We start from the raw sequence: 50,973 nt of genomic DNA, 5'->3' as shown, positions 1-50,973 counted from the left end.
TTTCCTCACTCCTCCAAAACTTCGAAAGAGGACTAAGACTTAGTAACTGATAAGTCTAGATGGGTACTAAGGATATGACGCCATTTACCAGTACAGAGGAAGAAGGCGTTCTAAATTTAGGTCAAACGTTTATCAACATTGGAAAAAATACGACTCAGAGGATATTATATGACCTGATTATGGGTGTGCTGGTGAAAGATGTGAAGAAGGAAGCACCGTGGAATAAGATGTTTGCTGATGATGTGGTTCTTTGTGAGCAGAGCACCGACAGACTTGAGGAAAAGGTGGAGGATTGGCGGAACGCACTAGAAGAGAGAGAGATGAAAATTATCAGGACAAAGTCAGAATATTTAGCACTGAAGCATGTGCAGATGAGGTCTTGCAAGATCCAGGATGATGAGCTGAAATCGGTCTGCAAATTTAAATACCTGGGGTCGTACGTATAGGGGGACAGAGGACTGGAAAGCGAGATACAACAACGAATAAATTGCGGTTGGAACAACTGGAGGAAAATGACTGCTGTGTGACAAGAAGGTGAGCATTGGGTTGAAAGGGAAAGTGTAAAAGTCGGTGGTAAGACCAGCTATGACATACAGGGCAGAGACATGGCCAATCACAGTGGCTCAGGAAAGGAAGATCGAAGTGGTGGAAATGGGGATGCTGAGGCGGATGTGTGGGGTAATAAGGAAGAACAGGATTAGAAATGAATTTGTTAGAGGAACTGTGAAAGTGGGACCCATGGGTGAAAAGACAAAAGAGAGCAGACTAAGGTGGTACAGACACTTACAGATAAAAGGGGAAGAGTACATCGGAAGCAGAGTTGAAAATATAAAGACTGAAGGAGCGAGAAGGAGAGGAAGAGTGTAGATGAGGTGAAAGGATAAGATATCTGGGGACCTAAGGGAGAAAGGATGGAAGAAGGAAGAGGCAATGGATAGAGAACTATGGAGGAGAAGGACCCAGAGGAGCAACGCCGACCCGACGTGATGTGGGACAAGGCGACGATAAAGAAGAAGAAGAAGAAGAAGAAAGAACAAGAGGATATTATATGTGTCATAATATCCTTCTCTCCCCTCTCTCTGTCTATCTTCCCCTTTATTGGGCCATCTTCTCTCAGCCTTTTTGTGCATCACCTCCTCCCCTCTCTAAATCTCCTTCTCCTCCCTCTCTCATTATCCTCCTTGCCCCTCTCTATGTCCGTTTGCCTTCTTTACATTTCCCCCCTCTCTATGTCAGTTTCCCCATCACTGTGGCTGTTTTCCCCTCTCCACATCCATTTTCCCGTATCTGTTCGTTTTCCGATCTATATGTTCGTTCCCCCTCTCTATGTCCATTTCCCCCTCTCTACATCCCCTCTCTACATACATTCCCCTCTCTAAGTCAGTTTCCCCCTCTCTACATCCGTATACCCCTCTCTACATCCGTTTCCCCCTCTTACATCCGTTTCCTCCTCTCTACATCCGTTTCCTCCTCTCTACATCCGTTTCCCCATCTCTACATCCGTTTTCCCCTCTCTACATCCGTTTCCCCCTCTCTACATCCGTTTCCCACTCTCTACATCCGTTTCCCGGTCTCTACATCCGTTTCCCCCTTTGTATGTCCGTTTGTCCAACTCTGTATCTGTTTCCACTCTCTATATCTGTTTCCCCTTCTTTACATCCATTTCCCCCTCTCTATGTCCGTTTCCCTTCTCTGCGTCCTCTCTACATCAATTTATACCTCTGTACGTTTGTTTCCCCCTTTCTGCATCCATTTCCCCCTATCTGTGCCCATTTTCCCTCTGTCCATCACCTCTTCCCACCTCTTTCTGCTTATCTTTATCGCAAACAAAACCTTAATTGGGATGTGAGGTCGGTTAAACGAGGTGAGTAAACTGCTTGGAATTTTGGATATAGGCTATGAGAGAGATTTCACCAATGATCGACCTGTAAGGATAGTAGCTTCAATTACAGTATTTAGTATAGGATTAATCTGCTAATGAGTACGATTACAAAGTTTTGGACATTTCGGATTTCAGAATAATATTCTAATGATAATCTTAGGGGTTCGGTGTTGTGTTGTCCAAACCATCATCATTTCATCCCCATAGACACGTAAGTCGCCGAAGTGGCGTCAACCCTAAAGACTTGCAATCCGGCAAACGGTCTACCCGACGGGAGGCCTTAGCCAAACGGCATTTATGAAGGATAAGCTACAGATACAGTTTTCCTATTTTCTGTTAGAAACCCCTGCGAGGAAGAAAACAAAAGAGCACTTTATTGTGTATACACTTTCTGTTTAAAATTTAATATAGGGGGAAAGAATGTATATGGGAGAAACAATTAATCTACTTGTTTAAATGCCCTGCTATCGTAGTTAAAACTGACTGCACGTTTTCATAGTACAGCACAGAATTTTCTTTCTTCCTATCGGTTTTAACATAAAACCTCTACTTTGTTGTTTAAAAAGTAATATATAGCCCATGTGTGTCTGTATGTTTATTAAAATTTGAATTAAATAGGCCAAGAGCTTTTCGAGGCCTCTGGTAACAACTTTTCCCCTTTAGAATTGTCTATATATTGTGCATATTAAAAATACGTATCCTGTATCCACACTAGTATTTACATCCAGATCTACATCTATATACATAATCCACAATCCATCATACAATGCTTGGCGGAGAGAACCTCGTACCACAACTAGCATCTTCTCTTCCTGTTCCACTGCCAACCAGAACGAGGGAAAAATGAACTCCTATATACCTCTGTACGAGCCCTAATCTCTCTTATCTTTGTGGTTTTTCCGCGAAATGTAAGTTGGCGGTAGTAAAATTGTACTGCAGTCAGCCTTAAATGCTGGTTCTCTAAATTTCCTCAGTAGCGATTCACGAAAAGAACGCCTCCTTTCGTCCAGAGACTCCCATCCGAGTTCCTGAAGCATTTCCGTAACACTCGCGTGATGATCAAATCTACCAGTAAGAAATCCAGCAGCCCGCCTCTGAATTGCTTCTATATGCTGCCTCAATCCGACCTGATGGTGATCCCAAACGCTAGAGCAGTACTCAAGAATAGGTCGTATTAATGTTTTATAAGCGGTCTCCTTTACAGATGAACCATATCTTCCCAAAATTCTCCCAATGAACCGAAGACGACCATCCGCCTTCCCCACAACTGCCATTACATGCTTGTTCCACGTCCAAAAAGTATGAAGTAATCGTGTCAGTAACTCTTCGTGTTTTTTGAAATCAACTTTAAACAATGTCTTGCCTTTATCAAGTGAAATAGACTGGTTCCAAATACTCGTGACACTGAACTGCAGTAACTGCATTTTTAGCACTACCGTTAGCGGTCTTAAGCCATCATCCAGTAGGAAAACCACACAGAACATTTCATTTGTTATGAAACACAAGATGTTGTGTATTTTAATCCACATGAAACACGTAGTAAAAATCATACCATTTACAAGTGCACCAGTCTTCCTAATCATATGAGATGACAATATTTCTTGTTGTCATTTTATACGAATAGGACGAATGGCGCACTTGTAAATACTATGAATGAGTTTTTTATTACGTGTTTCATGTGGATCAAAATAATCAACACTTTCTATTTCAATTATCATAACAAATCAAATGTTTTGAGTGGTTTTCGTAGCGGATGCTGGCTTACGGCCGATACTACCAATGCTAATAAAATACAGTTATTGCAGTTCAGTTTCATAGCTTTTTGGAACATATATAGTGACTGCAGAAAATTTCCCGAAAACACTATAAGAATAGATTGTGTCTCGTCTTTTGATACTGGTGTAAAAAAAAGGACTTTTTATCAACTTCCGAGTCCTACTCAAAATTCTAGAATGGAAGAGTAGAGAATGAACTGCTATCTAGCGCAGCACAGTGGAAAGACCGGCAAGCAAGCAAGACTCGTGGAGCCTTCTTGGGTTGGCCACAGCTTGGCTTGGATGGGAGTAGAACAGCCTGTCCGTTCTGCTGATGACGTGCGACAGCTTGCCTGACCGGCTCACAGAGAAGCTCGGGCAGGTTGACAGCGGACTGTGCACACCTCTGGTTTCAGAGACTACGGTACACCGGGGATCAAGACCGACACCTGTCGCTCATGTACGTAAATGATGAACGACGGCTTCAAAAAAAAAAAAAAAAATCATATGTTCACTAACGGTAACGGATCCCCTCTTTCTGACCTTGTCCAAGCTTATCTGATCATAAACTGAAATACCGTTCCTGACATTAAGTGCAGAACTGTAGAACCTGGCCATTTATTTATTTTCAACCCATTCGGTTGTGAAGCAGCTGAATGGGTTGAAAATAAATGAATCGCCAGGTCCTGATGGGATTCCAATGCGGTTTTACAGAGAGTACTCTACTGCATTGGCTCCTTACTTAGCTTGCATTTATCGCGAATCTCTTGCCCAACGTAAAGTCCCGAGCGAATGGAAAAAAGCGCATTTGACGCCTGTATATAAGAAGGGTAGAAGGACGGATCCTCAAAATTACAGACCAATATCCTTAACATCGGTTTGTTGCAGGATTCTCAAACATATTCTCAGTTCGAATTTAATGAATCTCCTTGAGACAGAGAAGTTGCTGTCCACGCATCAGCACGGCTTTAGAAAGCATCGCTCCTGCGAAACGCAACTCGCCCTTTTTTCACATGATATCTCGCGAACCATGGATGAAAGGTATCACACGGATGCCACATTCCTTGACTTCCGGAAAGCGTTTGACTCGGTGCCCCACTGCAGACTCCTAACTAAGGTACGAGCGTATGGGTTTGGTTGCCAAGTATGTGTCTCGAAGACTTCTTAAGGAATAGAACCCACTACGTTGTCCTCGATGGTGAGTGTTCATCGGAGGTGAGGGTATCATCTCCCAGGGAAGTGTGGTAGGTCCGCTGTTGTTTTCTCTCTACATAAATGATCTTTTGGATAGGGTGGATAGCAATGTGCGGCTGTTTGCTGATGATGCTGTGGTGTACGGGAAGGTGTCGTCGTTGAGTGACTGTAGGAGTATACAAGATGACTTGGACAGGATTTGTGATTGGTGTAAAGAATGGCAGCTAGCTCTAAATGTAGATAAATGTAAATTAATGCAGATGAATAGGAAAAAGAGTCCCGTAATGTTTGAATACAACATTAGTAGTGTAGCGTTTGACACAGTCACGTCGATTTAATATTTGGGCGTAACATTTCAGAGCGATATGAAGTGGGACAGGCGTGTAATGGCAGTTGTGGGGAAGGCGGATAGTCGTCTTCGGTTCATTGGTAGAATTTTGCGAAGATGTGGTTCATCTCTGAAGGAGACCGCTTATAAAACACTAATACGGCCTATTCTTGAGTACTGCTCGAGCGTTTGGAACTCCTATCAGGTCTTATTGAGGGAGGACAGACAAGCAATTCAGAGGCGGGCTGCTAGATTTGTTACTGGTAGGTCTGATCATCAGGCGAATGTTACGGAAATGCTTCAGGAACTCGGGTGGGAGTCTCTGGAGGAAAGGATGCGTTATTTTCGTGAATCGCTACTGAGGAAATTTAGAGAACCAGCATTTGAGGCTGACTGCAGTATAATTTCGCGAGAAGACCACAAAGATAAGATAAGAGAGATTAGGGCTCGTACAGAGGCATATAGGAGTTCATTTTACCCTCGTTCTGTTTGGGAGTGGAACAGGGAGAGAAGATGCTAGCTGTGGTATGAAGTTAACTCCACCACGCACCGTATGGTGCATTGCGGAGTATGTATGTAGATGTAGATGTAGAAATAATGAATCTATATCTATTGTGCCCGCTTTACATGCACAGCACAACGCAAATATGCTTCTGAAATCACGTACTTCCTATTCTCCCTTAGCTATATGCTCTCCAGCGCAGTGGTCGACAAAGTTACACTCCCTCCCCTCCCCATACCGTCCTCGTAACGTTATGGAATCACCTGATATGGTCACGTACCACTCTGTTATTAAATCTGCCAGCAACTCAATTAGATGCCTTAGATAACTGCGGAAATTTACGTCGTTACGTGAACGTGTATCTGAACAGTGATATTGGGGGGGAGGGGGGGGGGGGGGGAGAGACGTGTGTGTGAGTTGCAGGAAACCTACAGCTTGTTGTTTTGCTCCTCGTTAATGAAAAGGTGTATTGTCTACAAAGCTGACTTGACTAACCGAGACCTCATGACCTAGAAAATACTGTTTAAAATGTAATTCGGCATTCAAAACTGTGTCTCTAAGAACGCGAACTGTCAAAACGACGCCGTATTACAGGTTTCAGTTCCCGTCATCATCTATCTTCTAATTATATGAGTGTCTAGGCAGTATACTAAATAGCAGTTACATGTTGAAGAACTTCAATCCCAGTCAGAAATATCATCTCAAAATGGTTGCTGGTGCTAAGTAAACTCTCTGAAACCATGTATAAGTGATTGACGGTGTCGGAGGGTAAACATTTTTAATAGACGAAACGTTGTGCTTAACAAACTTGTGTTTTCTTAATATATATTTCTGCTTGCCACTCTCATTCATGGAGACGCAAAGCTAGTTCTTTTTGCTGATGATACGAGTGCAGTGATCACACCCAACAAATAAGAATCCGCTGAGGAAACTGAAAATGTCTTTCAGAAAATTATTAAGTGGGTCTCTGACAATGGACTCTCACTAAAGTTTGAGAAAAGACGGTACATACTATCCCGTGCAGTAAATGGCGCAACACCATTGATAAATACAGAGTTTGAACAAAAGTCTGTTGCATAATATTCTAAATTTCTGGGTTTGTACACTGACGAGAAATTCAATTGGAAGAAATACATCGATGAAACGTTTAGGTTTAGCTACTTACCCTATTAGGGTCATCGCAAATTTTGGTGACAGAAATACCATTAAATTAGCCTATTATACCTATTTTCATTCACTGCTTTTATACGGCATCATATTCTGAGGTAATTCGTCATTAAGAGAAAAAGTATTCACGCCACAAAAACGTGTAAACAGAATAACAGCTGGTGCCCACCCAAGATGACCTTGCAGACATTTATTTAAGAAACTTGGTAATTTCACAGTACCCTCGGAATACATATATTCACTTATAAGATTTGTCGCTAATAACCCGTCCCAATTCAAAAATAATAGCGATTTGCATAGCTACAGCACTAGAAGAAGTGACGATCTTCACTGTCCTGGGCTAAATCTGACTTTGGAACAGAAAGGCGCGAATTATCCTGCTGCAAAAATATTTGGTCATTCGCCAAATAGCATTAAAAGTCTGACAGATAGTCATCAAACATTTAAAACTAAATTAAAAGGTTTCTCAATGACTCAATAGATGAATTTTAAGGTACAAAGTAGAAACTGTAAAAAAATAGTTACATTGTGTAAAAAAATGTTAAAATAACACGTTCCACACCATTAGGAAATGTCGTATTCATGATCTAATGATGTAATGTTGCTCAGAAATTACAAGACCTGTAAGTGCAAAGGTATCGCCTGGATGAGGGTATGCAAGAAGTTTACGGCGAGATAATAAGAGTTAAGCTGTAAATCGACAAAGAGGGGGAAGGGTAAATGTAATTTTTTCAAAATACGAAGTCTCCCAAAGTTTTAGAAGGCGTACAAAGCGTTATGATGAGTAGGAACGAATCGTCACCCATGTGAATGACTGGTGGCCAATGCTAAACAGAAACGTACAAATCTCTTCTTTGCATATACAGCAGGTTTTACAGTTAAGTCAGTAAGGAGCTGGCTGCATGGTCTGGGTCTACCACGAATAAAATAATGAGAAGACGCTGGTAAAAAATAATATATTGTACTTAACTGGTGGTACAGGAGTCTTCATAGTCAGGAGGAATATGATTACAAACAGAAAGCTATAGAGGCATCACATAGGCCATACTTTAACTAAGAGTCCTGTTACAGGTTGCTTCCTATCGGCTGAAGCTATACTACTTTCCTATTTGACGTCCCGAGCAAGAGTGGCCCAGCGCACGCTAGATTTGTTGCGGCGCTAGTCTCGACTCGCGGGTCCAGCGATGCTAGTACAGACCGCGGTCGATAACTGAAGGCCATAACAAGTGTGCTATCGAACGTCGACACCACAGAAAGTAATACTAAGTTGAAAGTGCACACATACAGTTCTCGTAACACACTGAAACACTTACTGAATATGTGATTCTTGAGTTTCTCCCGGCGTATTTGATAGTCAAAATATCCACGGGTGTACTGCCGGTCTATGGTGTCCAACGGGCACAATATTTCGGCGATCAAACATGTCGCCATGATCAGGTGAACTGACGGACCGAGCTCCTGTGAACTGAGTTCCCCCTGAGCAGCCATAGCGTACGGATCTCCGTGCCGGCACGTTCACAGGAGCTCAGTCCGTCAGTTCACCTGATGATGGCGACATGTTTGATCGCCGAAACATTGTGCCCGTTGGACACTATAGACCGGCAGTACACCCGTGGATATTTTGACTTACTGAATATGGTACAGCACCGTCTAAAGTCTAAAGACGTTAAGAATGGTACAAATAACGCTAAGCGCTATGGGACTTTACATCTGAGGTCATCAGTCCCCTATAACTTAGAACTACTTTAACCTAACCAACCTAAGGATATCACATACATCCATGCCCGAAACAGGATTCGAACCTGCGACGGTAGCAGCAGCGCGGTTCCGGACTGAAGCGCCTAGAACCGCTCGATCACAGCGGCCGGCAAAGACGTTAAGATCTTTAGATCTTTAGAACTAAAGAAATAGACTGCCGGAAAAACAATAGTGCAGGTGGAAACACGTCGTCGAATTCACTCCGATGATTCATACCACCTGGGAGATAGTTACATGGTAATAGTAGTTACAACGCCAGATAGCGTAGTGGCATAGCTACCCAAAGTCTGCCTTGTAACAGAGAATGCTTACAGCCGGAAGGCCCGGTGTGGTGCAGAGAAGTGTGAAGCAAGTAGCTAACCAGGAAATGTACTCGTGCATCCTACAGCCAGCTGAGCGAGTTTGTAAGGGGTCAGATTGTTGCCTCCCGATTGGCAGGAGAAGTGCCACAAAAGTTGGACATGCTGCGTCACTTGTGCGATACTGGCATCAGTGGTCACGTGAACATTCTCACACCGTACATGAGGTTCTGGACCTCAACGCAGCACAGATGCCCCCAGGATCGTCATATTGTAAGGATCGTACAGCTACCACAGCATAAAAAATGGTTCAACTGCCTCTGAGCACTATGGGACTTAACATCTGTGTTCATCAGTCCCCTAGAACTACTTTAACCCAACCAACCTAAGCACATCACACACACCCATGCCCGAGGCAGGATTCGAACCTGCGACCGCAGCGGTCGCGCGGTTCCTGACTGAAGCGCCTAGAACCGCTCGGCCACGGCGGTCGGCATGGATGTTTCAGCAAGGGTCGATACCTGGTTCCTCAGGACGGTACGCGCTATCGATCACTTAATGCAATTATTTCATGTACTCCATATACACTGCTGCAACGACAAATCTTGAGTCAACTGTGTAACGTTCCTTTAAAAATTTAAAAATACTTAAGTATCACGTTGAACGAAGTCTTAACTGCTGAATGGATACAAAACTGGAATTGTAGTGTGGCGTGTTGTAAATGCAAGTGGTGTGCTTACTCCTGTGTTATTGTTAGCAAAACTTTGCACAAATAGATTGGGCAATCCAACTCCCAATACCAATAAAGAAATACAGTCACTGCAAAATACATCCAGCCCCTTAAGCACTGTATCCTAAGGCCCTGTTCACATAGCAAATAAATTAAATTTTATTACCTCTACAGGAGCAACGGAGTAACGCGATATATTCTGGTCTCTCATAAAAAAATATGAATGCTAGCTACAGGCTCAGCAGTGAGCAATGCTGGCCATAATACTTCAGATGCACATGACATTCATTTGACTGATAAACGAGAAATTGCAACTTCTTTGAAAAATATATGACCTGGACTGGGAGGCGGTACTGATTAAGATGAGTTACTCTCAGTTTTTTTTAGCAAAATTATATTGCAAGTTAAGTTTCGCTTTTCAAAAACATCTGGCGATTGAATCTACATTACTCACAATTGATTGAGAGGCAATGAGATTTGAACAGCAAGTACAGGTTTTTTTTATAAATGAATATCGGAGTTTCAACGCTTTATAATATTTATTATATTAAACGTCCAGTTATATATTTGACATATCATTTATAACTGTAAGTTTAGAGTAATAATTATTATAAAGCGTTAAAACTCCGATAGTCATTTATAAACACGCTGTATTATATAACTTCATTAATCCAACATAAATGCAAATCATCAAATTACACATAGCTCTGTTAATAAATCTTAAAAGCGTTACAAAAGTTAAATATGTAACTAGTCTTTTTACTGATAAGGTTTGCGTACATTCTGGGGTTACTCAACAATTACAAATTATCAGCCAACTCACTTATACTAACGCGCTGGCAAAAACAGAAATTATAATTATTTAATATTTTTTACGTTATTTCCATGAAGACGTCTGCATCCATGTTCAACAATATTGACATACCTACATTAATCTAACTTTTGGGGAGTTCACACACCACACTGCAAAAACTGCCTACTGCATCATCTTTCCCTCACAGACAGCCACCTGCAACGTTCTCTTACTCCAACTCTAGCAGTACAATATCTTTGGCTCTGCGCTCGTGCAGTCAGCGATCCACATTATCGTGCCTGTCACAGACATTCATCGTTTAAAGCACACTAGTTTCATTTTAATTTATTACTATTCTTATCTTATTCTGGTGCCACATACAATTGTGTCCGAATTTACTCCTTTGAACTGGAAACCTCTAAACGAGTGCATTTTTTTTTTTTCTGCATCCAGTCTAGTACGCCGTCCGCTTTTTCAAGATTTGGCAAATTTCTTTTATTCGTGCACTGATGTCCTGCTGGACCCAAGAGAGGGAGTCGTACGTCATCGGGTGTCATTTGTTCTGTATTCTATAAGGCGGAATTTGGATACTGGCCCAGCATTTGCCTATATCACTGTGGGAAATCGCCAAAAATCTGACGAGAGCAGCAGACCGCGAACGTTAACGCGCCTCAGGAATTCCGTCTAGCGCCCTACGCGTTAAACTATAAGAGCAGCTGTATACCCGTCATTAATACAGGGTAAATATCAAGTAAGCGGAAAAATATCAACATATGAACGCGAAATGTAGGGGTGAGATGCTCATATTGTACTGGTTCCTGATTTGTCCACTTACTATAATATTCGTACCTCCTGCACTGTCCGACGTTTAGTGACGCCAGCATCCACTATTTTTAGAGCCACATCGTCTGTGTGTTGAGGAACTGACAGTCTGAAGACAGCGCTGATTTTCTTCTAGTTTCCATCTTTTTGTGTAAGTGGTGAAGAGAATTATCGTTTTAAGGTAAATTAATGGATGAACATAAACGAATTAGGCTCAGTTTTCAGGCAGTCATGAATCTGTGTTTATTTTGGTTTCTTTTGTAGGAAACTGACAAAGACAAAATGGCGACGAGACCTATAATGTGGCGCGATAATTTTCCGATATTTTACAGGTATAATTAAAGAAACTTGCACGTGTACTCACCGCTGTTAGTGCAACATAATGTTTAAAAATGATATCGCATCCCGGGAAAGTATTGTTGACATTATATTTTTAGAGCGCGTTGTGGTTCTTCACACTTATTTTTCAGTGACGTAATCATGCCATTTTTCGATTTCTGTCACTTTTCTTTACGGGTCGCGATATGTTGAATTTTGTACTGTATTTTGTATTCTAAGTTATTAAATAAATAATTAATGTGACTTGGTGCAGCAACAGAAAACCGTTATGGAAAGTAGAGCAAAGATGAACCGTATTTAGCTGTAGCAGACATCTAAATAAGGATCATGGCTAGAATGTTGCTGTTGTGATCTTCAGCCAGAGACTGCTTTGATGCAACTCTCCATGCTACTCTATCCTGTGCAAGCTTCTTCATCTCCCAGTACCTACTGCAGCCTACATCCGTCTGACTCAGCTTAGTGTATTCATCTCTTGATCTCCCTCTACGATTTTTACCCTCCTCGCTGCCCTCCAATGCTAAATTGGTGATCCCTTGATGCCTCAGTATATGTCCTACCAACCGATTCCTTCTTATAGTCAAGTTGTGCCACAAACTCCTCCCCAATTCTATTCAGTTACTCCCCATTAGCTATGTGATCTACCCATCTAATCTTCAGCATTTTTCTGTAGCTCCACATTTCAAAAGCATCTATTCTGTTCTTGTCTAAACTATTTATCGTCCGCGTTTCACTTCCATACATGGCTACACTCCATACAAATACTTTCAGAAACGACTTCCTGACACTTAAATCTACACTCGATGTTAACAAATTTCTCTTCTTCGGAAACGCTCTCCTTGCCATTGCCAGTCTAAATTTTATATCCTCTCTACTTCGACCATCATCAGTTATTTTACTCCCCAAATAGCAAAACTCATTTACTACTTTAAGCGTCTCATTTCCTAATCTATTTCCCTCAGCATCACCCGATTTAATCCGACTACATTCCATTATCCTCGTTTTGCTTTTGTTGATGTTCATCTTATACTCTCCTTTCAAGACACTGTCCATTCTGTTCAGCTCCTCTTGCAGGTCGTCTGCTGTCCCTGACTGAATTACAATTTCATCAGCGAACCTCAAAGTTTTTTATTTCTTCTCCGCGGATTTTAATTCCTACTCCGATTTTTTCTTTTGGTTCCTATACTTCTTGCTCAGTATACAGATTGAATAACATCGGGGAGAGGATACAACCCTGTATCATGCCCTTCCCAACCACTGCTTTCTTTTCACGCCCCTCGAGTCTTATAAATACCATCCGCCTTCTGTACAAATAGTAAATAGCCTTTCGCTCCCTGTATTTTACCAGTGCCACCTTCAGAATGTGAAAAAAGAGTGTTGCAGTTAACATTGCGAAAACTTTCTCTAAGTCTACAAATGTATGTGAATACATATATCTTGTGACTAAGACAGTAGTTAAGAGGTATGCCGCTGACAGAAAAATGCACACAGTTGTAGAAAAATTCTTTATGGCAGTACAGCGTTTTACTATGAAGTTGAAATCGAATTGAAAAGAGACGATATTTGGTTTATCCCGACTTTTCATCGATACTTATCTTCTGACTTCAAAAAGAAAGAGACTGACCCATAATTTCAATGAAGAAGAAGCCATGGTAGGAAAAAAGTGATCTCCATCCAAAAAAAAAGTCGCCAAATCCGAGAGAAATGATGAAAGCTCCAAGCAAGACTTAAAGATCAGGGCAAGGAGTCTGTGAGGCGAAGAACAGCCTACGCAAAAAAAAACAACAGCTTATGACTGGAGAAGAAATCCAGAACTACACCCCACCTGCCAGAAGGAAGTGGTTTGGAGATTCAGCGAGGTGAGCTACCACACAAACTCATTCGCAAAACTGTATAGCGAGATAGAATGGAAGGAGAAACAATAGAATACATGAAACGCGGAGAGTAAGTTCATGGAAAGAGTGCATAGGTGGAGAAATAAGACGTATTGTACAACATTTCCTTAACTTAGAGAAGTTTCCTAATTTGTATCACCTGCAGAAATTTAGAAAATTAAGTGTAGTGTGTTTATTGTTCTCAGAAATTCCGTTCTTCAAATCACATGTCAAGAACATGTCATCCAATTGAGGATGGCATTGGTTAAATAGCTTTCTGACGTGTCTTCCGGGCTATATGGCCGTGGTCGAAGTAACTTTTCAGCTCCTGACGTTTCGTCCAGACTTCGGATGCGCTTCTCGTGGCTCGCAGGCGACGCTGCGTCTTGCCGAGGAACGACATACGTACTGTGCCAAGTGAGTGTGGTCGAGTTACAAGTCGGCACCAGAGATAATCTTTGTCACAGATAAAACTTAACTATCGACTGTCACCTTTCAAAGATCAAAATTTTTCTATTGCTTCTGGTCAGCCACTGTCCATATATCATTATTTTCATGGCTTCTTATTTTCTATTAAAATTATCGTTGTGCTCATTCTATTTCTATGGCCTCTCTATATAGTCGTGGATAATAGTTCATCATGGTGGATAACATTTTAGTTTCGGAAAACTTCATGATTTCCTGACACACGAGCTTGCTCTGCTTCAGATGATTTTTCTGTTTCCTCTAGTCGGCAGAGACTCCTATGTTCTTTCAGTCTGTATTCACGCTTCTCTTGGTAGTTCCCATGTAGATCTTTCCAAAGACGATGAAAGCAAAGAATATTTTCAAGTATTACTTCGGTGTTCATCGTTTAACTATCAACACCATCTCTTTGCAAATTGCCGCTAGAAACAAAATCTTACATACGCACTGCAGGAAAAGTGCTAAAAAAGGGACACAGATAGCTCATGCCTCAGCGAATATTGTCATTTTATTCGCAAGTATAGTTACTTCTTCTGTAGTTTATTCGCTAAATGGAAGAGGCTTCAAGGACTCTTTTCGAATTGTTACATCAAACTTCGTGCCATTGTTTACATCTTCGACTTCAAGTAAAACATACGAGATAGGACGACGTAATCAGCCCCTAAAGCAGTGGGGAAAAAAAAGATCGGTCACGCACCGGGGGGGGGGGGGGGGGAGGGGGGGGTCAATTGCACTCACCCCCCTCCCCCTTGGATCCGCTTCTGACACTGTGTATGCCCATAACACAACAACTATGCATTTTCGATCACTGGATCCCTACCTCAGTTTAATCGGTTGTGGGCCCGCTACACTTGTTTCAGTTTGTCGCAAAAAGGTTTTAAATACCGTGTATGGCAGTAGGTTTACTGTGCCCTAATTTGCACACACAGTCCGCTGTTTCTTTCTCCTAGAACTAATAATTAAATTGTTTTTGCAAATTCCGAAGCCACTTCCGATTTTTTCTTACGGTCTTAAATCGGAACACCGGTTCACTGCAGATTTCTATCTTGTGCAAGCCTCTTCATGCCTATGAAACCTGTAATCTACGTCCACTTGTACCAGCTTATTATATTCAGTCCTCACCCACAATAGTTTTCGCTCCCATTTCTCCATCAAAAGTCAACCGTTCCTTCACGTGTCAGTTTGTGTGTTGTCAGGCTTTCGCTTCCTTCAGTTAGTTTGTGCCATTAAGGTGTTTCCTCACCAGTCGGATTCAGATCTATTTCAGTAGTTATTCTACCTATATCAAGTTCAACGTTCTTCAGTAGCAACTCATTCCAAACGATTCTGTTATACTATTGCGTCTGCTGTTTATCGTACCCGTACAACTTCCACACAAGGCTACGTTGCGAATTCCGCATTTCATAAATTTCATGAATGTCAACAGAGTGACAAGAAGTTATCCCGTATCTTTTTAATCGATCTTTTTTAAGCAACTTAGCTCGGGAAGCAAACAGTCGTATGAGAATCGTCTCTTAACAAATCTTCCACGGATGCCTACAGGATCGCATACATCACTCTACTAAAATTCCAATTACAGTGCCCGATATCTACATCTTGTCACTAGACATTAATCCCTCGAAAAATCTCCTTATTGTACCAGGCCCCAGACACGAAAATGCCTTAAACGAGCTGGACGAATTAATTCCTCGCCTCGCCCGCAGACAAAGACCGCCAAGTTTAGCCGCATTCATCTGATAAGGTGTGCTTGATGAGAGGGCTGCTTTTCCTTCCAGAAACGGCTTCCACTCCGCGGCACTTTCACAAAATCGATATTCAACTCGAAATACGTCGTCATACGAACCAGAGATCACGAAAAGGAATTCTGTGTTCTCAAAGTCAATGAATACCACTCCTGTATTCACTCTGAGTTGCTTACCTGGAACACGAAACATTTCCACAAACCATATTGGTGTGAATATCCCATCTAGTGTGGCGAAGACTTAACTACAACGACTGGAAAAATATCGCAGGTGGTTGTGCTGCGTAAAAGCAAATTATTAAGTGGTTTTCTACATCTGAAAAATGATACCTATTCAAATTTTGTGTCAGTCGCATGAGAGAGGCACTAGCAGTGTCAGCATGAGGATATAAATCAAGTTCGCGTTAAACACACGCAGTAACGGTGGTGAGAGTTATTTACCTTTCAAATTGCAAGTCGTGAGTTGATGTTAGTCGAGAATATATTTAAGGCGACAGAGATGCCATTAGCAGCACCTCAGTGTGTTTGAACGGGGCCACGTTATAGGACTACGGGAAGCCGGATCGTCCTTCTGCAATACCGCAGAAAGGCTTGACAGGAATGTAGCAACTGTACAGGATTATTGGCAGTGGTGGTCATGAGAATGTATGGCCGCAAGAAGACATGAGTCCGGACGGGCACGCTGCTCTGCCGAGCGGGACGAAAATGGTTCACATGGTTCTGAGCACTATGGGACTTCAACATCTGATGTCATCAGTCCCCTAGACTTAGAACTGCACTACTGGCCATTAAAATTGCTACACCAAGAAGAAATGCAGATCATAAATGGATATTCATTGGACAAATAAAGTATACTGGAACTGACATGTGATTACATTTTATCGCAATTTGGGTACATAGATCTTGAGAAATCAGTATCCAGAACAACCACTTCTGGCCGTAATAACGGCCTTGATACGCTTGGGAATTGAGTCAGAGCGTGTACAGGTACAGCCGCCCATGCAGATTCAGCACGATACCACAGTTCATCAAGAGTAGTGACTGTCGTATTGTGACGAGCCAGTTGCTCGACCACCACTGACCAGACGTTTTCAATTGGTGAGGGATCTGGAGAATGTGCTGGCCAGGGCAGCAGTCGAACATTTTCTGTATCCAGAAAGGCCCGTACAGGACCTACAACATGCGGCCGTGCATTATCCTGCTGAAATGTAGGGTTTCGCAGGGATCGAATGAAGGGTAGAGTCACGGCTCGTAACACATCTGAAATGTAACGTCCACTGTTCAAACTGCCATCAATGCGAACAAGAGGTGACCGAGACGTGTATCCAATGGCACCCCATCCCATCACGCCGGGTGATACGCCAGTATAGCGATGACGAGTACACGCTTCCAATGTGTGTTCACCGCGATGTCGCCAAACACGGATGCGACCATAATGATGCCGTAAACAGAACCTGGATTTCTCCGGAAAAACGACGCTTTGCCACTCGTGCACCCTGGTTCGACATTGAGTACACTATCTAAGGCGTTCCTGTCTGTGATGCAGCGTCGAGGGTAACCGCAGCCGTGGTCTCCGACCTGATAGTCCATGCTGCTGCAAACGTCGTCGAACTGTTCGTGCAGATGGTTGTTGTCTTGCAAACGTTCCCATCTGTTGACTCAGGGATCGAGACGTGGCTGCACGATCCGTTACAGCCATGCGGATAAGATGCCTGTCATCTCGACTGCTAGTGATACGAGGCTGTTGGGATCGTGCACGGCGTTCCGTATTATCCTGCTGAACCCACCGATTCCCTATTCTGCAAACAGTCATTGGATCTCGACCAACGCGAGCAGCAATGTCGCGATACCATAAACCGCAATCGCGATAGGCTGCAATCCGGCCTTTATCAAAGTCGGAAACGTGATGGTAATCATTTCTCCTCCTTACACGAGGCATCACAACAACGTTTCACCAGGCAACGGCGATCAAATGCTGTTTGTGTATGAGAAACCGGTCGGAAACTTTCCTCTTGTCAGCAAGTTGTAGGTGTCGCCACCGGCGCCAACCTTGTGTGAATGCTCTGCAAAGCTAATCATTTGCATGTCACACCATCTTATTCCTGTCAGTTAAATTTCACGTCTGTAGCACGTCATCTTCGTGGTGCAGCAATTTTAATGGCCAGTAGTGTACTTAAACGTAACTAACCTAAGGACATCACACACATCCATGCCCGAGGCAGGTATCGAACCTGCGACCGTACCAGCAGCACGGTTCCGGACTGAGGCGAATGGAAACTCTCGGCCACAGCGGCCGGCGAGAGGGAAGACCATAGTGTGTATCTCGCGCATCGTACTGCATCAGCAGCAGCAGTTTGAGCAACGGGTGGTACCACAGAGACACAGCCACGTTTTACAAGTTGGCTACTTCAGGGACAGCTCTGAGCCAGATGCCCTGTAGCGTCCATCCCACTGACCCTAAACCACCGCCATTTGTGACTTCAGTGATGTCAAGCAAGAGCTCATTGTAGGGCAGCGGGGAGTTTCTTGTGTTTTCCGATGAAAGACGGATCGGCTCCGATGCTGTGGCTGTGTATTGGTTAGAAGAAGGCGAGTTGAGGGCCTGCATCCAACCTGTCAGCGTGCTAGACTCAGTGGTCTTACACATGGAGTTGTTGACTGGGATGCAGTTTCGTATGATAGCAGGAGCTCTTTCACGGTTATTTCACGCACGATGACTACAAATCTCTACGTTAGTCTGGTGATCTACATCTACATTTACATTTATACTCCGCAAGCCACCCAACAGTGTGTGGCGGAGGGCACTTTACGTGCCACTGTCATTACCCCCATTTCCTGTTCCAGTCGCGTACGGTTCACGGGAAGAACGACCGCCGGAAAGCCTCCGTGAGCGCTGGAATATCTCTTATTTTACATTAGTGATCTCCTCGGGAGGTATAAGTAGGGGGAAGCAATATATTCGATACCTCATCCAGAAACGCACCCTCTCGAAACCTGGACAGCAAGCTACACCGCGATGCAGAGCTCCTCTCTTGCAGAGTCTGTCACTTGAGTTTGCTCAACATCTCCGTAACGCTATCACGGTAACCAAATGACCCTGTGACGAAACGCGCCGCTCTTCTTTGGATATTTTCTATCTCCTCCCTCAACCCGATCCCACACTGATGAGCAACACACAAGCATAGGTCGAACGAGTGTTTTGTAAGCCACCTCCTTTGTTGCTGGACTACATTTTCTAAGGACTCTCCCAATGAATCTCAACCTGGCACCCGCCTTAGCAACAGTTAATTTTATATGATCATTTCACTTCAAATCCTTCCGTACGCATACTCCCAGATATTTTACAGAAGTAACTGCTACCAGTGTTTTTTCCGTAATCATATAATCATACAATAAAGGATCCTTCTTTCTATGTATTCGCAATACATTACATTTGTCTATGTTAAGGGTCAGTTGCCACTCCCTGCACCGTGCCTATCCGCTGCATATCTTCCTGCATTTCACTGCAAATTTCTAATGCTGCAACATCTCTGTATACTACAGCATCATCCGCGAAAAGCCGCATGGAACTTCCGACACTATCTAAAAGGTCATTTACATATATTGTGAAAATCAATGGCCCAATAACACTCCCCTGTGGCACGCCAGAGGTTGCTTTAACGTCTGTAGACGTCTCTCCATTGAGAACAACATGCTGTGTTCTATTTGCTAAAAACTCTTTAATCCAGCCACACAGCTGGTCTGATATTCCGTAGGCTCTTACTTTGTTTATCAGGCGACAGTGCGGAACTGTACCGAACGCCTTCCGGAAGTCAAAGAAAATAGCATCTACCTGGGAGCCTGTATCTAATACACTCCTGAAAATCGAAAACAGACCACATTGACAACGGTGTGTCAGACCCACCATACTTGCTCCAGACACTGCGAGAGGGCTGTACAAGCAATGATCACACGCACGGCACAGCGGACACACCAGGAACCGCGGTGTTGGCCGTCGAATGGCGCTAGCTGCGCAGCATTTGTGCACCGCTGCCGTCAGTGTCAGCCAGTTTGCCGTGGCATACGGAGCTCCATCGCAGTCTTTAACACTAGTAGCATGCCGCGACAGTGTGGACGTGAACCGTATGTGCAGTTGACGGACTTTGAGCGAGGGCGTATAGTGGGCGTGCGGTAGGCCGGGTGGACGTAAAGCCGAATTGCTCAACACGTGGGGCGTGAGGTCTCCACAGTACATCGATGTTGTCGCCAGTGGTCGGCGGAAGGTGCACGTGCCCGTCGACCTGGGACCGGACAGCAGCGACGCACGGATGCACGCCAAGACCGTAGGATCCTACGCAGTGCCGTAGGGAACCGCACCGCCACTTCCCAGCAAATTAGGGACACTGTTGCTCCTGGGGTATCAGCGAGGACCATTCGCAACCGTCTCCATGAAGCTGGGCTACTGTCCCGCACACCGTTAGGCCGTCTTCCGCTCACGCCCCAACATCGTGCAGCCCGCCTCCAGTGGCGTCGCGACAGGCGTGAATGGAGGGACGAATGGAGACGTGTCGTCTTCAGCGATGAGAGTCGCTTCTGCCTTGGTGCCAATGATGGTCGTATGCGTGTTTGGCGCCGTGCAGGTGAGCGCCACAATCAGGACTGCATACGACCGAGGCACACAGGGCCAACACCCGGCATCATGGTGTGGGGAGCGATCTCCTACACTGGCCGTACACCTCTGGTGATCGTCGAGGGGACACTGAATAGTGCACGGTACATCCAAACCGTCATCGAACCCATCGTTCTACCATTCCTAGACCGGCAAGGGAACTTGCTGTTCAAACAGGACAATGCACGTCCGCATGTATCCCGTGCCACCCAACGTGCTCTAGAAGGTGTAAGTCAACTACCCTAGCCAGCAAGATGTCCGGATCTGTCCCCCATTGAGCATGTTTGGGACTGGATGAAGCGTCGTCTCACGCGGTCTGCACGTCCAGCACGAACGCTGGTCCAACTGAGGCGCCAGGTGGAAATAGCATGGCAAGCCGTTCCACAGGACTACATCCAGCATCTCTACGATCGTCTCCATGGGAGAATAGCAGCCAGCATTGCTGCGAAAGGTGGATATACACTGTACTAGTGCCGAGATTGTGCATGCTCTGTTGCCTGTGTCTATGTGCCTGTGGTTCTGTCAGTGTGATCATGTGATGTATCTGACCCGAGGAATGTGTCAATAAAGTTTCCACTTCCTGGGACAATGAATTCACGGTGTTCTTATTTCAATTTCCAGGAGTGTATTTTCTGGGTCTCATGAACAAATAAAGCGAGTTGGGTGTCATACGATAGCTGTTTTCGGAATCCATGTTGATTACTACAGAGTAGATTCTGGGTTTCCAGAAATGACATGATACGCGAGCAAAAACTTGTTCTAAAATTGTACAACAGATCGATGTCAGAGATATAGGCCTATAGTTTTGCGGATCTGCTCGACGACCCTTCTTGAAGACTGGGACTACCTGTGCTCCTGTCCAATCACTTGGAACCTTCCATTCCTCTAGAGACTTGCGGTACACGGCTGTTAGAAAGGGGGGGGGGCAAGTTCTTTCGCATACTCTGTGTAGAATCGACCTGTTATACTGCCAATCGTAGAGCACTCCTCGGGCTGTTTTCCAACAGGATACTGCTCGGCCACATAGCGCTGTTGTAACCCAGCATGCTCTAACGACTGTCGACATGCTGACTAGGCCTGCTCCATCACCAGTTCTGTCACCACACATATGGGACGTCATCGGACGACAGCTCCAACATCACCCGCAAACAGCATTAACTGTATTGACCATCCAAGTGCAACAGTCATGGAACTCCATCTGACAAAAAAAATCAGGCACATGCACAGCGCAATGCATGCAAGTTTGCATGCTTGCATCCAACATTCTGACAGTTACACCAGTTATTAACGTACCAGCAAAAGAAATGGCTCTTATCACTATGGGGCTTAACATCTGAGGTCATCAGTCCCCTAGGCTTAGAACTACTTAAACCTAACTAACCTAAGGACATCATACGCATCCATGCCCGAGACAGGATTCGAAACAGCGACCTTAGCAGCAGAGCGGTTCCAGACTGAAGCACCTAGAACCACTTGGCCACAGTGGCCGGCTAACGTAGCAGCATTTCACATTTGTAATAGCTTACCTCGTGCTTACATTAACCTGAGATCTTGCAGTGTTAATCGCTTAAACATGGTGCCGAGACAAATGTATTCCAGGAATTTCATTCCCCTACATTAAGTATTTCTTGGTATTTCGACTTTTTTTCCTGTCAGTGTGTTTTATGGTTTAGTACATCCAGCGGTAAAAAAGGAACCCTTATGCGATTGATTTGTTGTCTATCATTATTTATATCCAACTGTTTTCTGAGGAATGGGTAGACAGATCTAGTTGAAATTTGTGTCGCCTGCTAACGTCTACGGTCATTTGCCCCTGTAATGAAGTTGAGCTTTTGAATCAATGCAAAGACAAGATACGGGCATTATGACACATATTTTCATTCTTGCTCACTCATCAAAACGTGTAATGTACGTGCCGTCGACATAGAAACATCAAATTTGGCACGAAGCAAGGTTTCATAGTACACGCAAAAGAAAGAAATCCCAAAGTTGTTGTTTTATAATTATATCACACGAAAGATAACTTTTTAGTCATTTATTATCCAACTTTCTGTTTTCTCAGCGTTGGGCAGACGTGTATCTCGCCAATACCGATATCGATAACAGGCAATAATCGTCGAGATTCTCGAAACCTGGGATGGTTGAACAATCTATGTACACAATTAGTTTTGTACTTAAGGCTAAGTCCACGAGTCCTACTAGCACTAAAACAGAGTTTTACTTCAAAATCAATAATTCGACTGCTTTGAAAGCATCCTTTTTTGCGCTAACACACTTGTCTCTGCACGGCTCTCACATGCACAACATCCACTACAGCATGTTTCGCGTGTTCGTCGCTGTCTACACCGCTGCCTGTTTCCCGCTCTACAGATCCTCCCAGCGTCGACTGATCTATTCCTGGATGTCGCAGCAGGTTGTGATGTTACGTTTGTGTTGAGCCGTGTGGCTCTGCACCGATCTATCGACTGGCACGTTTGTGCTCTCTTCCACTGAGCGTTAGATCTGGATGTCAGCACCTCCTACTGGCCGCTTCTGTGCAACTGGGAGGTGTGGCGGTTAGGAATTGACACCGGTTAACAGCGGACGTCTGCTGCCTGCTACGACGTCTGGGCTTTCTGCAGCATGAGGCGGCAGTGTATACAACGAGAGCCAGAGTGGTGTACGAACGGGACCATATCGCAGCGGGGTCTGCCCGCGTCTTAACTGCGACGCGGCTAGTGCATTTCGCCAGACTGTATTTTCTTACCTCCATAGCTGCTAATAACTGTTCCTTTTTTTAAGCGACCGTGGTGAGAGCGTATTTTGCATGTGCAATCAAGTCGTTACATATCTGGACACAACGTTGCAAAGCGGTATGAGGTGGAATGAGCATGTGAGAACCGTAGTAGGGAAAGTGAAGCGGCACGTCTTCCTCTGGCATTACTTTTCCTCAAGAGTAGTTCTCGACATCAGTTTAATTTTCGAATTTCGGACAGGTCAATATTATCTCAGCTGCTTTCCCGTAAACTTTCAATGTGTTATATTCCGAACTAAAATTTATGAAAAGAAATTACTTTATTTTCCTCGCTTCCCACGCCCGGGTTCCCGGCGGGGTCAGGGATTTTCTCTACCTCGAGATGGCTGGGTGTTGTGTGACGTCCTTAGGTTACTTGCCCGTATCTCGTGGTCGTGCGGTAGCGTTCTCGCTTCCCACGCCCGGGTTCGATTCCCGGCGGGGTCAGGGATTTCCTCTGCCTCGTGATGGCTGGGTGTTGTGTGCTGTCCTTAGGTTAGTTAGGTTTAAGTAGTTCTAAGTTCTAGGGGACTGATGACCATAGATGTTAAGTCCCATAGTGCTCAGAGCCATTTGAAGCATTTGAACCTTAGGTTAGTTAGGTTTAAGTAGTTCTAAGTTCTAGGGGACTGATGACCATAGATGTTAAGTCCCATAGTGCTCAGAGCCATTTGAACCATTTTGAACTTTATTTTCAATGATACAATCGATAAGAGTTAGAAACATATGAAATTACGAATTATTTGACACACTTTAAGTTTGTGTTGTTAATTACGCAATCTAGTATTGCTTACTATTTTTGTTTCCGGATTCATTTATGAAATAATAATCGAAATCAATACAAATTAATTTGTCAAGAAAACTTTTAAACCCTTAGGAATACTGTTGTTTCCGCTGAGTGAAGGAGTAGTAAACAAGCCTTTGATGTGATCGCACATATTTTTGTAGTTTGAGTGAACAATGCAATTTCGGCTTTGTTAATGTGAAAATCCAAAAGATGAATGATATATTAAAATGTGACAAAATATATTAACGTAACAAAAAAATTCTGCAACAACGATCTTAAAATTTATTTAAATCAATTTCACCACGAGTACCTAAAATGTGAGAATTTCACCTTCAAGAATCAGAACCCTAGACAAGAAAATCTGCAGCAAACTCTACACAAAAAGCTGAGAAACTAGAAAATTTATTGGAATCTTTGCTCCTCTCAAATTTTTCATAAAAGACTTGGCTTATTGTGCACAATAACAGCAATTAAGAAGGAAGTGGGTAGATAACAAAGGCGTATGGTCGAATTCGGTTTATTGGGAGAATTTTAGGAAAGAGCAGTTCACCTGTAAAGGATATCGCATGTAGGATGCTGGTGCGACCTATTCTTCAGTTCCGATTTGTTACTGGTAGGTTCGAACAACACATGTTACCGAGATGCTTCAGGAACTCAAATGGGAATCCCAGCAGGAAAGGCGACGTTCTTTCCGAGAAAGACTGTAGAGAAAATTTAGAGAACCGGCTTTCTGAAGCTGACTAGCGAACGATTTTACTGCCGCCAACATACATTGCGCTTAAGGAGCACGAAGGTAAGATACGAGAAATTATGGCGCATACGAGGGCGTAAAGATAGTCTTTTTACCCTCGCTAGATTTACGAAAAACATGAAGACAAACGACGAGCAGCGGTACAGGTTACCCTCCGCCACGTGCCGTACGATGGCTTTCGGAGTATGTATGTAGCTCTAGATGTGGTGCAACGTATTTCTAATACACTGTCTCATCTTGTAAGCTCTTCGTGTTTGGAATCTGTAATATGAACAGTTTCTTAGCAATCATATACAGCCGCTCACTCGACGAAAGGTCTGTTGCTAAAGACTGGGAAATATCACAGGACACACCAATATACAAGAAAGGAAATAGAAGTAACCCATTGAATTACAGACCCATATCACTGACCTCAATTTGCAGTAGGATTTTGGAGCATATACCGTACTCGGACATTATGAATCACCTTGAAGAAAATGATTTATTGATAGACAACCAACACGGATTCAGGATATATCGTTCTTGTGCAACGCAGCTAGCTCTTTATTCCCATGAAGTAATGAGTCCTGTCGACAAGGGATCTCAGATCGATTCCATATTCCTACATTTCCAGAAGGCTTTTGATACCGTTCCTCACAGGCGACTATTAATCAAATTGCGTGCATATGGAGTATCGTCTCACTTGTGTGACTGGATTCGAGATTTCCTCTCAGATAGGTCACAGTTCGTAGTGATAGACGCTAAATCATCGAGTAGAACAGAAGTGATATCTGGCGTTCCACAAGGTTGTGTCATAGGCCCTCTCTTGTTCCTGATTAACATAGTTGATCTCGGTGATAATCTGACTAAACCCCTTAGATTGTTTGCAGATGACGCTGTAATTTACCGTCTAGTAAAATCATCAGACGATCAGTCCCAATTACAAAATGATCTAGGGAGTATTTCTGTATAGTGCGAAAACGCCGGCCGGAGTGGCCGAGCGGTTCTAGGCGCTACAGTCTGGAACCGCGAGACCTCTGCGGTCGCAGGTTCGAATCCTGCCTCGAGCATGGATGTGTGTGATGTCCTTAGGTTGATTAGGTATAAGTAGTTCTAAGTTCTAGGGGACTGATGACGTCAGATGTTAAGTCCCACAGTGCTCATAGCCATTTGAACCATTTTTTTTGGCACTAAACAAAGAAAAGTGCGAGGTGATCCACATGGGTACTAAAAGAAATCCGATAAATTTTGGGTATACAATAGATCGCACTTCTCTAAGGGCTGTCAGTTCGACTAAATACCTAGGAATATTATGGGGAAGGCGAAACAATGACTGCGCTTTGCTGGCAGAACACTTAGAAGATGCAACAAACCCACTAAAGAGACAGCCTACATTACACTTGTCCGTCCTCTGCTGGAATATTGCTGCGCGGTCTGGGATCCTTACCAGATAGGACTGACGGAGGACATAGAAAAAGAGCAAAGAAGGGCAGCTCTTTTCGTGTTATCGCGCAATAGGAGTGAATGTGTCACTGATACGATACGCGAGTTGGTGTGGCAGCCACTGAAACAAAGGCGGTTTTCTTTGCGGCGAAATTTCAATCACTACCTTTCTCTTCCGAACGCGAAAATATTTTGTTGACGCCCACCTACGTAGGGAGAAATGATCATGATAATAATATAAGAGAAATCAGAGCTCGCGGCATTAGAGAGTGGAATGGTAGAGAAGTAGTATGAAAATGGTTCAATGAACCCTTTGCCAGGCACTTAAGTGCGAATTGCAGAGTAAACGTGTAGATGTAGTAGATGCCGCAGCTGGCCGTCTTGTTACTAATCTTGTTACTAATTTAAACTGAATCCTATGTGCTGAACCGCAGTGGTAAGCTGCGTGCCGTCATTGTCTTAAGTTGTTGAACTAATGGCCGCTCGTGATTTGGCCCCGTAATTGCTTGGCTATTCTATGAAAGAATTAAAGTTTGTAGCAGTTATAAAAGGGTCAGCGTAGAAACCACGAGTGCGGAGAGGTTTTGCGATTAAACGTAAACTACAGAGAGTGGTTACTGTTCGTGCAGACGCACGTCTGTGTCATGGATGACGAATTCTTACAAAGCCCTGGTCGTTCTACCTCATAGTGTTGTTTCTAAGTGGCAGCAGTGAATTTGAATGTCTTAATATAATGTTTGCCACAAATTTTCGAATTCGGGCGTTGGGTTGAATACGTAGTTTGGCTTGCAGGTAGCTGTGATTTCGTTCCTGTGTTTGCTATACCGGTCTGCGCGGTTCACTTACTCGCGCTGTGAAGCCATTGGGGTGTCTCTGTGTACTCGTGTCGTTAACTGCCTACTGGTTGTTTTTGCGTGACTGGTTGCCGCTTGGCTGCGCTCCTTAACGCTTCTGCCCACTTCCGTCCTGGATTCTCTTAGGTACCCGCCAAATCTGTCTTGTATGTATATCTGAATTTGATCCATCTGTAGCCGCTTATTTATGGTCAGTCTTAGTCTGTTATACAGTCATGCTCATAAATTAAGGATCATGCTGATACGTGGTGAAACAACGGTCTGGTGGGCGGTTTGCGGGTTTAAATCACCTCGGTGTTTGACCATGGAGTGCAATTCACGTGCGGTCGTCGCACGGTGGCGCTGGCAGGAGTCCACATACGCAGAGGTGTGCTGGCGCATGTCAGAGTACGGTTTAGCGAGTAAGTGTGCAGACGTTTTTAGACGTGGTAATGGTGACTGTCTGTTGGAAATGGCTCAGACATATTGTTGATGTTATGAGGGGCGACTGGAGGCTGGTCAAACACAGCAAGTCGTAGCACGGGCCCACTGTGTGCCACAAAGTGTGATCTCAGGATTATGGCAACGATTCCAGCAGACAGGAAACGTGTCCAGACGCTACAGTACGCGACGTCCACAGTGTACAACACCACAAGAAGACGGCCAGGAGTAATGCAGTTAGCCTCATTTGGGACCATACCGCAGCCATTGGAACTGTTGTCTCCAGACACAGTCTACAGACGACTGAACAGATATGTTTATTCGCCCGGAGAGCTAAGGTGCATTCCACTGACGCCTGGTCACAGGAGAGCCCGTAAAGCCTGGTGTCAACAACATGATCATTGGAACAGTGGATCCGGGTTTTAATCTGGCGTGAACCAGGAACCAGATACCAACCCTTTAGTGTCCTTGAAAGGGACCCGTATGGAGGTCGTGTTTCGATGGTGTGGGGTTGAATTATGGTTGGTGCACGTACACCCCTGCATGCAAAGGAACTGTAACGTCAGGTCTATCGTGACGTTACTTTGCACCAATATGTCCGCCTTTTCAGGGGTGTGGTAGGTTCCACCTTCCTCCTGATGGATGATACCGCGCGGTTCCACCGAGCTGGCATCGTGGAGGAGTACTTTGAAAGGGAAGGTATCAGGCGAATGGAGTGGCCTGCCTGTTCTCCAGACCTAAACCCTATCGAGCACGGCTGGAATGATCTCGCTCGACGTATCGCTGCAAGTCTTCAAACCCCTACGACACTTCAGGAGCTCCGACAGGCACTGGTGCAGAAATGGGAGCCTATACCCCAGCATGGTGATCATATCCCACATTCATGTCAAGCGCAGGAAACAGTGACGTTTTCTAGCACATGTGTTTCGGGACGGTTTTCTCAACTTATCACCAATACCGTGCACTTACAGATCTGTGTCGTTTGTGTTCCCTATGTGCCTATGCTATTAGTGCCAGTTTTGTGTAGTGCCACGTTGTGTGGCACCACATTCTGCAATTGTCCTCAATTTATGAGCATGGGTGTAGATGTGGCTTCTTTTGTTTATGCCGCCAGTAGTCTGTTATGTCTGGCGTCTTCACGGTATCTCGCCTGGAGACAAGAATGTTTGGGCTAAATTTCTAGTGGGGCCGCGGCCTAAATTTGTGCATTTTGTGATATTTTCCTGTAATTTTATTTTTAAATTCAGTAGTAGTAACTAAAGCCTTAAAGGCCAAATTAATATGTCTGAATCCCATTATGCTTGGCTAATTGACTCTCACGTTGAATGTTTCAGTAATTTGTTTATTCACTGCTCTGGCTTGGAAAATTGCATGCATTTAGACACGATTGTATTTGTCTTTGAGACTGGCTGCTTCTAATGTTACCGTTTGTTAGTTGTATGACTTCTATATTTCCACTTTAGGTGAATTTCGTACAAGTTGCATTGAACTCACTTGCAGGAGCAAACCTGTTTGTAAGTTTTTAAATGAACATTTCGGTATTTCACTGTATTGTTGTTTATTTACTAAGGCCCAGGTTTCGGCCATTTATACCATTTTCAAGTGATTGAATTTATGTCATTAACATTTATTGCAGGGCATGAAGCTCAAAAATGGCCATACATTAAGAAAATATTCGCTGCCCGCGAAATTCCAGATATAAAATCTTCTTGTAGAAAGACCAGTAAATAACAGTGAAAGCACATAATATTTGTTTATTTTGTACCAAAGCAAACCTGTTTTTTTTAAATATCGAATTATTATTCCACTCCTAAACCGTTGTTTATTTACAACAGTGTTTCAGATTGAACAGTAGTGGCGAAAGACTACCTCCTGTCTTACACTATTTTTAATCCGAGCACTCCGGTTTTGGTCGTCCACTCTAATGATTCCCTCTCGGCTGTTGTACATACTGTATGCGACTCATTCTCCCTATAGCTTACCACTATTTTTCTCAGAATTTTGAACATCGTACACGGTTTTACATTGTCAAAAGCCTTTTCCAGGTCGACAAATCCTATGAACGTCTCTTGGTTTTTCTTTAGTTTTGCTTTCGTTATCAACTCCAACTTCAGAATTGTTTCTGGTATCTTCATATTTCGTAATGTTAAACAGATCGTCATCTAACACGTCCTCAATGTAGTGTGTACTACTTTCTGTCATCCTCGTAATTCCACCGTGGTCCCTCGTTTCATTGTATCGCTGCTCATCTTCCCTTTAATGCAGTGAACAAGTGCCTCACCGTCTGTATACTCCTTCAGGCACCGTTTTCCCTTTGTTGGTGGTCGGCAGTCCAGTTGCGGATGTCAGTTTCTCGAAAAATAACTTCCACAAAGCGCACGTCTTCCTGCGCCTCTGTACTGTGGCCGTAGAGCAATTCTTGTAGAAAATTTTGAAATGCTCTGACCTCCTGCACAATATGTCTGCTGTAGTAGCTTCGCACTGAAGCTGATAAGGTAACTTTGTCAGACAAATTCGTATCAACTCTGGTGGATCATCTGGCATGCCCAAGAATTGATTCTGATGCGTCATTTCTTTGAAATATTGTGTAAGTTTCTGGTACTTCAAATTTCTGTTCAGTTCCATCACACGTATTCCGAGTTACACATAATCTTCTTTAGTTTTAGAACAATATTCATCCAGAAACGGATGTCAGAAACCATGAGAAGTATTACAATCTCCTACAGTGAAACTTGTATAGACCGTCACTTTGTCGTATAGGTGCATACATACGAAATCGATCTGAAACGCATGATACCACAGCACTGGCAGTACATCCTGAAATTGATTGATGCACGTCTTTGGATGAAGATAGCTCGACCCTTCATGGCGGAATGAGTATTTCAGGACAGTTGCAAAGTGTCTGCGGCTCTCATCTTCAGTGTAATTATGGTAATTTATCAATTAGTGTGTCCGTAATGCGGTTAAGTCAAGCAGATTGCGCTATTGCTCTTCTTGTCTCTTATCTGCCTCAAGCGTACTCGATTCTACCTCATTTACACTTTCACTTGAATTATTACTGCAGTTCTTTTCCAATTCATGGCTTTGTGTCACAGCATCCAATGTCAACGATAAGAAAGAACAAACAGTCTTGATTGTAAAATTCGATAATTTATTTTATCCCTCGATGACGCGTTTCGCCTTATACAAAGGATCCACAGATTGCCTGGCAAAATGTAGTGCTCAGCACATAGGATGACGCACACGTGAACAGCCGGGAGCACGAGTAACTGCGCCTCCTACATATTCACCGTGTGATGCGTCTATGTAGGCTTGGCCCCGTGTTAGTAGATGTGGACGGCGCCTCGTATCTGACAAGAACACGGCCCAAGGCCTTTAAAATAAAAAATTGGCACGAAAAGCTATCTGCTGGGGTTTATGGTGTCTTAAACTTGGTTTCTCGTGTATTTAACTTCTATATCAGACATCACACAATATTTGTTTCCAAATTCTAATTGCGGCGTTTTCCTTCAGGGACGTTTGTATGCGCGGTATCCTATGTGCTGAATACCACATTTTGTCAGAAAGTATGAAGATGGCTTGTACAAACCAAAACGCGTTACTGGAGGATAAATAAAATAAATAAATCCAGTTTTGCAACCAAAATAGTTTGTTCTTTTCTACAATTCTTTCTTTTCTACAATTCTGCAGCTGATTCTGATATCTAATGTTCACCAGTGTTTCTTTGAACTGGAGTAATTCTTTCAGCTCTTCCTGATACACTGTGTGATCAGTGGTATCCAGACATCCTCAAAAACATACGTTTTTCATATTAGTTGCATTGTGTTGCCATCTACTGCCAGGTACTACATATCAACGACCGCAGTATCGTTAGACATGGAAAGAGAGAGGGACTTATCGACTTCGAACGTTCTCAGATGATTGGGTGTCATTTGTGTCATAAGCATGTACGCGAGATTTCCACCTTCCTAAACATTCCTAGGTCCATTGATTCCGATGTGGTAGTGAAGTCGAAACGTGAAGGGACAGGTACACCACAAAAGCGTACAGGCCGATCTCGTCTGTTGACTGACAGAGAACGCCGACGTTGAAGAGGGTCGTAATGTGTAACAGGCAGACATCTATACAGACCATCACACAGGAATTCCAGACTGCACCAGGATCCACTGCAAATACTACGACAGGTGGGAGGTGAGGAACTTTGGATTTCATGGTCGATCGGCTGCTCATGTAAAATGTCAAATCACGCCTCCCTTATGTAAGGAGCGTAAACATTGGACGATTCAACAGTGGAAAAACGTTGTGTGGAGTGACGAATCACGGTACACAATGTGGCCATCCGATGGCAGGGCGTGGGTATGGCGAATGCCCGGTGAATGTCATGTCAACGTGTGTAGTGCCAACAGTAAAATTCGGAAGCGGAGGTGTTTTGGTGTGGTCGTGTGTTTACTTGTCGTTTTGCGTGGCACTACCACAGCACAGGCCTGTCCTGGTGTTTTAAGCACCTTCTTGTTCCCCACTGTTGAAGAGCTATTCGGGGACAGCGATTGCATCTTTCAACACGATCGAGCATCTGCTCATATGCACGGCTTTATACGACTACAACATCCCTGTAATGGACTGGCCTGCACGCAATCCTGACCTGAACCCTATAGAACACCTCTGGGATGGTTTGTATCGTCGACTCTGTGTCTGACCTCACCGACCTACATCGATACCTCTCCTCAGTGCAACACTCCGTGAGGAACTGGCTGCCATTCCCCAAGAAACCTTCCAACACCTGATTGGACGTATCCCAGCGAGAGTGGAAGCTGTCATCAACACTAGGGATGGACCAACACCATATTGAATCCCAGTATTACCGAGTGTGGGCAGCACAAACTTGTAAGTCATTTTCAGCCAGGTGTCCGGATACTTTTGATCACAGGCTGTATATTGTAATGACACGAATGACTTCATCAGACTACGCACTTCTTCGTAACAATAGCAGTTCCACTGCCTTTGTTGGTACTCCAGTCTTCTGTGCTACTTTACTACCTTCATCACGACTTACTGTGACCCCTTTTCCCACTAAAAAGAGACGATGTCAAAGTTCTTCACTTCAAGTGACTTGTTCATCATTAACGACTTATTCGTCCTGGAATCTCATTCTGCCACCTACCAACTGGTTTAAGATCCGTTCGCACGTCTGTGACCGCTTTTCTTAATTCTTCTTTGACCCCTTAGTCTCTTGCACAAACGACTTTAACTTTTTAAATTCTCACGCGTTCCCATCAATTTCATTTGATAAATCATCCTGTATTTGTTTGCTTTGTATATCAGTCTTTTTTATGAATGCTTACAAACTCTTCCTCATTTCCTTTGATTATGTTTTGGAATAGTTCATGTTTCTTTTTGTAGTGTCCTGACCACATTAACTGCTGAAACAACCCCTGAACTGTCCCCATTGTTTTGCATTCCTGACAGACAGTCCTCCACACGGTCTAAGTTCTGTAAACTTCCTTTGTGCAGTTCGCCAAAGATATCCTGCTGAACAGTTTCCTGTTACCTCTCCATATTAAACTCACTATCGACGCTCTACAGATATCCAGTATCTTATTGCGCTACACTCATTGTAACTAAATTCGTGACTTGTTCATTCCCAAGCAAACCGAGAAACGTGGAATATGTGAAACACACCTAACACTTCAACGTAAATCTAAGGATAACAGATGCCAATAATTACGTCACCCCACACATAATCACCCCAATCTTAAGCAGTTTCCCCTCGTATCGTTCTGACAGACAAAGAGGTATGTTGGAACCTGAGCTGAACTCTCACTTAAGGCAATGACGACGGTTGCAGATGAGAACGTCGTTCACAACATCAGTATGGACTGCTTTAAACCACAACAAAATCAGACGAAAGAAATGGTTAATTATCTGTACAAGCAGGTTAACTTAATTTGTTCCCAAACTTTTGTTGATTACCAAAGCTGTGCTTAGAATTCATTAAAAATTTTATGTCAGCGACACTAACTGTTGAATCAGACCTAAGATTTCACCTAATGAATATGGAGTAACTGATAATCAGATTACTTCCCATGGGCTCATGGCAATTCAATAAAATGTGTCAAGCAACAGATTGCTAATAAGACAGGGGTGGCCGCACCAAACGTGAGATGTGGGTGTTGCACCTCACGAAAGATAACAGGCAGAGTGATCAACCAACTATGAAATGAAATAGTGGTCCACATTAATCGTTGTTTATTACAAAGTGTCTCGCTAATATGCATGAATAACAAATCATTATGAGATTGTCCACAAGAAATGCAGAGAATAAGAAAACAAATGTTGACATGGGACAATACTAATCTAACACTTGAGAATTTCTCAGCTAAGACTGGATACGTTATACGAATGGGATAAAATCGTAATCTATGAGTGAATTATAAGAAGATAAATCTGTGATGTTGTACAGTAATTGCCGGGCTTAGTGACCGAGCGGTTCTAGGCGCTTCAGTCCAGAACCACGCTGCTGCTACGGTCGCAGATTCGAATCCTGCCTCGGGCATGGATGTGTGTGATGTCCTTAGGTTATTTAGGTTTAAGTTCTAGGGGAGTGATGACCTCAGATGTTAAGTTCCATGGTGCTCAGAGCCATTTGAACCATCCCCCTGCGCTTTCCTCTGAATGGTGAGCCGCAGCAACTATGGGGGTCAGATCAAACAGAAGGTCACTGGCCTTGACCGCTGAACACAGCCTGGCTTGTCATGTACCCAACTAACCTACACTGTATATTACATTCAAATGAACACAGACTGCTTAATCCCGGAGACCACTGACGTTGCTAATTGCAAGTGTTAACTATTTTATTAATTGATTTTAAATCAGTTATGAATAAGAAGTTACAAGCATATTTCATTAGGGGGGAACCTACACGAAGCGAAATTTAACCGACCTGATGAAGATGCTGTGATATGCAAATGATCAGCTTTTCAGAGCATTCACACAAGGTTGGCGCCGGTGCCGACACCTACAACGTGCTGACATGAGGCAAGTTTCCAACCGATTTCTCATACACAAACAGCAGTTGACCGGCGTTGCCTGGTGAAACGTTGCTGTGATGCCTCGTGTAAGGAGGAGAAATACGTAACATCACGACTTTGATAAAGGTCGGATTGTAGCCTATCGCGATTGCGGTTTATCGTATCGCAACATTGGTGTTCGCGTTGGTCGAGATCCATTGACTGTTAGCAGAACATGGAAACGGTGGGTTCGGGAGGGTAATGCGGAACGCCGTGCTGGATCCCAACGGCCTCGTATCACTAGCAGTCGAGATGACAGGCATCTTATCCGTATGGCTGTAACGGATCGTACAGCCACGTTTCGATCCCTGAGTCAACAGATGGGGACGTTTGCAAGACAACAACCATCTCCACGAACAGTTGGACGACGTTTGCAGCAGCACGGACTATCAGCTTGGAGACCACAGCTGCGGTTACACTTGACGCTGCATCACAGACAGGAGCGCCTGCGATGGTGTACTCAACGACGAACCAGGGTGCACGAATGTCAAAACGTCATTTTTTCGTATGAATCCAGGTTCTGTTTACAGCATCATGATGGTCGCATCCTGTTGGGCGACATCGCTGTGAACGCACATTGGTGTATTCGTCATCGCCATACTGGCATATCACCCGACGTGATGGTATGGGGTACCATTGGTTGCACGTCTCGGGCACCTCTTGACGGCACTTTGAACAGTAGTCGTCACATTTCAGATGTGTTACGACCCGTGGCTCTACCCTTCATTCTATCCCTGCGAAACCCTACATTTCAGCAGGATAATGCACGACCGCATGTTGCAGGTCGTGTACGGGCCTTTCTGGATACACAAAATGTTCGACTGTTGCTCTGGCCAGCACATTCTCCAAATCTCTCACCAGTTGAAAACGTCTGGTCAATGGTGGCCGAGTAACTGGCTCGTCACAATAAGCCAGTCACTACTCTTGATGATCTGTGGTATCGTCGTGAAGCTACATAGGCAGCTGTACCTGTACACGCCATCCAAACTCTGTTTGACTCAAGGCCCAGGCGTATCAAGGCCGTTATTACGGCCAGAGGTGGTTGTTCTGGGTACTGATTTCTCAGAATCTATGCACCCAAATTGCGTGAAAATATAATCATTTGTCAGTTCTAGTATAATATATTTGTCCGATGAATACCCGTTTATCATCTGCACCTTTTCTTGGTGTAGCAATTTTAATGGCCAGTAGTGTACATACCCCTAAAGGAAACATAAAGAGCCCTTTGGAGAGAAAGGAAGCAGTTGTATGAATATCAAGAATTCAGATGGAAAACCAGTGATATGCAAGGAAAGGGAAAGCTGAAAGGGGTATATAGAGGGTCTGTGTGAGGGAGATGAACTTAAAGGCAATTTTATAGAAATGAAATAGAATGTAGAGAGAATGTAGAGGAACATGAGATGCGACATGGGATGCTGCGAGAAGAGTTTGACAGAGCACTGGAAGGCATAAGTGGAAACAATGCCACGGGAGTAGACGTCATACATTCAGAACTACTGATAGCGGCAGCAGGAGAGCCAGCCATGACAGACCTCCTGTATCTGCTGTGAAAGATATATGAGACAGGCGAAATACCCTCAGACTCCAAGAAGTATGCGATAATCCCAATTCCAAAGAAAGCAGGTTTTGACAGAAGCAAATATCACCGAACTATCAGTTTAATACAGCATGGATCAAATGGCTCTGAGCACTATGGGACTTAACTTCTGAGGTCATCAGTCCCCTAGACTTAGAACTTCTTAACTAACCTAAGGACATCACACACATCCATGCCCGAGGATGGATTCGAACCTGCGACCGTAACGGTCGCGCGGTTCCAGACTGTAGCGCCTAGAACCGCTCAGCCACCCCTTAATACAGCATGGTTGCAAAGTACTAATACAAATAATTCTAAACAGAAGAATGAAAAAACTGGTAGCAGACGACCTCTGGGAAGATGAGTTTGGAGTCCAGAGATAAATAAGTGCACATGCAACAATAATGACTCTACGACTTCACCATCAAGGTAGGTTTATACCATCTGTAGATTTAGAGATATCTTCTCACAATCTTGACTGAAATACTCTCTTTGAAATTGGTGAAGGTAGTAGTGGTAAAATGCAAGGAGCGAAAGGATATTTACTACTTGCCGAGAAACGAGACATCAGTTGAAATAGTTGAGGAGCGTGGAAGGGTAGCAGTGGTTGAGAAGCGAGTGAGACAGGGATGTAGCTTATCATCAATGTTACTCAACCTGTACATTGAACAAGCAATAAAGGAAACAAAAAAATGAAACAGGAATAAAAGTTCAGGGAGAAGAAATAAAAACTTTGAAGTCTGTCGGTGACTCTGTAATTCTATCGGAGACGGCAAAGAACTTGGAAGAGCAGTTGCACGAAATGTACAGTGTTTCGAAAGGAGGGTGTAAGATAAACATCAACAAAAGCAAACCAAGTGTAATGGAATGTAGTCAAATTAAATTACGTGATGACGAGGGGATTATATTAGGAAATAAGACACTAAAAGCAGTAGATGAGTTTTGCTATTTGGAGGGCAAAAGGCTGATTATGGCCAAAATAGAAAGTATAAACTGTAGACTAGTGACGTCAAGAATAATGTTCCTGAAGAAGAGAAAATTGTTGACATGGAATGCAGATTTAGGATTCTAATGCTTCTTCTGAAGGTATCCTTCTGAAGTATAGCCATTTATGGAAGTGAAACCTGGACGATAAATAGCTTACACAAGAAGAGAATAGAGGCTTTTGAGGTGTGGTGCTACAGAAGAATGTTGAAGATCAGATGGACAGATCGCATCACTAATGAAGAGATATTGAACGGAATCGGGGCGGAAAGAAATTTGTGGCACTATCTGACTAAAAGAAGGGAACTTTGTGATAGGACACATTATGAGACATCAAGGGATCACCAGTTTAATATTGGGTGTGTAAGGGGCGGGGTAAAGTTTTTACAGAGAGACTAAGGGATGAATGTAGGGATGAGATTCAGAAGGATGTAGGTTGCAGTAGTTTAGCATAAATGAAGAAGCTTCCACTGGATAGAACAGCATGGGGAGCTGCATCAAACAAGTCTTTGAGCTGAAGTCATAACAACGCAACATGAATAACACTTGAGAAGTGCCAGTACAGCAGTGGAGTGACGGTTGTCACAAAGATTCATCACAACAGACGAATAATATTCCGTGGATCATTGGAGACAAGTTTGCGAGTTGTTGCAAGGGTTCAAAGACGATTCAATGACACATATTTTATTTAAACGCAGTACAAGATGGCCAGAATTATGAAATATTGTTTTATTTAGCTTATGGATTGTGTGACGAAATCAATTGGTTTCAAGACTCGCTGCAAAATGAGAAGAGAGAGTTAGCGAAAGAAATTTTATGATTCTCTCCTCAACTCTACTTTTCACGAAAGCACCGATGTTGAATTCATGTGTATTCATCCTCCTAACTTCTTATTCGTTAGTTTTAAATCCTCGAAATTTGTGTAAAGTTGTTTTTACTTTAACAAAGTATTATAATTATGATTCCTGTTATAAAAATAAACAACTGATAACAGCATAGGATTTTAATAGATGAATGCATTACGAACGAGTTAATGGACTAAGAGTTTTTGAAGATGTCACCATGACTTGACTTCATTCATCGAACATACAAATTATGAAAACGTTATTACTGTAAGTTGAGTTCTTCTAAGTGATTACCGTGGAATACTTCAATGTAGCCGGCCGCGGTGGTCTCGCGGTTCTAGGCGCGCAGTCCGGAACTGTGCGAGTGCTACGGTCGCAGGTTCGAATCCTGCCTCGGGCATGGATCTATGTGATGTCCTTAGGTTAGTTAGGTTTAAGTAGTTCTAAGTTCTAGGGGGCTAATGACCACAGCAGTTGAGTCCCATAGTGCTCAGAGCCATTTTGAACTTCAATGTAGTGTTTACTAGCACCATGCATAAAACGTAGAAAATTCTTACACTTACTTTCAATATTATTTTTTTAAGAAATGCTTTATTATGATGTGTACTGTTTAATAACAGCAAGCATTTACAGAACGCCAAAGATGAAAATTATATGGAAGTAGACTCGAAATTGTTTTTTCTCATTGTTAAGTAAGGAAATTATACAAGTAAAGTTTCATTTGGCATGGAATTACTTTACAAATACATTAAGGCAGCCTAACCTAAGAATAATGTTTAAATATTACACTATTTTGTTTGAAATATAGAAATTAAAAACAAAGTCGTTTCATGATAGAATAATTTTTCGTTATGCGTGTAATGTAGCGAAAGGAAGTTGTGAAAAAATTCCTATTTTTTTTAAATTTATTATGTTTATTTTGTTGAGCTATGTCGTTAAGGCAAGAACTTTATAGAATACGTACGTCCTCTACTGTCAAGTTGAGCATATGTAAATAAAATTTAGAGATTTTGATCATGACGCCGAAAATATGTTATTACAGTGTTGTGTTCGGCTGATCTCGATGGTAAACAAACATGTTCCTGTATTAGGATTTGGTCATACGGCAGTTACGTAAACCTTTGTAAGTTTCCCAAACGATACCTTAAGTATGAGTTTAGGCCACACTGAAGACATACGACAAAATATTTGCCGTTACACGTGAAGGAAACTCCGAATACTGCATTCCAAGAGAACGCACACAAGCTCTTTTATCCCTAACAAATCACGTTATCGACAACAGATAAATGAAACAGCCAGTTAAAATAGACTCCGATTCTTATAATGAGACTCTGTGGAGTGTAAGATCAACACAGAGTTTATAAAGTACGGTAGGAAATGGATTGGGGAAGGGATGTAGTGTGAAATAGCAGACGATTTGTATTCTGATACTCAAAGCTTTATTGCATAATTTAGAGCGATGGTACAATGTCTTTGTTCACTTGGAAGAAATAAATTAAGATAATGTGATGTTCTAGAAACGAAGAATAAGAGGAATATCAAGATGTTCATCTTGCCGTCGTCGGATGTTTGCATCAGGCTGCTTCTGGTGGAACCTGGGAAAAAGAACACTGGCTGTAGACATTGTCTGCGATATTCAGTTTGTGTCAGTACTGTGATGTGTCTATGACAGTTCAAAAAGGGTGTAAATAAAATTACAGTTTTGCTTCAAGTCCTCTACTGAAAAGGGTCCCAATCTCAGAGAATGAATCTTTCATCGTCTGCCATTTTAACGGGGCCAATACACAGCCAGGGGACTTCCTATTCTACTTGGGCCACAGCACCAGAAAGCAAAGGTGTAAGACCATATGCATATGTTTGTATGTCCAGTAAGGTAAAGAATTTATATTTTCTTTTGTTGATAATAAAGCGTTGTAAAATCGTACAGTAGTTTTAAATCTTTTTCGTACGAGCATGAGCCATTAACGTTTATCTCTTACAGAGCTGGTTACTATCTGTCCAGTTTCAGCGTTGCCACTTACCAGATGCTGGTGACCTGGAGCTTAGTGAAGCAGAGATTTGTAGCCGAAGCCGATGGCTGGGGCAGCAGCGATTGCGGGCACAGCAGTCTTGATCACCGCTGGAGTCTGGAAGCGAGAAAGCGAAAGGTGTATAAGTCGTTTGTCCACGCTGGGAACGCACTAGTGATAGGGTGGACACAGAGTGTCAATTAGATTTTGTACCGAACATTGGTCTTCCATCCTTATCGTTCTTTCTTGTTTATTCTCCTCCTATTGATTGATTTTTGTTTTAATTGCACGCTAGATCAGTACAATGAAACTGAAGAGCCGGTATCCATCGTCATGGAACATCAGAAAAGTTAATAATGTATAAAATTACATTTACACGAATCCTAAGCAGATGACAAGCTGCTGAGTATTTACTAGCGTAATCGGCAATATAACACAGGAATTTGCCTAAATTTTTTCCAGGCACTCCTTCGACTTAAAAATGCAAGGATTATTGCTAAGATTTTTTATTTAAAATGGGTGCTGCATAATACTGAACGACCTGCTGCGCAAGAGTCAAGGCGCTGCATTCCAAATGCTGACTGGAGTTCTACCAAGTATTAACTGAGTGGAAGGTGATAATTTTTCGGAATAATCAATTGCAACTATATGATTCCAGAAAACTCTTTAAGTATTATCTTTGATGTATATTGTCAGACAAGCGTCGAATGAAAATTTATACTAAGGCCAGGATTTGAACCCAGGTCTCCTGCTCTAACCACTACGCCGCCCACGCATAGTGACTTTGCACAGCTGCAGAGGCTACCCTAGCATATATCCCTGCCGAATCCAAATTCCCACATACATCTTGAAAATAAGCTCATATTGTTAACAACAAATGAAATTAATAGAAATATAGTATATCGTGAGGCAAATTGCTAAATTATAGGCTAGAAATTAATGGCAATTCTGAGTAACTATATTCTGCAGGTGGATTATTCGGTAGTTGATCTAACTATGTTAGCTCCAAATAGAGTTTCTTGGTTTGCAGTTATTCTTTCTCATATGATCACATTGCATATAATAATAACAATATAATACGAGAGGTTTTTGAACGTACGTAACACTTCGGTAGAACTTCCATTTATAAGCCAAAAATAGCCTTTGTGATTGGGAAGATTCACACCGCAATAAAATACCGCACTTTCTAAAAAGTTTTCCATAGGGCTCAATAGTAGCTCCATTTCTATTTTGTTCTACTTGAGGATAGGCGTATGAAAATGATAGGAAACTAGAATAATTCTTGTTTTGAACTATCGATTATTGGAGATACTGTTCTAATGCTAAACCTTTCGTGCTTGTATATGCAGGCAAATACAGCACCTCTGTTCGATGGTCTAGGCACGATGAAGGATTGTGATTGATGAACTAATGCCAAAGCCACTTCCTGTTATCGACATCCTCAGAGCCTTACTTAATGTGGACTCAGGACTATGAAACTCACCTGCTCGTGGATGACCTGGGGCGGTCCCTGGACCAGCTGGGCAGGGGGCTGGATGAGGCGGGTCTGCACGATGGGGGGAGGCTGGATCACCTGCCTCTGCACCACTGGGGGCGGCTGCACCAGGCGAGCCGGTCCGGGCACCACTCGCGTGCGCACCAAGGTTGCCGGGGCGGCGGCGATGCCAACAGCGGGGGCGGCGGCGATGCCGATAGCGGGGGCGGCGGCGAGGCCAACGCCTCCCAGGCCGCCTCCCAGGCCGCCTCCGTAGCCGCCTCCGTAGCCGCCGCCGAAGCCGCCTCCGTAACCGCCGCTCAGGAAGCCGGGGGCTGCCTTTGCCTCGGGCTCTGGCTCAGGCATGCACTGGGCCACGGCCAACAGCGCTACAGCGACCTGGTACGTCGGATTTCAACTGTTATTCCTCATATCTGAGATGTCATTGGAGCATATACCTATGGTCTATCTCGTACACAGTCTTGCAATGTTAGTTTCAGAGTGGGCAGTGTGAGAACTGCGGCGCTGAAGAGTCGTCTGAGAAGTAATTTCTAAGAAGTTTTCCACAGGGATCAATACTAGCTCCATTACTATTTTGTTTTGCACTCATACTTGGGGATAAACGGTGTGCTATTAGGCGTATAAAACGATAGCCTACTCTGAATATCTAGCGAATGTCGTGGACTGCACTGGGAAACAACCAAGAGTATGACAGTGATAAATCAAAGAAGACATTGTAGCCATTCTCCCTCAAATGTAAACCTCCAGTAATATTAGTGTCTTCATCAAAAGTAAATGTTTAACTTATGGTTGATACAGAGACTGTAATTCATACTTTATCTCTTGTTCCTGACATGCTACACAATGAATGTGAACCTCAAATATAATAACGAAACTGTAAGAGGAGTTGCAAAGGGCTTCATCTCAGTCTCAATACTGTCGTCCAGCTTCTGCACGGTAACTTTTCTGCCCTGTGCTTTTATGATTATTTAAGTGTCAGAAATCTCAAACCAAAGTGTCAAAATTGTGCATATGAAGTCTGTTGTTGTGCTTATGGATGAAGACTTATTTTTGGTGGACGAATGGGGCCAAAATTGTGACAGAAAAGTGAAAGTAAATAAACTTTGAGTAATCATCCGGAGCTGATCAAACTTCGTTACCATCGGAAACTGTTCCTTCTTATCAGAGTCTTCTGGTAACTTTGTTTTAATTCGAATGTTGGTAATTGAAAACATGATCTCCACATTTGTATAGTGGCATTATTGATGTACTGATAGTTTGAAACTTTGTCTCAAGCTGCGAGTCATACAAGGAGAGCTCAGACGGTAAAGAATCGTTTGTAGAGAAGAAAGATGACAGGTCGAGTGCTATTTTTGACAAAACCTATCTGAAAATTGGTAGTGTCTTTCACGAAGGGCAAAGGCAACTAATTGTAATTTGTAATAAAATGTTGTAATTGAACCGTTTCCTCATGACAGACGTTTCTTCCTCCAGTTATTGAACCTTATCAGCTGCAGAGTTCGGGAAATGGATCCTGACATTTCGGTGCAGATGCTGTGGAGTTACCGATAACTTGCAGCTTTGACTCCAGTTACGAGTAGTACAAGGTCAGCTGAGCTACAAGAAAATTGCTCACAAATGCGTAAGACAGTAGTTTGAGAACCAGCTTAGACAAAAATTAAATTTCTTGTGTAAGTAACATTATTTATGTTTTACGCCTGCGAAAGTGGGCAGACGTCATTTCGCAAGCAGAATTTAAGGAATAACATCACTCTGAGATAACGCATTATCACAGACATGTATCAGGTGTCCGCGAGAGAAGCACACGCAAATGATCTGCAGTCTCGATTGTATCGATTTGCACAATTAAGCTGATCAATCTGAAATTGACTGATTGAACAAATTATAAGAAGTTCTGGAAGAATGAAAGGTGAGATTTTGCATACTCGAACACTGCTTTTCGAGAACTGGAGAAAGATTAAACGAAAAAAGTACGTTATGCATCGCTAATATTGTTTTAGAAGTGATAGTAATCTCATTTAAAGTTGTGGTCCAAGATCGTGTCTCATCTTCGATTTTGTAAGATGTGCCGCTCCTTTAATTATGTCGTGGTCACGAACCGTAACTTATATTTTATGCCTACAGGGGTGGCTCTTATATGAAAATAAGTTCCAGATCGTATAATATATTTTGGTATGTTATTAGATGCTTCAGCTAGTCTCCGTTTCTCTGGCTCCACTGTGGGGTACCGTTTTAGGCTTTGGTTCCAACTGCACTTTGCACACAAATATTTCCATTGCTTCAAGATTGCTCCCAATGAAGAAAGATCCGCGTTCGACTTCCAGTTTTGAATACTACCAAATTTATCAAGAAATAGGTAGCATGTTTCCAGAACAGGCAAAGTCAACTAACGTAAATCTGTAAGAAAATTTTGCGCATTCACGGTGTACTAGTAACGTATGGTATCATTTCTCCTCTGCCAGTTATGACAGCGCTGTGATTCGAGAACCGTATCTTTATTTTACACAGGGAAGGCGGAGTGTGGATTTAAACTGGGACCCCCAGCTGTGAGTCGTACACGGATACCGCAGGGGAGTGTCGTAGGACCGTTGCTATTCACAATATACATAAATGACCTGGTGGATGACATCGGAAGTTCACTGAGGCTTTTTGCGGATTATGCTGTGGTGTATCGAGAGGTTGTAACAATGGAAAATTGTACTGAAATACAGGAGGATCTGCAGCGTATTGACGCATGGTGCAGGGAATGGCAATTGAATTTCAATGTAGACAAGTGTAATGTGCTGCGAATACATAGAAAAGAAGATTCTTTATCATTTAGCTACAATATAGCAGGTCAGCAACTGAAAGCAGTTAATTCCATAAATTATCTGGGAGTAGGCATTAGGAGTGATTTCAAATGGAATGATCATATAAAGTTGATCGTCGGTAAAGCAGGTGCCAGACTGAGATTCATTGGAAGAATCCTAAGGAAATGCAATCCGAAAACAAAAGGAAATACGTTACAGTACGCTTGTTCGTCCACTGCTTGAATACTGCTCACCAGTGTGGGATCTGTACCAGATAGGGTTGATAGAAGAGATAGAGAAGATCCAACGGAGAGCAGCGCGCTTCGATACAGGATCATTTAGTAATCGCGAAAACGTTACGGAGATTATAGACAAACTCCAGTGGAAGACTCTGCAGGAGAGACTCTCAGTAGCTCGGTACGTGCTTTTGTTAAAGTTTCGAGAACGTATCTTCAGGAGTCAAGCAGTATATTGCTCCCTCCTACGTATATCTCGCGAAGAGACCATGAGGATAAAATCAGAGAGGTTAGAGCCCACACAGAGGCATACCGACAATCCTTCTTTCCACGAACAATACGAGACTGGAATAGAAGAAAGAACCGATAGAGGTACTCAGGGTATCCTCCGCCACACACCGTCAGGTGGCTTGCGGAGTATGGATGTAGATGCTAAGAAAGTGTTCGTGAAGAGCAGAGAATCGCCGTTAGTGACGGCAACTGCTGTCTCAGCGGCTGTACTCACCAGAAGACTCTTCATGGTGTCGGAGGTGATGTGCTGTGTTCCTCGGGAGCAGACGACAGCGAACTGATGCTGCGACGTCGGCGCCGCCGGCATTTATATCCCGGCGGGCGGCCGACGGTTCCCACCCCCCGATCGCAGCGACCTCGCGGTCTCGCCTTCGAGTCCTTGTCGCGCGCGCTCGCTATTTCTAATTAGAAGCGCCAGCGGGCACACCTTCACCCGGCGACGCAGGCCTCGATCCAGTTTCGCGTCGCCTCTCTCTTTACCGCACGTCTTTTTTCCTTTTTTTTCCATCCTCCGAGTCTCCTGTTAGCGGCGGTGATACCATACTCGTCACACGCGCCAGCGAAAGTAAGACAGTACCGGCGGTAGCACACGTCACGCCCGGCTAACTAGCGGCCATCTAATTGGCTCCGCGACTCGGGAGTTAATCGCGAGTTTGCAAAAGTTATACAGCTGGAATGCACATGGTTTATGTCCTTAGCGTTCCGTCGATGTCGTGCTCATGGGTGACGAAGTTCGTTGGTGCGGAAGAAATTCACGATGATACGAGGGTAATCCCAAAAGTAAGATCTATTTTTTTATACGTACATACATCTACATCTACATCTACATGATTACTCTGCAATTCACATTTAAGTTCTTGGCAGAGGGTTCATCGAACCACAATCACACTAGCTCTCTACCATTCCACTCCCGAACAGCGCGCGCGAAAAACGAACACCTAAACCTTTCTGTTCGAGCTCTGATTTCTCTTATTTTATTTTTATCATTCCTACCTGTGTAGGCTGGGCTCAACAAAATATTTTCGCATTACGAAGAGAAAGTTGTTGACTGAAATTTAGTAAATAGATCTCGCCGCGACTAAAATCCTCTTTGCTTTAATGACTTCCATCCCAACTCGTGTATCATATCTGCCACACTCTCTCCCCTATTACGTGATAATACAAAACGGGGCTGCCCTTTTTTGCACCCTTTCGATGTCCTCCGTCAATGCCACCTGGTAAAGATCTCACACCGCGCAGGAATATTCTAACAGAGGACGAACGAGTGTAGTGTAAGCTGTCTCTTTAGCGGACTTGTTACATCTTCTAAGTGTCCTGTCAATGAAACGCAACCTTTGGCTCACCCACTCCACAATATTATCTATGTGGTCTTTCCAACTGAAGTTGTTCGTAATTTTAACACCCAGGTACTTGGTTGAATTGACAGCCTTGAGAATTGTACTATTTATCGAGTAATCGAATTCCAACGGATTTGTTTTGGAATTCATGTGAATCACCTCACACTTTTCGTTATTTAGATTCAACTGGCACCTGCCACACCATACAGCAATCTTTTCTAAATCGCTTTGCAACTGATACTGGTCTTCGGATGACCTTACTAGACGGTAAATTACAGCATCATCTGCGAACGACCTAAGAGAACTGCTCAGATTGTCACCCAGGTCATTTATATAGATCAGGAACAACAGAGGTCCCAGGACGCTTCCCTGGAGAACACCTGATATCACTTCAGTTTTACTCGATGATTTACCGTCTATTACTACGAAATGCGACCTTCCTGACAGGAAATCACGAATCCAGTCGCACAACTGAGACGATACCCCATACGCCCACAGCTTGATTAGAAGTCGCTTGTGTGGATCGGTGTCAAAAGTTTTCCGGAAATCTAGAAATACGGAATCAACTTTAGATCCTCTGTCGATAGCGGCCATTACTTCGTGCGAATAAAGAGCTAACTGCGTTGCACAAGAACGATGTTTTTTGAAACCATGCTGATTACGCATCAATAGATCGTTCCCTTCGAGGTGATTCATAATGTTTGAATACAGTATATGCTCGAAAACCCTACTGCAAACCGACGTCAATGATATAGGTCTGTAGCTAGATGGATTACTCCTACTACCCTTCTTAAACACTGGTGCGACCTGCGCAGTTTTCCAGTCTGTAGGTACAGATCTATCGGTGAGCGAGCGGTTGTATATGATTGCTAAGTAGGGAGCTATTGTATCAGCCTAATCTGAAAGGAACCTAATCGGTATACAATCTGGACCTGAAGACTTGCCCGTATCAAGCGATTTAACCTGTTTATTTCTACAATGGTTTACAGCTTTCCCATTTAGCTATTTTCGCATAATCAGTATTTCTGTCAATGCATTTTTGTAGACGCTGTGGCAGTTTTTGTATGTCCATGTCATACCAGCTCGCCGCCATGCTTTTCAGAAAGTTATGAACCTCTCATTTCACCTCGTCGTCGGAGCTAATCCGCTTTCCGGCCAAATGTTCTTTTTATCCTAGGGAACTGGGTGCCACGTCAGGACTATAGGGTGGGTGGGTGATTATGTTCCACTGAAACTGTTGCAAGAAAGCAACTGTTGGCTGAGCGATGCGTGGGTGAGCCTTGTCCTGAACAATGTGTACGCCCTTGCTGAACATTCCTCTTCTCCGGTGCTGAATTGCCCGTTTGAGTTTTTTCAGAGTTTCACAGTAGTTAATTGTGGTACCAGCGATTCAGGTTCGACAACGAGGTGAAATAAGAGGTTCATAACTTTCTGAACAGCATGGCGGCGAGCTGGTATGGCATGGACATACAAAAACTGCCACAGCGTCTACAAGAATGCATTGACAGAAATAGTGATTATATCGAAAAATAGATTAATGGTCAAGCTGTAAACTGATGTATTTCATTGTAGAAATAAAGAGGTCTATGTAATAACAAAAAAATTGGAGACCTTACTTTTGGGATTACCCTCGTAATTTATTTTGTAAAGAATCACCAGAGTATTTTCCTTTAGCGACTTTGGGAACGCTGAAATAGACAGAGCAGGAAACCTGACGAAGGTGTGAACTTCTCCTAGAATAGACGCTCCAGTACGCAACTACCTCTAGTAATGGATAGGATACAGCGGGGAAATTCTGCTCGTGGGGTTAATCCGCCTGAAATAAGAAATGCTGCAACAATTGCGCTAGTCCCTCGCCTCGCAGTATCAAGGTGAGTTGCCTTCAGTTTGTGCCAGTATCTCTGTGTTGCCGCACGTCATTGTAGTAAGGGTGTTTTCTGATACATTATTGGTAGGAGGACAATATTATGGAAAAGGAAGAGGATGTAGATGAAGACAAAATGGGAGATACGATACTGCGTGTAGAGTTTGACAGAGCACTGAAAGACCTGAGTCGAAACAAGGCCCCCGGAGTAGACAACATTCCATTGGAACTACTGACGGCCTTAGGAGAGCCAGTCCTGACAAAACTCTACCATCTGGTGAGCAAGATGTATGAGACAGGCTAAATACCCTCAGAGTTCAAGAAGAATATAATAATTCCAATCCCAAAGAGAGCAGGTGTTGACAGATGTGAAAATTACCGAACTATCAGTTTAATAAGTCACAGCTGCAAAATACTAACGCGAATTCTTTACAGACGAATGGAAAAATTAGTAGAAGCCGACCTCGGGGAAGATCAGCTTGGATTTCGTAGAAATGTTGGAACACGTGAGGTAATACTGACCCTACGACTTATCTTAGAAGCTAGAATAACGAAGGGCAAACCTACGTTTCTAGCATTTGTAGACTTGGAGAAAGCTTTTATCAATGTTGAATGGAATACTCTCTTTCAAATTCTGAAGGTGGCAGGGGTAAAATACAGGGAGCGAAAGGCTATTTACAATTTGTACAGAAACCAGATTGCAGTTATAAGAGTCGAGGGCGTGATAGGGAAGCAGTGGTTGGGAAGGGAGTGAGACAGGGTTGTAGCCTCTCCCCGATGTTATTCAATCTGTATATTGAGCAAGCCGTGAAGGAAACAAAAGAAAGATTCGGAGTAGGTATTAAAATCCACGGAGAAGAAATAAAAAACTTTGAGGTTCGCCGACGACATCGTAATTCTGTCAGAGACAGCAAGGGACTTGGAAGAGCAGTTGAATAGAATGGACACTGTCTTGAAAGGAGGATAGAAGATGAACATCAACAAAAGCAAAGCGAGGATAATGGAATGTAGTCAAATTAAATCGGGTGATGCTGAGGGAATTAGATTAGGAAATGAGACGCTTAAAGTAGTAAAGGAGTTTTGCTATTTGGGGAGCTAAATAACGGATGATGGAGGAAGTAGAGAGGATATAAAACGTAGACTGGCAATGGCAAGGAAATCGTTTGTCAAGAAGAGGAATTCGTTAACATCGAGTATTGATTTAAGTGTCAGGAAGTCGTTTCTGAAAGCATTTGTATGGAGTGTAGCCATGTATGGAAGTGAGATATGGACGATAAATACTTTGGACAAGAAGAGAATAGAAGCTTTCGATATGTAGTGCTATAGAAGACTGCTGAAGATTAGATAGGTAGATCACATAACTAATGAGGAGGTATTGAAAAGAATTGGGGAGAAGAGAAGTTTGAGGCACAACTTGACCAGAAGAAGGGATCGGTTGGTAGGACATGTTCTGAGGCATCCGGGGATCATCAATTTAGCATTAGAGGACAGCGTGGAGCGTAAAATCATAGAGGGAGACCAAGAGATGAATACACCAAGCAGATTCAGAAGGATGTGGGTTGCAGTAGGTACTGGGAGATAAAGAAGCTTGCACAGGATAGAGTAGCATGGAGAGCTGCATCAAACCAGTCTCAGGACTGAAGACCACAACAACAACATATTGACAGGACGGAAGAACAAACTCCAGGGGTAAACGAATTGTGATGGATTACTGCCACAGTTAAAGTTAAGATGTACCATGAACAAAAATGTAAAATTTTAAACTGTTATTGTTACTCATATAAGAACACAGGTAACGTAGTATGTGTATCAACAAATATTTCCGGATTTTTCCACGAGGATCTGATTTGCTGCTTCTTTCGAAATGTGTGCATATGGGGCTATTTCACCCCGGTCCATTGGGTCTGTTTCCGCTCATGCAAATTATTAGGTTAATTGATGTTTTACTGCGAAATTCTAGAAACACGTTTTCTTGTTTTTTTTTCTTTTCAGATTCTCCGTACATCCAAAGCGAAAAAGCCAAGCGCCTCATGCGGCGAGGGAGATATGAAACAAGCAGTAACATGTGCTATAGGCAGCTCCTCTTGGATAAAGTGCCAGCAAGGTGCTACATACTTTCACGAAGTGTATGCGGGTTCAAAATGATGAAAAATGCTTACTTGTGATAAATGCTTGTGATTTTGACAATGGATCACTATGGGTGGAAGAGTCTGCTCACTGAATGGAATACCCACACCATTTTTATCTACCGTGATTTCTACGTTCTTCCGATGTTTGTTCGTGTAAAGGAATTTCGACCTTTCATATACCGAAATACACTCCTGGAAATTGAAATAAGAACACCGTGAATTCATTGTCCCAGGAAGGGGAAACTTTATTGACACATTCCTGGGGTCAGATACATCACATTATCACTCTGACAGAACCACAGGCACATAGACACAGGCAACAGAGCATGCACAATGTCGGCACTAGTACAGTGTATATCCACCTTTCGCAGCAATGCAGGCTGCTATTCTCCCATGGAGACGATCGTAGAGATGCTGGATGTAGTCCTGTGGAACGGCTTGCCATGCCATTTCCACCTGGCGCCTCAGTTGGACCAGCGTTCGTGCTGGACGTGCAGACCGCGTGAGACGACGCTTCATCCAGTCCCAAACATGCTCAATGGCGGACAGATCCGGAGATCTTGCTGGCCAGGGTAGTTGACTTACACCTTCTAGAGCATGTTGGGTGGCACGGGATACATACGGACGTGCATTGTCCTGTTGGAACAGCAAGTTCCCTTGCCGGTCTAGGAATGGTAGAACGATGGGTTCGATGACGGTTTGGATGTAGCGTGGACTATTCAGTGTCCCCTCGACGATCACCAGAGGTGTACGGCCAGTGTAGGAGATCGCTCCCCACACCATGATGCCGGGTGTTGGCCCTGTGTGCCTCGGTCGTATGCAGTCCTGATTATGGCGCTCACCTGCACGGCGCCAGACACGCATACGACCATCATTGGCACCAAGGCAGAAGCGACTCTCATCGCTGAAGACGACACGTCTCCATTCGTCCCTCCATTCACGCCTGTCGCGACATCGGTGGAGGCGGGCTGCACGATGTTGGGGCGTGAGCGGAAGACGGCCTAACGGTGTGCGGGACCGTAGCCCAGCTTCATGGAGACGGTTGCGAATG

The 50,973-nt window shown here is 43.5% G+C and overlaps 1 protein-coding gene across 1 annotated transcript; it reads right to left on the bottom strand.

Moving 5' to 3' along the window:
• Positions 1–39,188: 39,188 nt before the first annotated feature.
• LOC126292127 (cuticle protein 79-like) lies at positions 39,189–44,922 on the bottom strand. Its single transcript, XM_049985960.1, has 4 exons — positions 44,807–44,922; positions 41,265–41,654; positions 39,794–39,898; positions 39,189–39,367 (listed from the first exon to the last, which is right to left on the bottom strand). Exons 1-3 carry the CDS (start codon positions 44,897–44,899, stop codon positions 39,815–39,817), a joined length of 567 nt encoding a protein of 188 aa, XP_049841917.1. The 5' UTR covers positions 44,900–44,922; the 3' UTR covers positions 39,189–39,367; positions 39,794–39,814.
• Positions 44,923–50,973: the final 6,051 nt, after the last annotated feature.

Source organism: Schistocerca gregaria, chromosome 9, assembly GCF_023897955.1.
Source record: "Schistocerca gregaria isolate iqSchGreg1 chromosome 9, iqSchGreg1.2, whole genome shotgun sequence".
Lineage (NCBI taxonomy): Eukaryota > Metazoa > Arthropoda > Insecta > Orthoptera > Acrididae > Schistocerca > Schistocerca gregaria.
This window is presented reverse-complemented; position numbering and strand designations above follow the sequence as displayed.

Bases quoted from the DNA above. Each gene is read 5' to 3' on its own strand.
- LOC126292127 (XM_049985960.1), bottom strand. From the start codon at position 44,899: ATGCCGGCGGCGCCGACGTCGCAGCATCAGTTCGCTGTCGTCTGCTCC. The intron at 41,655-44,806 runs GTGAGTACAGCC...CCGACGTACCAG, and splicing joins ACACCATGAAGAGTCTTCTG to GTCGCTGTAGCGCTGTTGGC. The intron at 39,899-41,264 runs GTGAGTTTCATA...TCTCGCTTCCAG, and splicing joins CCCAGGTCATCCACGAGCAG to ACTCCAGCGGTGATCAAGAC.